The 72,089-nt window shown below is 40.1% G+C and overlaps 2 long non-coding RNA genes across 2 annotated transcripts in view; both read left to right on the plus strand.

The window, feature by feature from the left end:
* The first annotated feature begins 24,039 nt into the window (after positions 1–24,039).
* On the plus strand, positions 24,040–54,465 carry LOC147575958 (uncharacterized). The gene is made up of 4 exons (XR_015241987.1): positions 24,040–24,133; positions 24,893–25,055; positions 33,111–33,445; positions 53,097–54,465. It is a non-coding gene; the product is annotated as an uncharacterized LOC147575958 (long non-coding RNA).
* Positions 54,466–71,423: 16,958 nt separating this feature from the next.
* The window catches only part of LOC147575959 (uncharacterized), a 1,936-nt gene continuing 1,270 nt past the window's right edge, over positions 71,424–72,089 (plus strand). Inside the window, exon 1 of the long non-coding RNA XR_015241988.1 lies at positions 71,424–71,915. This is a non-coding gene — a long non-coding RNA (uncharacterized LOC147575959). The remainder of the gene's footprint in view (positions 71,916–72,089) is intronic.

The raw sequence follows: 72,089 nt of genomic DNA on the forward strand, positions 1-72,089 counted from the left end.
TGAGGTCATGGTAGTATGATCACTTTTTTGTTCCTTTCAAGTCAAGTGTTAGCACATATTCTAATGGCTCTAGGGTTCAGGACAAAGATATTGAATCTGTGTGAGCTATAATGTCGCCTCAACAAATCTCAGAGCGAGAAAGAAGCTGTGATATTTTGTCAGTTATTACCAAATGCCAAAATGGAAAGTGATGATCATTTCTAATAAAAGAATTGAGTGTGCAATTTATATCAAGGCAGATCCAATTAATATCTAATCCTTAAATGTATGTAATTGGATTTACATATTCACATCTTTGCAATTAGAAGTTGGTATTTAAAGGGCATGCTTCCCATTTCCCATTTTCTTTATCACAAAAACCTAGTGAGGCTTTTTGTTGTTTCAGAATTACAGAATCAAGGTAAATACCTTTGCCCGATAACCTCTAATCATGAGGAAAGAAAGGTTTTAATACAGACCCTGTAGAGATATGGAAATATTCATGGTTGATTTAAATGATATTCAGCCCTGACATTCACAATTTGTGTTTCACAATGCTCATTTATAATTGCTACCGGCTTCCTTTTAATTTATACATCGGAAATACTTATGCATAAAGGTTAAGTTCTTCCTTCTAAATCTCAGGAATGAGGAAGATTCTTCCTCCACAGTGCTTTATGATGAAGAGTGCTTCAATCCTTTTGACACACTAGGATACCACCGCGTAAACTGCGGGTACCTGTGTATCATTTAGTTTAGTGAAGTGGCTCTTTACCCAAGAGGCTGGGGAGAGCATGACTCCACCAGTCTGTTCAAACTGCAGGTGACGTGCTTTGTCAGAAATAGGTTGGGCAACTCGGCCCGGTTAACGTAACTCTGTCAGATTAATAAGCCCATGATGAAGGATGGAGACTGTACTCTCTCACTTTTGGAAAAAATATGATTATGATTACACTGTAAGCTACTAGGTCTGAGAGAGTTCTTAGATGAATATCATGCTATGGAGCCACCCTAATCTTTAAGACAGAAATTAAAACATATATGTTATAAGAACCAACATTTAAAAAAGAGTAATAATATTCGGTCCTGGAGAGCACAAAGGAATGTCAATCATTTCTTATACTGTGTATAGCATATAAATAGGTATTGGGATATTGTATCAAAAGCCTTAAACATGTGCTTTTTCTTTAACATAGAAAATTCCACTAGAGGAAATTATCAGAAAGAAACAATTATATATGTGTAAAGACAATTGTATTACAATACTCACAGCAAGTGAACTGTCCCAAATCCCTAGTAATGGTGCTTTATTAAATATACTATGTTAAATTTAAATGATAGAATTCCATGTAGTAATGAAAGATGGTGATGTATTGATATGGGAACAGATTCATAATATGATTTATTCATATTTTCATAATATCAGTACAGTTTAAGTAGCTTGTAGAACAGTGTGTCTGAGGATGACAATAAGCCAGAATGATAAGCCAAAGATCAACAGTGGTTATCTTTGGGAGACGGGCATTTCCCCATTTCTACTTTTTCTTTAAAAACAAGCATTAGTGAAAATGTGCTACGAAATGGACATGCTATTATATTACTGCAAACCTTAAGTTATGTAAGAAAGATATGTCAGTTCCTGCAAAAATTTCTGAAAAACTGAGCTACAAGTTACCAGTGAACTGTCTCCTGATCTCTTTTTGCCAGAGAGAATTTCTCCTTATGCAGTAAACAATGTGTTTTAATGAACAGAAAGTTTTCTCTGCAGTTCTTTACTCCTTGCTCTGAATGAAAGTTTAATTTTGACAGGGATGTATTATTTTGCCACTCTGTTAACAATTATTGATGGATGGGATTAGCAGGTTGGCCATTTTAGGTTTCAAAATCCTTTCAGATATTTCCTTTAGGTTTTATGAAACGGCATTTATGTCCATGACTACAGTGAAATTGATAATTCAGAGATTCAAATGGTCATTTCATATAAATAAGTCTGTTGGTTTCTTGTTTTCCTGGTAACATGTTTTCATATGAATTGCTTTCTTATCCACCAACAAAAATGCTAATGATGTTGGTATCCATACCTTACGGCCTCACTTTTACTACTTAGATGATGTAAAATCTATTTAATTATACCCTTTAGAATAAATCAGTACTTTTCCTGGATATTTGAACACAAAACTTTTGAATTCTAACTCATTCTTATGCAGTCTTCTGTAAGTCCTTGATTTCTCCCTTACTTTTGTATAGAAAAGAGAGCTGGAGTCTTATTGAAAAGGACCAAGTTGTTTTGTAGTTGGGATACATGACATCATTTCACTGGTTTGACTTGCAAAAAATTTTTGTTCTTTAGAGAACTAAGGTGGTAACTCTCCCAACCTAAAAACATGCCACTTCACACTACGATTCAGCTGAATAATAGTGACCTTCCTCTTGGTTATGCTGGTTTTCTTTTTTGCTAAAGTGAGAAATAATGCTAATTGGATCTAACCTGAAAATTAGCACTTAATACTTTACTAATGCCTCAGTGTATGGTGCCCACCTGGCTTGAGCATTCTTACTCCCCATTCTATTAAGTTCTGTACAAACCACAAAGGAGTGAGTAGTCTCTCCATCCTTGAACAAGTTACCAAAATAAAAGGCGAAGAAAGACAAGAAGGAGGGGTGCCTCAACAGCTCAGTTGGTTAAGCATCTGACTTTGGCTCAGGTCATGATCTCACAGCTTGTGAGTTTGAGCCCCGTGTCGGGCTCTGTGCTGACAGCTCGGAGCCTGGAGCCTGCTTCAGATTCTGTGTCTCCCTCTCTCTCTGCCCCTCCCTCACTCATGCTCTCTCTCTCTCTCTCTCTCAAAAAAAATAAATAAATAAAATAAAAAAAAAGACAAGAAGGAAGAAAAAGCATATTGTATTTTTTTTTAAAATACATACCTTATCAATGTGCAAGAATGGACTTGAGGAAGCTTGTGATAAAAATATAGACACAGGGTTTACATAAGGTAGTAAAAAGTGACCAAGAGCAAAATCAGAAGCCATAAAGGAAGAAAGGGGAGAGCAATGTCTGAGATGATCTCCCAAATCAAATATTGTATTTGTCCAGATCTTTCATTCAAGTGCAGAGAAGGAAGCATGGTAGGCCACAGTTTACTAGCTATTAAAGGGAAGGATTACAAGTTTTCAAGAAGAGAAGAATTTTCTTGCAGCTAAAATCTAGGAAAATTTTAAAGCATAGATCTATATTTAAAGGATTTTGATACAGGGTCTAATTCAAATGCCACCTTTTCCATGAAGTCTTCTCTGATTTCTCTGCCCTTCCTTTCCAGTTACACTTGTTTTGTGTTTCCTCCTCTGTTCTTCTATAGCATTTTATCTGTGTTACTCTTAAAGCATTTAAAACATTTTGCTTTTATTATAGTTATTTATGATTATGTTTTGTTAGCCCTATTAAATTCTGATTTATCCTCTTATACCCTGCAGTGTCCTTGTTCATAAAAGTAATTAACATTTGTTGAGTGCTTTAACCGTGCGGCAGAAGCAGGCAAGGGTTTTACGTACTTTGCCTCATCTTATCCCCACAATACCCATCTTTTATTCTATGCATTTTAGAGTGTTTGTTACCCCCCCAGTTTTATTGAGATATAACTGACATAAAATATTATAGACGCTTAAGTTGTACATTGTAATGATTTGATATATGTACATATTGGGAAATGATTACTACAATAACTTTAGTTAACATCCATCACCTCATTAGGTTGCAGTTGTTTTTCTTATGAGAACTTTTATGATCTATTCCCTTAGCAATTTTCAAATACAGAATACAGTATTGTTAACTATAGTCACTATGCTGTACATTACATTCCTAGAATTTGTTTTACAAATAAAATTTGTGCCTTTTGACCACCTTCACTAATTTCCCCCACTCCCCACCCCTGCAAATGGTACCACTTATCTGTTCTTTCTGTGGGGTCAGTTTTTTTTTTTTTTAGGCACCACATGTAAATGAGATCAGATAGTATTTGTTTTTATCTGACTTAGTTTACTTAGCACAATACTCTCAAGGTCCATTCATATTGTTGCAAATGGCAGGATATCCATATTTTTAATAGTTGAATAATATTCCATTATATATAAATATATAATATGTATATATATATGTAATACACATATGTATTATATATCTACACATATAATATCTTCTTTATCCATTTATCCACTGATAGCCACTTAGATTGTTTCCACGTGTTGGTTATTGTATATAATGCTACAATAAACATGGGGTCACAGATATTTCTTTGAGGTAGTTTCCTTTGCATATATACCCAGAGATAGAATTGCTGAATCATATGGTAGTGCTATTTTTGTTTTTTTAATTCTTTTTTTTAATGTTTATTTATTTTTGAGAGACAGAGACAGACAGAGACAGAGCACGTGCAGGGGAGGGGCAGAGAGAGGGGGACACAGAATCTGAAGCAGCTCCAGGCTCTGAGCTGTCAGCACAGAGCCTGACGTGGGGCCTGAACTCACCAACCATGAGATTATGACCTGAGCCAAAGTCGGATGCTTAACCAACTGAGCCATCCAGGCACCCCTCTATTTTTAATTTTTTAAGGAGACTCCATACTGTTTTCCATAGTGGCTGCACCAATATACATTCCTATCAACAGTGTGTAAGAGTTCCCTTTTCTCTCCTGCTTCACCAACTCTTGTTATCTCTTGCTTTTGGTAATAGACAACTTAGCAAGTTGAGGTGATATCTCATTGTGGTTTTGATTTGAATTTTCCTGATAATTAGTGATATTGCTACAATACCTCTCTGAATCCACACTCCCCACAACACCATTATTGTTCTTGTTTTACCAATAAGTAAACCATGGTTTGAAGAAGTAGGAAATAATATGTCCCAAGGTAACTAATGAATTAGAACCCATGTCTGATTGACTACAAAGGGTTGCTCTTAAGAACTATGTCCAATTCTAGGCAGTGTTTTCATTGTTGTTGTTGCTTTTTTAAACAGAACCAATGGAGGCATTCTATATGTAGATTAAAAAATTATGTTTTTTACTCTCAACTAAATTTGTAGGACTTGGAGAAAGGGGTTTGGTTGAAATAGTTTAGATCAAGTGGTTTGGAGAAGAAGTTATGATAAAGAAGCCACCCATCCTGTATTTGGGACTGTCCCTTAGGAAGCCTTGGAATGCAGACATCAGGATCACTTTCTTTTATCAGTCAGCCTACACTGTCTTACACTGTGGTAACAAATGACCCTGAAATCTTAACGGTCACAACAACAAAGGTTTACTTTGTGCTCATGCTGAATGCTCATCATAGGTGGCTATGATTCCGCTTGATGTTGTCATTGCTCAGGCTGACAGAGCAGCTTCTGTTTGTGTCATCGACAGCCTGCTGCAAAAGGAAACGAGACATGCTGGACATGAACTGGCTCTGAAAGTTCTTATTTGGAAGTGAGAATACATTGACATGCATTACTTCTGCCCATATTACACTGGCCAGAGAAATTCACGTGGACACTCTTGAGTTCAACAGGGTGAAGATGTACAAACCCCACAGCAAGAAGAGGTAACATAAGTCACATGACCAAACCTAAAGCCAATAGAGCAAGGTGTATAATCTTCCCGCAGGGAGGTAGTCCCCAGGGGCAGAAGCAAATCTTTTTTTTTTTTTTTTTTTTACAGTAATACAGTCTTAAAATAATACAATCTACATACGTTTCCCTTGCCTGGCCATGGTGGCCCTAGATATTCTATCCTAAAGCTTTGTTATAAATAGTGGCAAAACATGGCCATCCTTATTGGAGGAGGGTGGGGACTGAAATAAGTTCATAATGTCAGTTTCATTAATGAGGATGAAAGAATCAAGTGAGGTTTTTCTTTTACTATTTCTTTCCATGTCTCTCCACAAACCTATCCAACCCTCTGTGGAGTCTCTGAGACCTGGGCTCAAATCCTGTGAGAATTTGGGCAAGTCTCTGAGACTATTTTCTCAGAGAGTTGTAACTGTGCTCAATAACTATCATTGATTAACGTAATATTTTTTCTATGTCTAATTGCCACATCTCTTATTATAATTTAGCTTATTTCGTTGTGCTCAATACTCAATGTGTATCACTTTGGTAGCTTTTCATATATTTAGAAAGTGTTATTTTGTCACACTGACCCCCCCACCCCCCTCCAGCTTCCTAGATGCTTCAAATCATGGAACATTAGGCTGTTTTCCCTAATAGATCCTGAACTCTAATTGTTACACTCGCATCTAGATTCTTTATTCTTTCAACATGTAGCCCAAGGGAAACTATAACATATCCAGGAAGATACGAGGAATATTAAATACAGTGGGGAAATTGTTTCCTTGGTCTGAGACTGGTAAGTATTTACATCAGATTTTGTTAACCATACTCTGTTGCTGAATTGTTTGTTATTCTTTTGATGTTCCAGTTAACTGAAAGTGGGAGGGAGGGAGGAGATGAGAGAGGGAGGGAGGGAGGGAGGACAAGTGAACAGAGCAGTCAAGAGCCAGAATTTACCTCTTGATTGACAATCTCCTTTTTCTTAGGGCTGAAAGTCCCTGGGTGGAGGCCTACCATATGTTCAGTGGGGAAATCAATCTGTCTTTTTGTTCCCTCTTCAAGAGGAAGTATCAAAGGCTGCAAACACTGGCTATTGCCCTAACAACCTGGGGATTTGCCTGTCTTGCTTGGGTGGAGATTCCTCTTTGTATGTCACTTGTGTGTTTCATAGAAAGATAGAGTTACATACCAACTTTCCAGTGGGATAGATGTTATATACAAACAATTGTGCTTAGATTAAAACAACCTAATTCTAAAGAACCTAACATCTAAAGATGTTATATCTTAGTGCTCAGGGGTTTAGAGATAGGTTGCAATAAACATTTGCTTTTCTTGCTGTACATAACTGCACTTATTGGGTAGATGGAAAAGTAATGCACCCTGAGGCAGATCATTCCTTCTGTTGGCTGGATAAGTGAATGATATTGTGATCCTTGGTTTGCTTTGACATTCTGGGTCACTAGGCCTCCAATTTAAAGTGGAGCAAAGAGCTATGAGGTGGAGTGGGGGGTAAATCTCAAAGATTTTGCAGACCATTGAGCTGGGGGAAATTGGGCAAAACATTAAATCTAAGTGCATAAGAACAAAGAGGAATCTTCATGAATCTGACTGAGCGTAAATATAGGCAGGATGATGTTTTACTGTTCGTCACTGATATGGGTCATATGTCTGGGGAGTGGGAGGGAGAGATTCCTGCCAGGGAGGCAGAAGTGGTTGATGACTTTGGATTATGAATTGTCTTTGGGCTGGTTCTGGGAAGATGTGGAGCTTGGCAAGTGTTACCATCTGCATGGCAGGCATTAAAATTACCTTCTCAAAAAGGCCCCATGAATGAGACATTCCCTATCTTGTTGGAAGGATTTCAACTCTTTGAGGTCTCTCAATAGTTATACAAGGTAGTCACTGGGTTGCTGGGCAGACCTTTGACAACAGGATGCCTACTAGACTGGAAAGTACAGATGGAAACAGACCTGTTGATCGGTTTGATTGATTTTACCAGTATTTCCAAACTCAGCTGAATTGGAAACTTTTTAAAAATGCCGTTACCAAGACTTCACCTGGAGCCCATGGAATCAGAAATTCTCAGGCTGGTGACCTGGAATCTGTAAGTAAAAATCTTCCTGAGGGATTTTGACATAGTCTCTCCATGGAAAGTTTGGGAACCACTGGATTAGAGCATGTGGCTAATATAATTTGCTCTCCTTACAGATCACATGATTGTTGAATAGGGAATCAACAAGCAAACCAACATACTGAAACCCAGTAAAATGGTTCCCAACGTGTGAACTAATACCAATTGCTACTACAAGGGAAAACATTAAAAGAGTAAATAGGTAAACTTTGATCTGTGATTAATATTGCCAATTAATGCAAATGTGACTGTCTCTGAGTAGGATATGTTGGTTTAGTTTGAAGTATTTATTGTCTGTAATTTGCCATGCATTGTGTTAGTTTCTATGGAATATACACATAATCTTTGATTTTTCTTTCTGTGAACTTTACAATTCAGTTCCAATTTCAAAAAGGTCTGATTACTCTTTTGGAATAATATGGAGGTCCTGAGGTTATGGGGTCAAATATATTCTCTCTAAAGTCTTTTTTAAAAAATTATTTATTTTTGAGAAAGAGAGAGGGAGAGGGCATAAGTGAGGAGAGCAGAGAAAGAGGGAGAGAAGGAATCCCAAGAATCTCTGAGCTGTCAGTGCAGAGCCTGATGCAGGGCTTGATCTCACTGACATGGAGATCATGACCTGAGCCAAAATCAAGAGTCCAAGGCTTAACTGACTAAACCACTAGGCACCCAAGACCTCTTCTTATTTAGATCTAATAGGGCAAGTTTCCTTATTTGGTTGAGTGGAAGGAAGAGGGATCAAAACCACATTTGATAACATACTTATGGTAGACAATGCTGCTACACAAAGCCATGACCCTTTGGTCTGTCTTCTGCTCTAGAGCCTGGAGAATCAGGTACCGATATGCCCTACTGCTGAATGTGGCCATGTGACCCAGTTCTGGCCAGTGAGAGGTAAAGAGAGGTTTTCTGAAGGTGTCTGGGAAAGAGATTTCTCTTCTAGATCAGAAAGAAGTATACTAATTGTTCTAAGATGCCTTTTGCTTCTTGCCTTTGAAGGCACATTACTTAGAGTTTGTGTGACCAACTTGCTGCCATCAGGAAATACTACCTGAGCCTCAGAGTTGTCAACCCAGAGACTCGACACTATTAAACTTGGAATAAGGACTAAAAATCATTCATTTTCTCTGTGAGAAAAATGAATCTTATATTATTTAAGCCAGTGTTTGTTGGTTATTTATTTACTTGCAGTCAAAGAATTCTTAATAGATACAGTACATTGCAGGGCATGTTGCAAATGTTGGCTATATTTTAACCTTCAAGGTTTTGAGTAAAAAGGCCTTAACTACCTTTTCTGGTTCAGGATATGAAAGGAGATAGCATGTAGTGAACTTTATTGCTTAATTTTCGTTTTTCCTTTTTCTTAGTGACTATCCTGATTTCTTCTGGAGAGCTGTCTCTCTCTCATCCTCAGATCTTAGGGTTTAGTGGTACTGACTCTATCCCTGACAATAGGATTGGATGTGAGGCTTGAGCTTGGCAAATCAGGCTTTTGCATTTCTCTGATATTGTGACTGGTTCAGGGATGGAACTAAGAAATAGAGGGAGAATAAGTTCAGATCCTGATGGTAGTAGTCAAGTTCCTTTATTGGGAAAATGCCTGAAGCCTGGCCTAAATACATAAATTAGTGTATGAGAAGATATATTCTTTTTGGTATGGGTAGTTTGAGTTAAATTTCTGACACCAGTATTCAAAAGAAAGCTGACTTCTTTTTTTTTTTATGTTTATTTCTTTATATTTGAGAGAGAGAGAGAGCACAATTAGGGGAGGGAAGAGAGAGAAAGAGAGAGAGAGAGAGAGAGACAGACAGACACAGAATCCGAAGCAGCTTCCAGGCTCTGAGCAGTCAGTGTAGAGCCTGATGAAGGGTTTGAACCCATGAAACATGAGATCATGACCTAAGCTTAAGTCAGACACTTAGCCAACTGAGCCACCCAGGTGCCCTAAATGAGGGCTGACTTCTAAAATCATGTTACCAGAGCCACAGCATTTTCACCATTAGTGGCATCTGTGTTGGAATGTTCTGACAGAAGCTATATGGCCACAAAATCAGGGATGTTAGAAAAGGAATTCCAGAACTGAGTAGGAAGTTAAAGTAAATTGCTGTTAAGATCTCTTTCAATTCTCAAATTGTATGGTACTATAAACATCCTGTGTCTGTAGGGACACTATAGCAATGGGAGGATCATGGTGCCTTAAGGGTTGGTGAACAATTTGCTTTTGCATAGTATCTGCTTGATGAATGCTGTATGAGTCAAAGGGATTGTGGGAATTTGGGAGTAATACAAGACTGTTAGCTAGAGAACCAGATTATGATTCCATATCAGAACTGGGTCCCATTTCAAAACCTGATAGGTAGATTGATCTGAGCAAGTCCTTAAACCTTCAGTGACTCAGTAAACTTGTGTGTAAAATGAGAATATGATTTCATGATTGAAAGGAAACCTTGGGAGAAGACAGATGTAGTAGCAGAGAAATTGTGTTTATTGAGGATGTACTCTGGATCAAGCATCATGCTAGATGCTTGATCTTTATTTTGTTTAATTGTTACAACAAAGTGGAGTACATGTCATTGTCCCCATCTTTTTCAGATGAAGTAATGGAGACTTAGGTAGGCTAATTAAATTTACTAGGAGTTACACAGACTATGAGTGGATGAGGTAGGCTTTAAAATGTTTCTGAGGTCAAAGGTTGAGTTCATATTTATCATACCAGACTAGTTCAAGCTCCTTATCTTATAGACATGCTTAAGCTTGAACAGTGAATGGTTGACAAATCTGGTAATGGCCCTCAATTTTCCAGACTTCCATACGCTCTGCCAATGATATCTGCCCTGCCTGTCTTATTGGAATTATTGTTTGAAATCAGACAATAGCTAGGAAAGTGATTTGAAGGGTGTAATGTGCTCTACAATATCATTTGGATCCCTGAGGTTGAAAGCTCTCAGGTCTCTTTCACTCTGTTTTTCTCTTCATTATTACTCTTTGCTTCTCTCTGTGGGATTTTTTCTTTCTTTCAGACTGGATATCTCAATGAGATTGGCACTATAGCAGCAAGTAAATCCTGAGCTCATTTATTCTCAACTTTCCACACAGAAGAATTGGCTTAAACGAATTTAGAGGCTTACTTGTCTCACATGACAAGGACTAAAGATGTAGGCAAATGCTAGAGTTGACGCAGAGCTCTGAGATGTTAACAAAAGAATTTCAGTGATTCATACCTGAATTTGTTTAAAGCTGGTGATTATTTTTTGTTATTTGGAACTGAAATAATGTCACTCCTGACTTAATAAGAAGATCAACTGAAGGACTACAGCAATTGGTCCAGGCGTGGGCACTATAGACAAGACAGGTTAGACAGAGTTCTCCAGGGACTTTTGAAGATGGGCTGGTAAAGAAAAATATCCCTCCGTCTCACATGGCTACGTTGAGATGCAAGGGAGGTTGGGAAATGAGTGTGTAGCTTTTCAGGCTCTAGATTAGAAGATGTCATTGACATTACCAGCATCTACTATTATCCAATTCTCCTCTACTTCCAGGAACACTTTCTCATCCCATGAGGTGAAATGTGGGCCTGGGAGTAGTTTTCCCAACTTGGCATCTACAGCATGTGTCACTTTCGGGCCAAACCATTCAAGGGCCTTTGTGTGAGTCTCCATGCTCCCTTCCACACCAGAGCAAGCATGTTACTGTGGGGTTGACACAAGACCACAGCAACTTGGGTCACTGAGCCCTCGTGTTGGGAACAGCTGTTCTGGGCAGTTGCCTGGCCCCGTAGAGGACCTGCATAGGTGGGAAATAAAGCTTTTTTATGTAAATCACTGATATTTGGGGTTATTTGTGATCACAGCATAACTTACTATCCTGACTAATACAGAAATCAAGAGAAAGGAAAAAAAGTTTGGAAATAGGTAATATGTTAGCCCACTTAGAGTGTTTGTGAAGGGTGGGCCACGGAGTTAATTAAAACCACGTGTTAAAGTGAGGAGGGCATGAAGATATACATAGCCCGAGACAGGACAACCATGACATTGCTGTGAGCCTAGCTGGCTACCATATACTTGAATATACTACGGTTGACCCTTGAACCACACGGGGGTTAAGCGCACAAACCCCAGCCCTTGCCCTGTGCAGTCGAAAAACCGCAGATAATTTTGACTGCCCCCAAACTTAACTACTAAGAGTCTTCCGACTTCAAGTAAGACCGGAAGACTTACTGATAACATAAATAGTCAAGTAACACATATTTTGTATGCTATGTATTATGTACTATATTCTTATAACACAGTAAGCTGGAGAAAAGAAAATGTAACCAAGAAAATCATATAGAAGAAAAAACACATTTATAGTACTGTACAATATTTAGTGAAAAAATCTACATATGAGTGGACCATGCAGTTCAAACTTGTGCTATTCAAGGGTCAACTGTACAACTTGCCAAATGAATTTTACTTTATATTCATCCAGAAAACGTTAAACACCATTCCAATAACTTTCTGGGTACTGAGGACATCATTGTCAAGAAGGTAGATAATAGTCCTTGCTCTCATAGATTGTCTCTCAGGGAACTCAGCTATTAAATAATTAATTGCAAGTATATTAAGGGTCTCAAAAGCAAAAGTGCTGTTGGAACCTATAACAGATGGACTGATCATATTTAAACTGCACTCCAATGAGTGAGAATTATTAGGGGCGCCTGGGTGGCGCAGTCGGTTAAGCGTCCGGCTTCAGCCAGGTCACGATCTCGCGGTCCGTGAGTTCGAGCCCCGCGTCAGGCTCTGGGCTGATGGCTCGGAGCCTGGAGCCTGTTTCCGATTCTGTGCCTCCCTCTCTCTCTGCCCCTCCCCCGTTCATGCTCTGTCTCTCTCTGTCCCAAAAATAAAAATAAAAAAACGTTGAAAAAAAAAATTAAAAAAAAAAAAAAAAGAGAATTATTAGCTAGTCCCCAACGTTAGAATGGGAGAATTCTGTGGGCAGAGAAAGGATTAAAGGCTCAGCCACAAGCAGAGAAACTTAATGTTATATTCAGGAACCAAGGAAAGACCAGTACAAATAGAATATAGAAAACACAGGGGGAAAAAAAAAGGAAATTTACTAGCCATTTACTGCGTTTGATTCATTGGGGTATTTTTCACCTTCTTGCTCATTTCTTGGGCTTGTTACTCCTGCAGACTGTATTCATTCCCCCCTTTCTCTCACAAGTCTGTGAGAATCTGTGTGCATACACTTTTTCTGATTTTGCTTCCTAGAATGTATTCAGCCCTGGACTGCTTGCCTGTTTCCTCCCTGTAACCCTCCCTTGTTTCTCTCTTTCTCCCCTTACTTCCCTCTGTAGTTAGCATGATATTCTGCTCAGGTCTTTGAATTATACCCCCTTTGGTGAATCCATCTAAAGATTCATGTTCCTTTTAGAGAAATTCCAATCCACTGAGGTTTTACTCAGGGGGCCCTCTGAACCTGCTGGGAATAGCACTTACTACTTGTGCTGGAGAATAGCTGCGGGCCGTCCCTCTGTGTCTTGTTGGCTAGATCCCTTAATCCTTCCAACTACGCTCTGTTGAAATCCAATAGTCCTGGGTGGCTGTGTTCTTTGAACCCTTTTCTCACAATGCCAAATTCAATAACATCACCTGGCAGAGCCAAACCGCCTGTGAGCTTGTTTGGGTTCCTTTCATTTCATAGCACATATTGCTTCTGTTTGTTTGATTTCTTGTGGAGAATTTAATACTGGCTGTAATCTGAATTTTGCAAAGAAAATTGACTGAATTCAAATTACGTGTATGTAACAAATACCATCACCCTGCTAAATTGCTATTTACACCAATAAATACAAACTCAGATGCCTTTGGTTTGGCTGCGTGCAATAATTTTCGACCCCTCACATAATGCATAAACTAGAAAACTTAAATTGAAACCATGGGGTGGATGAGACAAACTTTAATAAGCCACTGCTCAGACTCCCTCCACTTTCTAAGTAAGAAAATGGTCAATAATGTATTACTCACACCTTCTACACAACATTTGTCAATTGACTTGGCCAGTTGATGGACACCTAATGGGCTTGCTTGAAGAGAAGCTGTGGCACCCAACCCAACTAATCATAGTCTTTATTTCACCAGGGGGTGGAGAGAATCTGATATCGGTTCAGAAAGAAAAATCCAGACCCCAACTGCTATGCTTTCAGAATAAAGGTACAACTTGGAAACTAGCATATAAAGGAGTTCTGGTCAACCTCTGTGTCTTGCCATAAGTGATCTTAAGCTATAAGACCTATTTTCAGCCAGGCAGTACCTCAATCACTTGATAGTATTAATATTATCAGAGAAGGTAAAGGAGAATTATCCCTCTAGTCACAACACTTCTGACACCTAATATAGGGGTTTTACATACCAAGAAATTTTCCAGCTCTCTGCAGCCACCACCTGGGTGTCCTACAATTTATTTATTTTCATTTATCTTTTAATGATTAATACAATTTATTTCAATAAGGATTTCATAAGTTTGAGAGAGGGAAAGGAAAGGAAATGGAAGCAGAGGAAGAGTGAAAATACATTTATTGAGTATTGCTATGGGTCAGAAACTGTGCTGGTTCTTTATATATGTCCTTTTCCATATGTCTTTTCACATCATCTTCATCATAGGTGAAGGGATTATCATTATTGCTGATTGAAAACTGAGACTTTGAGAATTGTCTGAGTCCATGCACCTAATAAATGGGGACATTTACAAAAAGCTGACTTTAAAGCTGTTGTTTGAACTGCACTGCACTGACATGCTAAAGATAAGGCTGATGGGAAATTGCCATTAGGAACTTTCTTTTCTGTTTTTATGCTATAAATGCTTGTATTAAGAAAAAAATTCAGGGGCACCTGTGTGGCTCAGTTGGTTGAGCGTTTGACTCTTGATACCTGCTGAGGTGGTGGTCTTGTGGTCATGGGGGTCGAGCTCCTTTCTGAGTATGGAGTCTGCTTACAATTCTCTCTCTCCCTCTCTCTGCCCCTTCCTTACTTGTGCACGTACTCTCTCTCAAAATAAATAAGTACACATGAAAAAAGATTTTCTCTCTCTCTCTCTCTCTACCCCTCTGCCCAGCTCATACTCTCTCTAAAATAAAAAAAAAATAGAAAAAAAGTTCAAATAAACAGCATAATCTTACACCACAAAGAACCAGAAAAAGAAGAAACTTAGCTGAAATTTAGTAGAGGAAGGAAATAACAAAGAAAAATCAGAAATAAAAAAAGAGGAGACCAGAATCAACAATAACATAACATTGAAAGTAATGACTAGTTTTTCCAAAACAGAAAAACAAAATCAAAATTGATAGTGCCTTAACTACATTAACTAGGAAAAAAAGAGAGAAGACTCAAAACCAAAATGAGAAATGGAAGAGAAAATGATACGAGATAACCACAGAAATATATAATGTGGTAACAGATGATTATAAAAAATTACATACTAATGACTCCTATAACTTAGGAAAAAAACCCAGATAATTCCTAACAATGCACAAGATACCATTATTGAATCATAAATCTTGAGCCCAAGAAACAAGAAATCCTCTTAGACCAATAACAAGACTGAAAGTTAAAATAGGAATCAAAAATCTCCCAGCACAGAAAAGTTTAAGAACACATGGTTTCATTGGTGAATTCTACCAAACATTTAAGGAAATAATGACATTCTTTATCAAAATCTTACAAATAATGGAATAGAAGAAACATATTCAAAATCAATTCATGAGGCCAAGTAGTACCCTGATGCCAAAGCAGGATAAAGACAATACAATAACAAAAAAGTCTAGTTTGTCTCATATAAGTATTGCTACTCCAACTTTTTTTGGACATCTATTTGCATGATAAATGTTTCTCTACTCCCTCACTTTCAGTCTGCAGGTGTCTTTAGGTCTAAAATGAGTCTCTTATAGGCAGCATATAGATGGGTCTTATTTTTTTTATCCATTCTGATACCTTGTCTTTTGATTGGAGTGTTTAGTCCATTTACATTCAAAGTAATAATTGATAGGTATGTGTTTATTCCACTTTATTATTTGTTTTGTCATTGTTTCTGGAGATTTTCTTTGATCCTTTCTTGTCTTTGTCACTCTTGTTCTCTCCTTTGCACGTAGAGTTCCCTTTGAATATTTCTTGCAGGGCTGGTTTAGTGGTTATGAACTCCTTTAGTTTTTGTTTGGGAAATTCTTTCTCTCTTCTTCTATTCTGAATGATAGCCTTGTTGGATAGAGTATTCTTGGGTGCAGATTTTTCCCATTCAGCACTGTGAATATATCATGCCACTCCTTTCTGGCTTGTCACGTTTCTGTTGAGAAATCTCCAGGTAGCCTTATGGGTTTTCCCTTGGAAGTTAAGAACTTCTTTCCTCTTGCTGCTTTTAAGATTTTTTCTTTGTTACTACATTTTGCAACTTTAATTACAATATGTCTTGGTGTTGGCCTGCTTTTGTTGATTTTATTTTTTATTTTTATTTTTATTTTTATTTTTTTGCCATAAAAATTTTTATTTTATTTTATTTTTTTATATATGAAATTTATTGTCAAATTGGTTTCCATGCAACACCCAGTGCTCATCCCAAAAGGTGCCCTCCTCAGTACCCATCACCCACCCTCTCCTCCCTCCCACCCCCCACCAACCCCCAGCTTGTTCTCAGTTCTCAACAGTCTCCTATGCTTTGGCTCTCTCCCACTCTAACCTCTTTTTTTTTTTTTTTGTTCCCCTCCCCCATGGGTTTCTCTTAAGTTTCTCAGGATCCACATAAGAGTGAAACCATATGGTATCTGTCTTTCTCTGTATGGCTTATTTCACTTAGCATCACACTCTCCAGTTCCATCCACGTTGCTACAAAAGGCCATATTTCATTTTTTCTCATTGCCACGTAGTACTCCATTGTGTATATAAACCACAATTTCTTTATCCATTCATCAGTTGATGGACATTTAGGCTCTTTCCATAATTTGGCTATTGTTGAGAGTGCTGCTATGAACATTGGGGTACAAGTGCCCCTATGCATCAGTACTCCTGTGTCCCTTGGATAAATTCCTAGCAGTGCTATTGCTGGGTCATAGGGTAGGTCTATTTTTAATTTTCTGAGGAACCTCCACACTGCTTTCCAGAGCGGCTGCACCAATTTGCATTCCCACCAACAGTGCAAGAGGGTTCCCGTTTCTCCACATCCTCTCCAGCATCTATAGTCTCCTGATTTGTTCATTTTGGCCACTCTGACTGGCGTGAGGTGATACCTGAGTATGGTTTTGATTTGTATTTCCCTGATAAGGAGCGACGCTGAACATCTTTTCATGTGCCTGTTGGCCATCCGGATGTCTTCTTTAGAGAAGTGTCTATTCATGTTTTCTGCCCATTTCTTCACTGGGTTATTTGCTTTTCGGGTGTGGAGTTTGGTGAGCTCTTTATAGATTTTGGATACTAGCCCTTTGTCCGATATGTCATTTGCAAATATCTTTTCCCATTCCGTTGGTTGCCTTTTAGTTTTGTTGGTTGTTTCCTTTGCTGTGCAGAAGCTTTTTATCTTCATAAGGTCCCAGTAATTCACTTTTGCTTTTAATTCCCTTGCCTTTGGGGATGTGTCGAGTAAGAGATTGCTACGGCTGAGGTCAGAGAGGTCTTTACCTGCTTTCTCCTCTAAGGTTTTGATGGTTTCCTGTCTCACATTCAGGTCCTTTATCCATTTGGAGTTTATTTTTGTGAATGGTGTGAGAAAGTGGTCTAGTTTCAACCTTCTGCATGTTGCTGTCCAGTTCTCCCAGCACCATTTGTTAAAGAGACTGTCTTTTTTCCATTGGATGTTCTTTCCTGCTTTGTCAAAGATGAGTTGGCCATACGTTTGTGGGTCTAGTTCTGGGGTTTCTATTCTATTCCATTGGTCTATGTGTCTGTTTTTGTGCCAATACCATGCTGTCTTGATGATGACAGCTTTGTAGTAGAGGCTAAAGTCTGGGATTGTGATGCCTCCTGCTTTGGTCTTCTTCTTCAAAATTACTTTGGCTATTCGGGGCCTTTTGTGGTTCCATATGAATTTTAGGATTGCTTGTTCTAGTTTCGAGAAGAATGCTGGTGCAATTTTGATTGGGATTGCATTGAATGTGTAGATAGCTTTGGGTAGTATTGACATTTTGATAATATTTATTCTTCCAATCCATGAGCAGGGAATGTCTTTCCATTTCTTTAAATCTTCTTCAATTACCTTCATAAGCTTTCTATAGTTTTCAGCATACAGATCCTTTACATCTTTGGTTAGATTGATTCCTAGGTATTTTATGCTTCTTGGTGCAATTGTGAATGGGATCAGTTTCTTTATTTGTCTTTCTGTTGCTTCATTGTTAGTGTATAAGAATGCAACTGATTTCTGTACATTGATTTTGTATCCTGCAACTTTGCTGAATTCATGTATCAGTTCTAGCAGACTTTTGGTGGAGTCTATCGGATTTTCCATGTATAATATCATGTCATCTGCAAAGAGCGAAAGCTTGACTTCATCTTTGCCAATTTGGATGCCTTTGATTTCCTTTTGTTGTCTGATTGCTGATGCTAGAACTTCCAGCACTATGTTAAACAACAGCGGTGAGAGTGGGCATCCCTGTCGTGTTCCTGATCTCAGGGAAAAAGCTCTCAGTTTTTCCCCGTTGAGGATGATGTTAGCTGTGGGCTTTTCATAAATGGCTTTTATGATCTTTAAGTATGTTCCTTCTATCCCGACTTTCTCAAGGGTTTTTATTAAGAAAGGGTGCTGGATTTTGTCAAAGGCCTTTCTGCATCGATTGACAGGATCATATGGTTCTTCTCTTTTTTTTTGTTAATGTGATGTATCACGTGGATTGATTTGCGAATGTTGAACCAGCCCTGCATCCCAGGAATGAATCCCACTTGATCATGGTGAATAATTCTTTTTATATGCCGTTGAATTCGATTTGCTAGTATCTTATTGAGAATTTTTGCATCCATATTCATCAGGGATATTGGCCTGTAGTTCTCTTTGTTTACTGGGTCTCTGTCTGGTTTAGGAATCAAAGTAATACTGGCTTCATAGAATGAGTCTGGAAGTTTTCCTTCCCTTTCTATTTCTTGGAATAGCTTGAGAAGGATAGGTATTATCTCTGCTGTAAACGTCTGGTAGAACTCCCCTGGGAAGCCATCTGGTCCTGGACTCTTATTTGTTGGGAGATTTTTGATAACCGATTCAATTTCTTCGCTGGTTATGGGTCTGTTCAAGCTTTCTATTTCCTCCTGATTGAGTTTTGGAAGAGTGTGGGTGTTCAGGAATTTGTCCATTTCTTCCAGGTTGTCCAATTTGTTGGCATATAATTTTTCATAGTATTCCCTGATAATTGTTTGTATCTCTGAGGGATTGGTTGTAATTATTCCATTTTCATTCATGATTTTATCTATTTGGGTCATCTCCCTTTTCTTTTTGAGAAGCCTGGCTAGAGGTTTGTCAATTTTGTTTATTTTTTCAAAAAACCAACTCTTGGTTTCGTTGATCTGCTCTACAGTTTTTTTAGATTCTATATTGTTTATTTCTGCTCTGATCTTTATTATTTCTCTTCTGCTGCTGGGTTTAGGCTGTTCTGCTTCTATTTCCTTTAGGTGTGCTGTTAGATTTTGTATTTGGGATTTTTCTCGTTTCTTGAGATAGGCCTGGATTGCAATGTATTTTCCTCTCAGGACTGCCTTTGCTGCGTCCCAAAGCTTTTGGATTGTTGTATTTTCATTTTCGTTTGTTTCCATATATTTTTTAATTTCTTCTCTAATTGCCTGGTTGACCCACTCATTCGTTAGTAGGGTGTTCTTTAACCTCCATGCTTTTGGAGGTTTTCCAGAGTTTTTTCTGTGGTTGATTTCAAGTTTCATAGCATTGTGGTCTGAAAGTATGCATGGTATGATTTCAATTCTTGTAAACTTATGAAGGGCTGTTTTGTGACCCAGTATGTGATCTATCTTGGAGAATGTTCCATGTGCACTCGAGAAGAAAGTATATTCTGTTGCTTTGGGATGCAGAGTTCTAAATATATCTGTCAAGTCCATCTGATCCAATGTCTCATTCAGGGCCCTTGTTTCTTTATTGACCGTGTGTCTAGTTGATCTATCCATTTCTGTAAGTGGGGTGTTAAAGTCCCCTGCAATTACCACATTCTTATCAATAAGGTTGCTTATGTTTATGAGTAATTGTTTTATATATTTGGGCGCTCCAGTATTCGGCGCATAGACATTTATAATTGTTAGCTCTTCCTGATGGATAGACCCTGTCACTATTATATAATGTCCTTCTTCATCTCTTGTTACAGCCTTTAATTTAAAGTCTAGTTTGTCTGATATAAGGATGGCTACTCCAGCTTTCTTTTGGCTTCCAGTAGCATGATAAATAGATCTCCATCCCCTCACTCTCAATCTAAAGGTGTCCTCAGGTCTAAAATGAGTCTCTTGTAGACAGCAAATAGATGGGTCTTGTTTTTTTATCCATTCTGATACCCTATGTCTTTTGGTTGGCGCATTTAATCCATTTACATTCAGTGTTATTATAGAAAGATATGGGTTTAGAGTCATTGTGATGTCTGTATGTTTTATGCTTGTAGTGATGTCTCTGGTACTTTGTCTCACAGGGTCCCCCTTAGGATCTCTTGTAGGGCTGGTTTAGTGGTGACAAATTCCTTCAGTTTTTGTTTGTTTGGGAAGACCTTTATCTCTCCTTCTATTCTAAATGACAGACTTGCTGGATAAAGGATTCTCGGCTGCATATTTTTTCTGTCTAGCACCCTGAAAATCTCGTGCCAATTCTTTCTGGCCTGCCAAGTTTCAAAAGAGAGATCAGTCACGAGTCTTATAGGTCTCCCTTTATATGTGAGGGCACGTTTACCCCTTGCTGCTTTCAGAATTTTCTCTTTATCCTTGTATTTTGCCAGTTTCACTATGATATGTCGTGCAGAAGATCGATTCAAGTTACGTCTGAAGGGAGTTCTCTGTGCCTCTTGGATTTCAATGCCTTTTTCCTTCCCCACTTCAGGGAAGTTCTCAGCTATTATTTCTTCAAGTACCCCTTCAGCACCTTTCCCTCTCTCTTCCTCCTCTGGGATACCAATTATGCGTATATTATTTCTTTTTAGTGTATCACTTAGTTCTCTAATTTTCCCCTCATACTCCTGGATTTTTTTATCTCTCTTTTTCTCAGCTTCCTCTTTTTCCATAACTTTATCTTCTAGTTCACCTATTCTCTCCTCTGCCTCTTCAATCCGAGCCGTGGTGGTTTCCATTTTGTTATGCATTTCGTTTAAAGCGTTTTTCAGCTCCTCGTGACTGTTCCTTAGTCCCTTGATCTCTGTAGCAAGAGATTCTCTGCTGTCAGCTATACTGTTTTCAAGCCCAGCGATTAATTTTATGACTATTATTCTCAATTCACTTTCTGTTATATTATTTAAATCCTTTTTGATCAGCTCATTAGCTGTTGTTATTTCCTGGAGATTCTTCTGAGGGGAATTCTTCCGCTTGGTCATTTTGGATAGTCCCTGGCGTGGTGAGGACCTGCAGGGCACTTCCCCTGTGCTGTGGTGTATAACTGGAGTTGGTGGGCGGAGCCGCAGTCAGACCTGATGTCTGCCTCGAGCCCACCGCTGGGGCCACAGTCAGACTGGTGCGTGCCTTCTCTTCCCCTCTCCTAGGGGCGGGATTCACTGTGGGGTGGGGTGGCCTGTCTGGGCTACTTGCACATTGCCAGGCTTGTGATGCTGGGGATCTGGCGTCTTAGCTGGGGTGGGTAGGCAAGGTGCACAGGGGCAGGAGGGGCAGGCTTAGCTTGCTTCTCCTTAGGTGATCCACTTCAGGAGGGGCCCTGTGGCAGCAGGAGGGAGTCAGATCCATTGCCAGAGGTTTGGCTCCGCAGAAGCGCAGAGTTGGGTGTTTGCGAGGAGCGAGCAAGTTCCCTGGCAGGAACTGGTTCTCTTTGGGATTTTGGCTGGGGGATGGGCGGGGAAGATGGCGCTGGCGAGCGCCTTTGTTCCCCACCAAACTGAGCTCTGTCGTCCGGGGGCTCAGCAGCTCTCCTTCCCTTTGTCCTCCAGCCTTCCCGCTTTCTGAGCAGAGCTGTTAGTTTATGACCTCCCAGACGCTAAGTCGTGCTTGCTGTCGGAACACAGTCCGTCAGGCCCCTCCGCTTTTTGCAAGCCAGACTCGGGGGCTCTGCTTGGCTGGCGAGCCGCCCCTCCGCCCCGGCTCCCTCCCGCCCGTCCGTGTAGCGCGCACCGCCTCGCCGCCCTTCCTACCCTCTTCCGTGGGCCTCTCGTCTGTGCTTGGCTCTGGAGACTCCGTTCTGCTAATCCTCTGGTGGTTTTCTGGGTTATTTAGGCAGGTGTAGGTGGAATCTAAATGATCAGCAGGACGCGCGGTGAGCCCAGCGTCCTCCTACGCCGCCATCTTCCCTACCTCGGCCGCTTTTGTTGATTTTAATGGGAGTTCTCTGTTGCCTCCAGGATCTGGATGTCTGTTTCCTTACCCAGATTAGGGAAGTTTTCTGCTATTATTTCTTGAAATAAATTTTCTTCCCTCTTTTTTCTCTTTTCTTCTTCTTCAGGAACTCCCATAATACAAATGTTATTATGTTTGATGGAATCACTGAGTTCCCTAAGTCTATTCTTGTGTTGCATATTCTTCTTTCTTACGTTCGTCTTCATTATTTTCCATTATTTTGTTTTCTCGATCACTAATTCATACTTCCACTTTTTCCAGCTTGCTGTTCATTGTATCAAGCCTATATCCAGTCTTGTTTATTGCACTCTTCATCTCTGGTTGGTTCTGTTAACTCTTTTATCTCTGTTGTAAGGGTTTCACTGATGTCATCTATTCTTTTCTCAAACCCAGTGAGTATCCTTATGTTCCTTTAAATCCTCCATCAGGCATATTACTTATCTCTGCTTCACTTAGATCTCTGGCTGTGGCCTTATCTTGTTCTTTCACTTGGGATAAATTCTTCCATCTTGGCATTTTGTCTAAGTCTCTGCCTTCCTCTCTGTATTAGAAAAGCCAGTTATGTCTTCCATTCCTGAAAGTAATGGCCTTATGGAGAAGAGGTCAGATAGTGCCCAGGGCCTGGTGCTGCAACCACCAACCAGGTGTCCTGCAATATAATTCAGTTATGGCACTAATTCCTTGGAGCCAACGTAAGATAGGGCTTAGTAGTATAAGACTGGTCACTACTTCACATACAGATTGTGAGTAGTGGGTCTCCAAGTTACCTATACTGTTTTCTGACTTGGCTACAAATTGAGGGTTCCCATGTCTCCCTCATCAGTTTCAATAATCTGCTGCAATGGCTCATAGAACTCAAAGAAATACTTGTGTTTATTAGTTTATTATAGAAGATATTATAAAGAATACTAATGAACAGCCAGATGAAAGGGTTCATAGAATGAGGTTCAGAAGTGTCGTGAGCACTGGGGCTTTTGTCCCTGTGGAGTTGGAATGGACCACCCTCCTGTTATATGGATGTGCTCACCAATCCGGAAGCATTCTGAACCTCATAGTTTAAGGTTTTTGGAATCCTTTCATCACATATAGGCATGATTGATTATTAACTCAATCTCCAGCTCCTCTTCTCTTCTTGGAGGCTGGGATAGGGTGGGGCTGACATTTGCAAGCTTCTAATTATGGCTTAGTGTTTCTGGGTACCAGCCCCCATCTTGAAGCTACCCAGAAACCCACCAAGAGTTACCATTAAGACAAAAGATGCTCCTCTCACCCAAGAAATTCAAAGGGATTTAGGAGGTCTGTGTCAGGAACCAGGGGTGGAGACCAATAAATATTTATTATTATGTCACAGAAACACATTTTCAATTCTTCCTTATTTGGTTTAACGACCTAAGAATGTCTTCACTTCATTTAATCAAAGATAGCTACTTATTCTGACACTGTGGTTTTCAAATTCATTCTTATTTAACTCCCGATGTCCTTCCCATCTTCTGTTTTTTAAATGAAGCCCCCTGTATTCCAGAGACATATGCTCTGGCTGGAGTGGGGTTGAAGATCCAGATCCGGGAGCCCCCTTATCTAGTATCCTTACCTTTCTGTTCTTGCAGTAGTTCCTGAAGGACTCTATGGAAAACTTAATGTCCAGCAAAACACACTGGTTTTGAAGAAAAGTATCCATGATTCAACTATCTGTTGGTGAGGGGAATCTTCCTTTCCTATAGTTTAGATAGACTCTTGTTCTTTTTTACTTATTTATTTATTTGCAACTGGTTAGAGTCTAAAAATAAGTTTGGAACCCCCTGGACAACATGTTCTGCTGATGTTAGAACTTACGTTGGATCCCAATTTTTATATCTTGCTCTTCAAGGGCTGGTCAAATTCTCCTGAGATGTGTTCACCAGAAAGAGCCAACAGCTGAGTAGCTAAAACCTGACATATTGAAAACCAAAGGAAACTCAGGTAGGAAATGTCAAGGTATTGATTGAGTCTTGAAATACGTGTATGTGTTTTATGTCTAAATTTTGAAAATAAAATGAAGGAAATGAAAACAAAAATCTCCAAAAAAACTCAAAACTTTCCTCTGTATCATTTAGGGTCATTTTTGTCTAAATGTTAAAGAATTAAAAATGCTAGCAAATTTCTCAACATTCAAGATATGAACTGGGTTCCTGTTTTGTATAATAACCTAACTCCTCCCCTACTTAAAAAATTATTAGTGAAAATTCTTCATTGTATATCATTGTTACAAATCCTATCTCATATTGGGAGGGGGATACTGTATCAAAAGTGTGGAGAAATAATGCAAGACTATAGGTTCTATATCTCTCTTGCTTTTTTTCCCTCTCAAAACATAAGCAGAACTGTTCGGAGCATAATAGCAGGTGAGTAGGCTTTTCTTTTGAGACCTAAGATACCCCTGGTATTTATTATCTTACTGTACTAGAACCTTGACATCCCGGTAACAAAGGTCTTTTGATTTTATAACTTCATTAACTTAATAGCTAATGAAGTGGATTAATGTGTTTGGCAACTGTCGTGTTTTGTTAAGCACTAAACACAGAAGCATCGAAATCTTGTTTAGCTGTATAAGTAATGGTATGGCCATTCTTTTTCCCAGGCTGCAAACCTATGATTATCTTCTAAACATTCCATCTCAGAACATATTTTAGTGTGATAACTCTTAATTTTTTTTAAGTTTTCTTTTCTTGTGCAAGACAGATTTTCAGCAGTCTCAGAAGGCTAATCAACTTTCTCTGCATGAATGAACTTAATCTTACATTTGAAGCTTATTCCATTTTGGGAGACACTATGGCTCCTATCTACCTCACATTTGCACCTGTATGATAGATGGAACCTTGTCGCCATGAAGTGTTTTCTCAAGGTGAGTGTATTTAGTGAATTTAGTACATTCATCAGAGGCCAGAAGAAATTTGTATTTTGGTTCATTCATGTTTAAAATTTATTCAACAGTATTTATTGAACACCTATTTTGTTTTAGTTCTTCTTTAAAAAAATTTTTAAGTAAGCTTTATGACCAAAAAGGAGCTTGAACTCGTGACCCTGATATTGAGAGTTGTATGCTCTACTGACTGAGACAACCAGGAACTCCTTCAACACCTATTTATTGAAGGCCTCATCATATGCTAAGCATAATACAGCATTAAAACAAAAGTATTTTATACCAACACAATTTACCCCAAATTTTCCCTTCCAACTATGCACATTTGTGATGTGATTAGTGTAGGAGAGTGTTTAAATGGAAGACTTGACTACATGGCCCAAGTATTATAATAAATCTCAAGTTATTACAAGACATTGCCTTATTGTTTAGAATGGTTTCCCATTGTTTAAGTAACAATCAGTTTATGTACCTGCCTCCTAATGGCAAGGGATGAAATAACCTGGATACAGAGCAGATATTTGGCTGGTTTGCACTTGTATAGTTATGTGGATAGTTCACAGTTGTGTCAAATTTGTAGAATTCTCCTGCCATATAGAATGTTGTATATTTTGGATATAATCCCTACTATGTATCATTTTTTTCTTTTATTGGGAGAGGTATAAGAATATTTGAAAGGCTTTGGGGCCACTGTTACTAGAAGGCAGTCCTGTTTTATTTCAGGAAATTTCTTTTATGGGCAATTTGAAAAATTTAGGGCGGCTGTAATTTTTGAATATCCAGAAGAAATATAAAATATCACATTGGGAAAAAATAAGTTGGAAAACTTCCTCTACTACTATTTCCTTAGTCAGATCAGGTTGTCTTATTTTGCTCTGTCAGTAAAACCTCTCTTTATTCTCTCAGTCTCCCTTCCTCTCCTATTCATCAGTTCTCCACACTCCTTTCTTGTGGGAAGGACCCTGAGCTTGAAAACAAGAAAATTTGCTTCTCTGGGCCTTAGTTTCTTCATCCATTAAATGGATGTGAATGTTATAGATAAGGATTTTATAGACTGCAGTTCAGATTGCATCGAATATAATTTCCTTTTCCTATTAAAAAAAGGTTACTTTCGACTTCAAGACCTAATACCACGTGGTTGAGAAAATTTAATTCTGCCCTTGGGAGTTCTTCAGTCTTTTTTTTCTGTCATTTTATGTTTATAAATAATGAATTTGGGGTTTTAGCCCTCTGCCTCCTCTCCTCAGAGTTGGCGGTGGGGCAGGTGTGCTTATGTGCACTCAGGCATTAGGAAGAGTTCAGGGAGAGTGTACCTACCAGCTCTAGGGAGGTGTTTGCTCATCCTGCCTGTCCCTGATCACTGGTGTCCAGACAACTCTTGGTCAGACTTCCATGGCCTTGGCCTGCCTCCTCTCTGACTGCCAGTCTACTCTGGCATCTGTGCCCACTTCCTCCTCATCTTGACCAGGAGCTCTCTTTGGTTCCACTCACTGTCTTGGCCCCTTCTGAGGACACAGAAAGGTCTTGTCAAGCTCCCAGTCATGGTTAGAATTTAAGCTTCAGCCTTTTTCCTCCAATGTTTCAGTGTGTAAAATTTCTAACAAACAAATAAAATTAAAAGGGTTTCACATTGAACACTCATGTACCTACCACTTGGATTCTTTAATTAACATTTCACTATACTTGGTTTGTCAACTGTTTATCCATTTCTCTGTTCCTCTGTGGTTGGCAGAATATTGGCCTGCCTGAAGATGTTCATGTCCTAAACCCTGGGATCTGTGAAGATGTTACTTATTTTTTTTAATAAATCCTAAAGTTAAAATTTTTTAATGTTTATTCACTTGAGAGAGAGAGAGAGAGAGAGAGAGAGAGAGAGAGAGAATCTCAAGTAGGCTGCTTGATGTCAGTAGAGAGCCCAATGCAGGGCTTGAACCCACAAACTGTGAGATCATGACCTAAGCCAAAATCAAGAATCAGATGCTTAACCAACTGAGCCATCCAGGAGCCCCTAAAGATGTTACTTTATGCTGCAAAAGGCACCTTACAGACGTGACTTTGTTAAGGACTGTGAGATGGGGGTATTATTCTGTATTATCTATTTGAGTTCAGTGGGATCATAAGGATCCTTAAAGAAGTCAGAGAAGGCAATGTGACAGTTGATGCAGGGTCAGATGCTCCTGTGTTGGAGGATGGCAGAAAAACCCATGAGCCAAGGAATGTGGGCAACATGTAGAAGCTGGAAAAGTCAAGGAAATGGATTCTCCTCTAGAGCCTCAGAAGGAGCACAGCCCTGCCCACACCTTGATTTTACCCCAGTGAAACTCATTTCAGACTTCTGATCCCCAGTAAGATAATAAATTCTATAGTATTAAGTCGCTAAATTTCTTACAGCAGCAATAAGAAACCAATACACCGACCAGCTATCCAGCAATCCACCTTTTAAAATGCTTTAAAGGGGTGCCTGGGTGGCTCAGTCAGTTAACCATCCAACTTCGGCTCAGGTCATGATCTCACGGCTCCTGGGTTCGAGCCCCGTGTTGGGCTCTGTGCTGACAGCTTGGAGCCTGGAGGCTGCTTCGGATTCTGTGTCTCCCTTTCTCTAACCCTCCCCCGTTCATGCTCTGTCTTTTTATGTCTCAAAAATAAATAGATATTAAAAATTTTTTTTTAAATAAAATAAATAAAATGTTTTATATATTTGGAAGTTAGTTTGAGAAACCATTACCCCCTCCTATTAATATTTTAATGTGCCTCTCATCAATAAGAGTTCAATATCTGTTGCTAGTTCCTCTTTCTATTGAGGTAAAATTAACATACAGTGAAATGAACAAATGTTAAGTGTACTTTATCACCAGTTCCAAGAAATGCTTACATCTGTGCAACAACCCAAACCCCCATGGAGATAGGGATGTAACCATCGTTCCAGGAAGTTCCCTCTGTGTCTCCCCAGTAAACGCTCCCTTTCTACCCCGGATAACCCTTGTTCTTACTTTTTGCTTCTTCTAGAACTTTATACTAATGGAACTATGCAGTATGTATTCCCTTTACGTAAGGCTACTTTCTCCCAGAATAATGTTTTGAGGTTTATTCCTGTTCTTGTATCAGTAGTTTGTTCCTTTTTATTCCTCAGTACTATTTCATTACATGAATATCCACATTCCCCAAAGATGGATGCCTATGCTGTTTCCAGGTTTTGGTTAATATGAATACAGATGATATGAGCATTGTCGTGTAAGTCTTTTATGGACACATGTTCTCATTTTCTTTGGTAGATATCTAGGAGGAAAATGCTGGGCAAGTTTAGTTTAGTTTTGTGAGAAACTTCTAGAACTTTTCCCAAGGTGGTTGTACAGTTTTATACTCAATCCCTCTACATCTTCTTCAAGTTGACGTTGGCAGTCTTTTTAATTATAGCTGTTGTGTAGGGTATGTAATAGCATCTCATAGAAATTTTAATTTGTGTTTTTTGGGTGACAAATGATGTATGCCAGGCTTTACCTACTTAAGCTAAAGACTCCAGTTTCTTGTGAACCAAAAACTTCGTTTATTTTGAAACTTAAGTGGCCTTATATACCCTCATATGAGAAAACATTTATCTGGTACTATACGAAGTCATGATAGGGTGAGGTCCTATAAGTCCTAGGTGAATTGTTCAGAGTTCTCTCCCGCAGCAAATATCTGTTCTCCCGAGCTTACAAGCTCATTCTGAGGAGCACATGAGATAATAATGATTGATATATGAGCTCTTGTTATTATTTCAATCTTACTGAAACAAAGACTGAGGTTTCTTTTTTGTTGTTGTTTTTGGAAAATATGTCTTGAATATACGTTATTATTTCTCAATATTGATTTAGGGACTATTTTGGTTGTTCTAAATGTAGAAAGAAAGGAAAATAGTGTAAGACAGCACTAGATAGTTAAAACTGTCAGTAGTTTTTAAGGTGCATTTGGAGCAGTCTGTCAGTGCAGCTTAGCTGAAGGGCAGAATATTTGTGTGTTCTACAGAATGAATGTATTGTTTGGATATGGGGTGCATGTATATTTATCAGAATTCTCTAACAGTTTGGAAGGGATACACCAGTTTTAGATTTCGTTTAACTGAGACCCCCTTCAAATGGGAGAACAATTTTGTTATATCATCTGTGCTGAACACATGGTTTCTTCTTCCTTTTTTATTCTCTTTGTACCTAGATTTGTCATGACCCTTCTTTACTACAGAAACTCCGCTCCAGGCAAAGTTTTACAGCACAAAGTGTTCACAAACCAATTCTATCTCCTGCCAAAGTGAAGAAAAATCTGATTTTTAGAAGAAAAAAAAAATCTATATCTATCTCCCTGGAGGGAGAATAATGCATTAGAAAGAATAGAAAGATGTTATTTTCCCTCTCCTTTTCTGACCCCCTCTTGTTTTTTTTTTTTTTTTGTCTCAGCTTCTCTTTGAACTCAATGGGATCTTTTCCTTAAACAACAAATACTCCCTTATCCATACCGCCAACCTCCCGTTTCTCTGTTGAAGGAAATAGATTTCACATGTTGAGGCAATAGGGAAGCCCGTATTATAGTCTCTTCCAAAATGCTTAAAGGAAAATGAACTGTGGATACCAGGAGAATTTCCGCCATTATTTTAAAATCATTAGATCCCCCAGCTTGGCCTTGAGGCCTATGGTGTCACTGCTCGGGTGGCAGTTCAAAACTTTTCGGTTAACTTCAGGGGTGTACGCTGAGAAGTCATGTAATGTGGGCCCATGCTACAGTTTTGCTTGTGAGAAAATTTCCCATGTTTACAGTCTTCTGTCATATTCTGAAGGTCTCTTCTCAGCTACAAAATTCTGACTTTTGATCAATAGTGTGGCTCTTAACCTTTAAGTCTTGACTCATTCCTGCATTGCACATACTTAATTGGTGTGGGTTTGTGTGTGGGGAGGGTGAAGGCAGGTAGCAACTGAGAAGATATATACTTCTCTCTCTCAATTATTTTCAGGCTAGTCAAGATGACTGAGTGAGCCAGTTAAAAATTTCAAAGAGGGGAGACCTATTAAAAAATAAGTGACCTTATGCTTAAGCCAAATAATTAAAATTTCAAAATTAGGCATTGAACATCAATGCTAAATATTCTCCCTGCACTTGGAGAGCCTTCTGCCAGACTACTGCATGGCACAGGAGTCTGGTTTCTCTGGAATGGAATGCTTAATTGAAACCAAATTAGAAATATCTCAATGTAAAGCTTATGGGAATTAAATATTTTGGTTGTTAATTTAGAATCATAAGCAAAACTTGTACAGATGGTCTACAGATACATGTACGTAAACTGATATAGAAAATAACATGAGAAAATTTCTGAACTTAAACGTGTGCATTCAAGTAGTAGTTGTTCTATGTTTTGTATTTGTATAGAATATGAGTAATAATGTATTATCTTCAAAACACAGACAACATATCCTGTGTTTTCTGACATTGTTTCAATTTCAATTATTCTGTTTAGTTGTCCCGATAGATAAACTAGTATTTATTGGATTATGACACAGGCAACATATCATGGTCAACTGGAAATTAAGGGGGAAAAAAAAAGAAAATGGGAAAGAAATTTGCCTTCTGAGCTTTCAACCATAAATGAAAATCTAATAAATCAGAGCAGAGAGATGTGGTCTCCTTATGGAGGTATAGTGGCTTATGGCTGGAGGGACCCTAGATTATTATTTGATAGAGGTTATTAATGTGACATGAGAAACTGTTTGTAAACTCATGTTTGCAACTAATACAAGGCATTGTTTTCCTATAATTCTAATTGACTTATGATTTGAGCTCCCATTTCTCCCAACTGGTAGAACTTGAATCTCAATCAGTTCAGGTGTCTACCTCTCTTTCTTTCCTAGGGACCCAGGGACAGGCCAGAATCCCCTTGAGGACAGACAGGCATCTGGTATCTCCTGGATTTATTCTTTGATTCTTTCCTTGTCCCCAGATTGGGAGACTTATGTAACGTTTGGGACAGGAAGTCTTGCTCTTAGAGCATCATATTCCTCCCAATCTGTTGTCTTGGTGGGATTCTTCCCTCTCTCAAAGGAGCCTAAACCATTGAAACTCAGAAACCAAGAAGATTCCTTTTCTCTGGACTTCTCCTCTGCCATCCCATCCTCAGAGGCAGTGACAACAAAATATCTAAGTTCCTGAATGGAGGAAGGTTTAAGGGATGCCAGAGAATGTTGGGGAAAAATTCCCTTACTAACATTTCAAAATACTATCTTGTCACTGGTGTAAACATGTCAGTGGGTTGGTATGGTGTGGAGGTGGTGGGAAAGGCAGGTGTCTGGGGTTGGCTGTGGAAGGACTGCATAGAAGGAAGACAAAGATCTAAAGGACTCACTTCATGAGACCAATCTTCTGGTCCCTGAGCAGTTATATCTTTATTATAGTGACAGGTGCAACATTCTCTCTGAACCTGCTGCTATTAACCATTTAAACTGCAAAGCAATCTCACCCTTTTCTGGTTTTACCATGACAAGTAAACCACAGACAATTTCACTTTCCATATGCCTTGTTTTCAGGGAGAGGGTGAGCTAGTCAGAACTTTGTAAGTATATGCCCCACCTGCCGGATACGGTTCTTATTTAAAATGAATATGATGATCGGGGCGCCTGGGTGGCTCAGTCAGTTGGGCGTCCGACTTCGGCTCAGGTCACGATCTCGCGGTCCGTGAGTTCGAGCCCCGCATCTGGCTCTGGGCTGATGGCTCAGAGCCTGGAGCCTTCTTCCAATTCTGTGTCTCCCTCTCTCTCTGCCCCTCCCCCATTCATGCTCTGTCTCTCTCTCTATCTCAAAAATAAATAAAACGTTAAAAAATTTTTTTAAAATGAATATGATGGCAGGTGCCTGGGTGGCTCAGTCGGTTAAACATCTGACTTCAGTTCAGGCCATTATCTCATGGTTTGTGAGTTTGAATTCCACATTGGGTGAGCTTGAGCCCTGCTTCGAGTAAATACAAGCCCCACTTCTCTCTCTCTCTGCCCATCACTCACTGTGGATTGTCTCTCAAAAAAAATGAAAATGTTGGCTTTCTACTTTATTTATATTATACATTCCCTCGACACTCACGTATTCACATTCCCGATTTTCTCTGTCAATCCTTGATCTTGCGGGCTAAAATGTAATTCAGGAGAAAGCCAGGAGCCTACACATGGATTTCTATGGAGTGCCAGGTGGACCAAACTAGAGTGGCTATTGAAGCGATTTCTTATACAAGTAAAGGTCAGATCAGGGATTTTTAAAAAGCCTGTATTTTGTGTGTGTTTCACGTGAATCTCCTTATACCAACCTTTGCTGGCTTTTGCTCCCACCTGCTCACTCACGACTTTAGTCTCCCTTCTATCTGTTTCCCAAGGTTTCTGGAAATTTCTACCTATCTCAAATGATTTTATAAATCATCCAGTCAGTTACAACAGGGCATCTACCAAGCTGCTTCTCTTGCTAGGTACATCACTAAATATATTGTTTGGCTTTTAATTTATACAAAATATACTACTTTTATTTTTTTAAAGTCTATTTATTTTGAGAGAGAGAGGGTACACGCAAGCACATGCATAATTGTGGAAGAGGCAGAGAGAGACAAAGCGAGAGAGAGAGAGAGAGAGAGAGAGAGAGAGGGAGAGAGAATCCTAAGCAGGGGCTCAATCTCACAAACCTGTGAGATCATGACCTGAGCCAAGATCAAGAGTCGGTCACTTAACCGACTGAGCCACCCAGGTGCCCCAACACACTACTATTATTAATGCTAGTTAATGGTTGGGTAGTGATTATTATATGCCAGGCAATGCAGTAAGCACCTACACACATGAGTTTGTTTACTTCTCTCAAAAACACTAGGTTGAGTTGTGTCCTCCTGAATAAATATGTTGGAGTCCTAGCCCTGGTACCTCCGAATGTGACTTTATTTGGAAATAGTCTCTTTGCCCTATTAAACAAGTTCAAATGTAGTTACTGAAATGGGTGCTAATCCAATATGGCTGGTGTCTTTGTAAATATTGGGAAATTTGGACACAGGGACAGACACACACGGAGGGAAGATGATGTGAAGGCCACGTGAAGATGAAGACAGAGATTGGAGTGATGCATCTGCAAGCCAGAGAGTGCCAGCAGCCACCAGAACCAGGAGAGAGGCCTGGAAGGAACCAACGTTGGCAATACCTCAGTTTTGGCACTCTAGTCTCCAGAACTGTGAGGTGATAAATTCCCGGAATTAGGCCATCCAGTTTCTGGTACTTTGTTATGGAAGCCCTAGGAAATGAATACATTCAATGAAGGAGGCACTATTAATTGTTCCCATTTTGGAGATGAGGAAACTGAGGCACAGCGGAATGAAGGGATTTGCACAGCTGGTAAGTGATTTAAACTCACACACTCTGGCTCCAGTATCTGTGTTTTCACCCATTACACTAAAGTGCCTCTTGTCTCTTTTTTAGTTTACGACCTTTCCTTTCTTAGCTCTTTTCAGTCTTCTCACTGCCTTCGCACTGTACACGTCGCTTCCCCCACAGTCTCCCACCGGGTGCCATGGCCTCCACTTACCCAGAGCTGCACTGTGCTTGTGGCACAGCAGGAAAAAGCCTTCCTCGGTGCTCTACCTCACTCTGTTGGAGGCTTTCTCAAACAGCACTCATGGCCTGAGCCCCAGGTTTGGCAGAGTTTTTAGGGAAGCCCCTCTTTTGGATTTTCATTCCAGGTCTCGCTCCCAAGAATCTGGACAGAAATCACTGGGTGTTGAACAAGGGCAAATATGACTCCTGGCTCACAGTAAACTCTTGATTTCTTTTCACCCTGTTGACTGGGCTAGAACTGGGTCATGTGTGTGTATGTTACACATACCCATGTGTGTGTGGAGAAAAATACACAGTAGGTTATTGGATGAGAGATGTGTGAGAGAGACAAAAAGTGCTAGCTACCCAGATAAAGACACTTTGTGGGGCACGTGGGAGGCTCAGTTGGTTAAGCGCCCGACTTTGGCTCAGGTCATGATCTTGTGGTTTGTGAGCTCGAGCCCCGTGTCGAGATCTATGCTGGCAGCTCGGAGCCTGGAGCTTGCTTCAGATTCTGTGTCTCCCTCTCTCTGCTCTCCCCCAGTCACACTCTGTCTCTCTCTCTCAAAAATAAACATTAAAAAAAAAAAAGACACTTTGTTGCGTATCAGCATGTGTACTTAAAATTATGGGTGTGTACCTATGGAGGTATATAAAAAGATAGCCATTAAAATGTTAATAGTGATTGTTGCAGGGTCATAGAATTACTGAACTTTTTCTTCTTTCTCCATTTCTGTGGGATAAAGGATAGTTATTATTTTTCTCATAATAATGGTGGCTCCCATTAAGAGCACAGAAATGATAAAGATAGTATTATTTCCTTTATATTGGATCCATAAATTGGCTTTACTGTAAGATTTCTGAATCTCCGTGCACTTTCTTCCTGTACGATGTTTCTTTTTCTTTAAAATCATCTTGAAGATCAAAAGTGTGATGTATAGGATAAAAGCTTAGAAGAGACTTGGAGAGGTGATATTCAATGAATCAGCAGATGAAGAGAATGGAAATGCTCTTAAAAAAATCACATGGTTGGGCTCTTTCCTGTCTCTTTCACTGGGACAGTCTGAGTGACTGTGACACAGAGTGAGAACCCCTCCTTCCCCACCCATTCATTTGTGCTTGGCCATATGGATCATAATGACGAAGGCAGTCTGTTCAGGAACCTCTGCCCACGTTACTGGGCAACACACAACCGTCTTGCAGCAAATGAGTACTGGCAGGTTGTCATCAAAATAATAAACCCATGGTCCAAAGGGAATAAAGTTGGTGGTCTTAATAAACAGTTATGGTACTGTTTTGTACACTGAAACCACCAATGTTTAAAAACCATCATGTTGTACATATTCTTCCATTTGGTATGTAGAGTTAGAGCATCCCTCATACCTATCTGTTTTTCAAGGTCAGTGAATTTTGTAAAATTCTTTGCCAAGTAGCTGCTGGGATATGAATACATTTATGTGGAAATGAACTCAGCCAGCTAGTTATTGAACGAGATTTTTTTTAATGGAATGTACTGACAGGAGAGAAGAAAAGGCAAACATAAAGAGTGAATAATAACCTAATGAAAGGAGCTTTTTTTCCCTCCTCCCTTCAGTTCAGGAGAAATAGTAATCTATTTTTTAAAGACAAACTTTCAAAAGTCAGAAGATAGAACTTCAACTCCATTGAGATAGTGGAAATAAGTAAAGTATTTCCAAGGAAAAGGAATGAATGGCATGGATGTAACAAAACAGGAATAAATACTTGAATTGTTTAAGTCTTGTTTTCAAATATAAGGGGGTATGAACGATGATGCAAAACAAAAAATCTATAGGCTTAACCTAGACTTTCTTAAGTTATATTAAGGGCCTCCTCCAAAACACCCAGTTGCAAAAAAAAATAAGTTTCCTAAAAATGCCAAGTTTTTTAAAAAGGGAGAATTGTGCTTCAGGTGGGTTGAAACCAGAACAATAACAGTCAGCTGGTTCTATAAAAGTTCCCTGCTCTGTCTGATTTCCTCCAAAAACAAAAGAGAAGCCTAATGCTTTGGGTTGATAAAAGCTCAGTATGTCAAACTAGAAATTGCACTTAGTCTGTTTAATTAAATGGAATTTGTTTTTTGGCAGAGTTTCCCAAGAATCTCTCTGATCCTTGTTTCAAAGTTCAAAGCACACTCTTAAGAACCGCCAACCACCTATATCCTTGTCTCGTCTACCTCAGGGCTTTTCTATTCCTGTTATCTGCATCTGTCTGCCGTGTGTATTCCCACATGTGAAATGTAGCCCCTCGTTGGCCACACACACATGCTCCCACTCATGGATGCTGCACGTGGTGCTCCTGAAGGTGGTGTTTATGAGGTAGAGAAAAGTTAACTTCAAAGCAGACCCTAAAATCTACTCAGATTTTAGAATGCTTTTTTTTTTTTTAATTTTTTTTTCAACGTTTTTTATTTATTTTTGGGACAGAGAGAGACAGAGCATGAATGGAGGAGGGGCAGAGAGAGAGGGAGACACAGAATCGGAAACAGGCTCCAGGCCCTGAGCCATCAGCCCAGAGCCTGATGCGGGGCTCGAACTCACAGACCGCGAGATCGTGACCTGGCTGAAGTCGGACGCTTAACTGACTGCGCCACCCAGGCGCCCCTTAGAATGCTTTTGACCATCCCCAACAAGGACATTTCTCCTGGTTCCTCGCTTTGCTTACTTGAGGTCTTGTTGTCCACATTCTTCTCATCACCCCAGCCCCATGACCTCCCTTCCACAGAGCACTCCCTTTTCACTCTTTTGGGTAAAGGCAAGCATACTCCTCAGCTTCTATTCCTGACCCCTGCTGCTGGGCAATTTCACCTAAACTCAGTCCAAAGAGCTACAGAAGAAAAGGACCTTAAAGTTTTGCAAAGATAAAATGTCTTCCCCACACTTTGTTTTATTTTTCCATGTATCAGGACAATAGCATGGGGAAATCCATTCCCTATTCCCATGGTTTTTAAAGAATGGAAACAGAAATCTGGATCCTCCCAGTTTGACAGCATTAAGGGGTTATAAACATCTTCTCCTTTTTTCCATTTCCTTGGTAATACTGCTCGCAGTGGATATTGGGTTCCACTGGGTTCTTGGGAAAGGTTAGAGTTTTCTTTCTTTCTTTCTTTTGACTTTATTTATTTATTTTTTAAATTTAAAGTTTGTTTGTTTGTTTGTTTGTTTATTTATTTATTTATTTACTTAGAGTATCTGCACAGAGCCCTATGTGGGGCTTGAACTCACTAACCATGAGATCATGACCTGAGCTGAAGTTAGACCTTAACTGACTGAGCCACCCAGGTGCCCCTTTATTTTTTAAATTTAAATCCAAGTTAGTTAATATACAGTGTAATAATGATTTCAGGAATAGAATTTAGTGATTCATCACTTACATATAACACCCAGTGCTCATCCCGACAAGTGCCCTCCTTAATGCCCATCACCCAGTTAGCCCATCCCCCTACCCACCTCCCCACCAGCAACCCTAAGTTTGTTCTCTGTATTTAAGAGTCTCTTATGATTTGTCTCCGTCTCTGTTTTTATATTATTTTTGCTTCCCTTCCCTTATGTTCTTCTGTTTTGTTTCTTAAATATCCTCTATTATTTTCTAATCCAAAACAATGCTTATTAAACATTTCAATTGCTGATATTTATCATTACCTTTATAATTGAAAAGTAATTATTAGGGAAAATTATATTAAAATTTACTTTTACTAATGTAATAGACTTGTTCTTTGGAGCTATCTAAACCTATCACCAGGGATATCATGACTCCACAACAATAACAAAAGTGGAGAATTTAAAGAAAAGAAGATAAAACTAAACATACTCTCACTATATGCTCTAGAAATCGCACTCCTTGGTATTTACCCAGAGGAGTTGAAAACTTATATCTATACAAAAATCTGCACATGGGTATTTATAATAGCTTTATTCATAAGTGCAAAAAACTTAAACTCAACCAAGATGCCCTTCATTAGGTGAATGGATAAACTGTGGCACATCTAGAACATGGAATATTATTCACTGATTATCTTCAATATTCATTGAAGATAATATTATTCATTATCTTCATGAATATTATTCATGAAGAAATGAGCTATCAAGCCATGAAAAGACATGGAGGAAATGGAAATGCATATTATCAAGTGAAAGAAGCCAATATGGGAAGGCTACATATTGTATGATTCCAACTATATGACAGTCTGGAAAGGCAGACTTACAGAGATGAGAAAAAAGGTCAGGGGTTACCAAATAGTGTAGAATGGGGGGCGGGTGGAGATGAATAGGCAGATCACAGATGATTTTTAGGGCAGGAAATAATTTGTATATCATAATAACGAAAACATGTCATTGTACTCTTCATACATCACCAAGAGTGAAACCCAAGGTACATTATGGACTTCGGGTGATTGTTATGTATCATTGTACATTCATCCTTGGTAAAAAATATACTGCTCTTGTGAGTGGAATTGATAATGGAGGAGGCCATGTATGTGTGGGGAGGGGAGTACATGGAAATCTCTGTATTTTCCTTTTAATTTTATTGTAAACCTAAAACTGCTGTATGGGGTGCCTGGGTAGCCCAGTCAGTTAAGCATCCAACTCTTGGTTTCGGTTCAGGTCGTGATCTCACTGTTCGTGAGTTCGAGCCCCACATCAGGCTCTGCGCTGACAGTCACAGCCTGCTTGGGATTCTCTCTCTCCCTGATTCTCTCTCTCCCTCTCTTTCTACCCCTCCCCCACTTACTCTCTCCGTCTCTCTCTTAAAATAAATAAATAAACTTAAAAAAATTTAAAACTGCTTTAAACGTAGTCTTTTAAAAAATTACTATAATACCATTGTCATACCTAAAAACAAAACAAAACAAAAAAAAAAGAGAAAAAAGAAAGAAGGCAAGAGAGACATTTTAGAGTGCTCTTTTTAGGCAACAATGGACCAAGTGAGAAGAGAATTATTAAAATATTTGGCTAGAGAGGTTATTACAAAGCACTATATAACACATTCCTATGACCATTCTCTGTTAAGTGCATCGAGAGGCCAAGCCCCATGGAGATTTAACAGATATTTGTCTATTTTTTCCGCATTCCAAATCAGAAACAATTTCCTCAGCCTAGATTGTTTGGATTGATAGGTCTACTGGGAAAATTCTTTCCTGATACTAAACTTCCAAAATTAGCTTTTGGCAAGGGATTCTGTATTACTGTTTTTGTTTTGTTTTGTTTTGTTTGTTTTGAGTATTTCCTACATGCTTCAGTTTCTAAAAGTTTTTTGAATATGATAACTGTTCAATTTTTGGGCTACACTGTTGGACCTCAGAAATAAATTCCATCTCCAAAGCCTTCTCATATGAATGTCAATCTCTAGGCAAGTATTCAGTTTTCTAAAGTGCCCCGGCTTTGCTCTTCCAAGGGAAGCTAGGGCAGAAATTCATTCAGGTTGTGTTACTAAATGACCATCTTTGGGTTAATTGCCCCAAAATAAATAAAGTCATCTCATGAAATTTTCTTCCTCAAGTCTGTCAATTGGCATTATCATTGTGGTGATACAACTTGTTTCAAGATTTCCTGGGCTTTTCCGTCAGGAGTCACTAGATACATTTTGTAAGGGGGTTCCCTTTTGGGTTATTGGGGATTGGCTCCTCACTATTATGGTAGAGACTTTTCTCGAGTATCTGGAGATGCTTGGCTTTCTGTTCATATTTAAGAGCCGGGCACTGAGAAACCATCTGGGAGTCCTGTGCATATAAGGGTGGCTTGTCAACTGGTAAACCTAAAAATATCATCAGGATTGGGCAGAGATTTGTCATTTTTTTTTTTTTTTTTAATTTTTTTTTTTCAACATTTATTTTATTTTTGGGACAGAAAGAGACAGAGCATGAACGGGGGAGGGGCAGAGAGAGAGGGAGATACAGAATCGGAAACAGGCTCCAGGCTCTGAGCCATCAGCCCAGAGCCCGACGCGGGGCTCGAACTCACGGACCGCGAGATCGTGACCTGGCTGAAGTCGGACGCTCAACCGACTGCGCCACCCAGGCGCCCCCAGAGATTTGTCATTTTATGGGGGTACTTCCAGGTACCAATCTCTGTAGCTCTTTCCCCTGGGCCATACCATCCTGGAAGAGGAATCCTCCAATTTCTTGCCCGAGGATAATATGTTTGTTGGCCATGGTTCTTAAGGATCTGAGCTGGGAGAAACTAGCTGGAGCTGGGTGAAGGTGGACTCCTGGCTTGGTTTGTAGATACCCAGGTAATCCCTCTTATTTCCACTGGAGCTCTTCACTCCCATCTTTCTTTGTGGCCAGTGTCTCTTGGTCCTGAGCTCCCGAGCATCTCTGATTCAATTTATCCTTATTCGAAAACTTCTCTCTTCTGCTGGATTGTATGAGGTATGTAAGTGCTTCTTTTCCTGAAATATAAGAAAGGTCTTCCTTTTTTTTTTTTTTTTTTTTTTTTTTTTTGGAATTTTAATTCATTCCTAGTTTGTCTCTTTGGAATTTTAATTCATTCTTAGTTTGTCTCTTTGTAGCTTCAACCCCTAATTTAGATATATTGGGATTTGTGAATAGATAGGTATAACTTTTTTTATATAATCCTTTTATAACCCTTGATTTTCTTTATATAACCCTTTGTCACCTGGAGTCATTTCTCGTCGTTCCCACTGAGTTTTAGAGTCCACAATCAATGGTTTGTGTCTTAGTTTCCACATCTTTAAAATTGGACTTGACTGCTAAGGTCCTTTTCCAATCAGAAGTTCTGTCATGGCAGGAAATAGGCTGAAAGGGCTGGAGGCACAGCAGTTAGACGCCCAGATGCATATCACTGCTCCACCACTGTGTAATCAGGGTGCTCTGGTTGTAAGCAACAGAGGACAATCGGGCTTCCTTAAACATAAAGGAAATTACAAGAAGGATAATGAATAATAGAGTCTATAGTAAAGCTGGAAAGCCAGTCTCAAAGAATGGGCAGAAAACCAAAGAGGCCCGGCGGTGTGGAGGTCAGCCTGATGGGGAAGGAACAACCCGATGGGGAAGCTGCCACTGGTGCCGTTGCCATGGGATATCGACCACCAGTACATACTTGATGTCACTATCATCGTCAATAATTGCTCAACTCCCCCTCCGTCTTTGTGACTGGTTGTGTTGTGCTCTTAAGTCTCAAGAGAGGAGGAGAGGAGATTTATGTCCCCATTTGTATTCGAGTTCCCCAGAGAAGTAGAAGCAACATTTTATTTTATTTTAAGATACTTTATTTTAAGCTCAAGTGATTACAGGAGTTGGAAAGTCTGAAATCTATTAGGCAGGCTGGCAGTCTGGAAATTCAGGTAGGAGGAGATGTTGCAGTCTTGAGTGTGAATTCTACAGGGCAGGCCAGGTAGGCTGGGAGCTCAGGCAGCATTTCTATGTTGCAGTTGTGACTCAATTCCTTCTTTGGGAAATCTTGCCTTTGCTCTGAAGGCCTCCAGCTGACTCATGAAGGTTACCTACAATAGGGGAAATCTGCTTTACTCAAAGCCTACTGATTAAAATGTCAATTATAAAAAAAAAATTACCTTCACAGGGACATCTACACTAGTATTTGACTGAACAGCTGGGCACCGTAGCCTTACCAAGCGACATGCAAATTTAATCATCCCACCATTCAGTGTTCACAGCAGGATCCCCCTTCAAACATTTCCTAAATGTGCTCTACCTAAAGTGCTCGGTAGGGAGATGGAAAAAAAAAATTATAGTTGCCCACTATAGCCACTTTACCGTGTGACCTTTGGCAAGGCATTTTTCTCTGTGTTTCTGATTCTAGTTCTGTAAAATGGGGATAATAATAGCAACAACATAGATGATTGTTGTGAAGGGTAAAGATACAGTATATGTAAAGCCCTTACAGAAGTGCTTGGAACCAGCACTCAATAAATTAAGGTGCTATAATTTCTTTTCATTTCTTTTTTTTTTAACGTTTATTTATTTATTGAGACAGTGAAAGAGAGAGAGACAGAGACAGAGAGAGAGAGAGAAGAAACCAGTGGGAGAAGGGCAGAGAGAGAAGGGGACAAAAGATCTGAAGCGGGATCTGTGCTGACAGCAGAGAGCCCCCTGTGGGGCTTGAATTCATGAACCGCAAGATCGTGACCTGAGCCGAAGTTGGACACTTTGACTGAGCCTCTCGGGGGCCCTGAGGTGCTATAATTTCTTATCTAAACATTGCAATAGAATACTTCTCACAGCTCATATACCCAGCTGCCCAGCGGGTAAGGTACTGGAGGGTGAACCGCCTGCATTGTGGTTTGCATCCATAACCAAAGGCCTTTACTTTGCACATGCAAACAATGACACTACCAGCTCTGAGTCACTGAGCCCTTACTACCTGGCTGGTACTCTTTTGGATACCTTACATGTATTTACTTGTATGGTTTGAGTCACACAGTAATCCACCGAGGTTTGTGATTCCTCATTCTATGAAGCCGGAATTGGGATTCAGAAAAATACGTATCACGCCCAGAAGCACCCAACTAGCCCATCGCAGGGCCTGAATAAGAACTCCAGGTTTTCTTATTCTAAATCCCGCTCTCTCAACTACTCCTCTGTGCTGCCTCGACTTTTGTCCAGGCAGAGAGGTCATCTCCTTTCCCAGCTCAGTCCCTCCAATGTTACCTTGGCTTCATTGGTCTGGAAAATGAGAAACCTGAGTTCTCCCCTAAACATCAGATTCAGGATGCTAGACCCCTCTGGGGAAGATCTTTGTCCTTTGTATTCAGTGTTAGACATTTTTTTTGGTGGTAGCTCCAGTTCAGCTTCCTTCTTAAAAAATGGTTAAAGCAAATTTGAATTTTTCGAGTCAATTCACGGATGTAGAAGAGAAAGAAAAGAGAATTCAAAAAAAAAAAAAATCTCCTTTGAAAAAAAAATCTCCTTTCATACAATTAGAACAATTAAAAACATTTTTTCTTGTAAACTAAAATTATTTGAAACCATTTAGATAAATTTGAGGTGCCATGGAAAGTATTATTCCATATTTAGAAAAGAAATAGTTAATTTTTGAATATTAATTAAAAACTTTTTTTTTTTTCAACGTTTATTTATTTTTGGGACAGAGAGAGACAGAGCATGAACGGGCGAGGGGCAGAGAGAGAGGGAGACACAGAATCGGAAACAGGCTCCAGGCTCTGAGTCATCAGCCCAGAGCCTGACGCGGGGCTCGAACTCCCGGACCGCGAGATCGTGACCTGGCTGAAGTCCGACGCTCAACCGACTGTGCCACCCAGGCGCCCCTAAAAACGTTTTTTAAGTTTGTGTTGAGAGAGCGAGAGAGAGCAAGAGAGTGGGTGTGAGTGGGGGAGGGGCAGAGAGAGGGAGAGAGAGAATCCCAAGCAGACTCCCCGCCACCAGGGCAGAGCCCTATGTGGCTCCAAACTTATGAACCCCGAGACCATGACCTGAGCCGAAATCAAGAGTCAGATGCTTAACTGACTGAGCCCCCCAGGCGCACCTCAAGTAACAGTTTTGAATGTTGGGTTGCTAGAACACTTCATAATATCCATCACAGAAACACAAAGACAAAAATCACACATAAACCCTACACCTGTGCACAAAAACATCTGAAGGCTAAGTGTATCTGAACAACATTCGAAGTACAAACTAAGCCCATTTTCTGGAAGGACTTTGAATGTTAACCATTTTATTCTAGAAGTCAAGTCTACAACCAGTTGATATAGAAAGTAAAACAATTCCTTGGATGGTATGAAGTCAGACCTGTGCCTCTCAAAATTTCATGTCCGTAGAAACCATCTAGGGATGTTTTCAGTAGGTTTGAGATGAGATCCCCATTCAGTAGGTTTGAGATGAGATCTGAGATTCTGTATTTCAAACAAGCTCACAGAGGGTAGCCACACTGCTGTTAAGGGACCACGTTTTTTAATTTTTTTTTTAACTTTAATTAATTAATTTATTTAGAGACAGAGACAACGTGAATGAGGGAGGCCCAGAGAAAGTGGGAGACAGAGAACCCCAAGCACTGACAGTGCGGAGCCTGATGTGGGGCTCGAACTCCTGAAACTGTGAGTTCATGACCGGAGCCAAAATCAAGTCAGACGCTTCACTGACGGAGCCACCCAGGCACAGCCAACCGACCACACTTTTAGTAGCAAGGGCGGACTACTGATTTTGGTGAGCCAAACACCACTCATGTATTTTCCTTTGTCATTTATAGTCTTTATGGTATCATTCCTTTTTGGAAGCCCAGGATAGGGATGGCTTCTAATATAATCAAAGACTATTCCATGTAGATGTCTGGAGGTGAGGGAGAGGAAGGAATTGATATCTACTGTTCGCCTGGAGACACTATTCCTGCCGCCTGACAGGAAGTGTCTCGTTTCATTGCTGTAACAATTCCGTGAGAAGCTTACGAAGGGCCCCCTTTTACAGATGAGGAAGCGAAGTTTCGGGGAAAGTAACTTGTCAGGGCTAGTAAGCCGTGGAGTCAGACATTGCACCTTGCTGTGTCTGACTTGACAGCCCATGTTTTTTCCAATGTACCTTGTGCCGGTCACATCTGGACGGTTTTACTGCTCTTGCTTTTTCTTTTGACATCGTTGGCTGTTCTTTATGTTTAAAGTTTCCTTAAAGCAAACCAAATCCAGTTTTAAAAATCGACACAAAGTTGTTCATTAAGCTTCCCTCTTACATCCTATTTTCCCATTTCATTCTGTGTCAAAATTGTTCTCTGCCCAGCAAAGACCTTGATGCTTTGTGCTCAGCTGACTGACAAAGCATTATGATTTAAAAACTGATTTAAAACCCATCCTGTTCCTCTCTCCACGAAGCCCCAACCTTTGATCTTCTCTCAGGAGCAATTTCCAATCAGCCCTTTCTTCAAAGCCTGTAAATGTTTGGTGTGCGGTCTTACCCAAGCTGTCTCCCTCCCCGCAAAGGAGAGGTTGAGACCTGCAATTCCCCACCGTCATTACCGGTCTATTGGAAGTCTTAGTGAGGATTTGGTTTTCTATAGTGAAGGTGAAATCAAATATAGCAAACCTCATGCTCTGACTGTGTTTACACACTTTAAAACTAAGTGGGGGTTTTCGCAATTACCTAGGTCACCTGGTCTGTGCAAGTGAAATCAGATTATCTCAGCACTATTTTCGTTTGGCCCTCTTTACCCAGAAGCATCGTTAGCATGATGCAAAGTAATCGGATGATTGCTGAGTCACTAGTTTACCTTGTTATACGAACGTGTAAAGATTCTGGCATTCCGTAACAAAGAAGAGAAGGAATAAATTAGTGACCTGGGATTTGTACAATTCTTTTCTTACTGCTTATCTGTCCTTAAAGGCAAGCCAAAATGTAAAATTGACACTTTTTACATTAGGGTGGCATCCCTGGATTGAATGTGGGATGGAAACCCGGGGCCTCGTCTCATCCTTCTTACTGTGGGCATATAGCCTTGAGATAGAAGGATACACTGGAAAAAACACAGACCATCAAGTCACACAGACCCAGGTTCAAACCCTGACTCCCAAAAAATGATCACAGCTCTGGTTGGTGGCTGCTGGCTTAGGCTAGAGGATCACATACACTTTTACCTCAAGACTACTCATTTTTACTAAAATATGTAGCTTTTGAAAATAGAATTAGAATTGATGACTAACTTCTAGAAGAGTTTCAATATTTCTGTGAATATTTGAATTTCCTTAGCTGGCATTTTATTCAGAGACCCAGACTGAGCCAATTCTACTTTCCAAAATCAAGTTATAGGGTCTTGAGTTAATAGAAGTTTTAGTAGTAAAGGACACGATACATGGGTTTTGAACTTACTTGTTTTTCCTTGGCAAGGTCTCTCGTCAGGCTAGGACTAGCTGTGGCATACACAATCTAGGAAATGCATCAGATGGCTATGTGACTTTCAAGATAGTCTGTATATCAGTCACCTGTAGACCAGAATTATTGGGGTAAAAGGTATGGCCTGCATGTCTGTCATTTTAGAAAAATCAAGAGTTGATGCCAATGCACAGTTGGGATGAGAATAGCTGAATAAAGCTATTGAAAATCGGTCTTTTTATTCTGGTCATATTTATGGGTTCAGGCCCTGAACAAATAATAAACCCGGATTATTTTCACATAGATAGAATGCACACTAGACCATGTGTTCTAGTTTTCCTATTCTGAATACATGTGGCATAGGATTTACCCCATTTTCTTTAAATTCAATAACATTAAAAATAGCTATAGGAGCACCTGGGTGGCTCAGTTGGTTGAGCGTCCGACTTCGGCTCAGGTCAAGATCTCGCAGTTTGTGAGTTCGAGTCTCGCGTCAGGCTCTGTGCTGACAGCTCGGAGCCTGGAGCCTTTTTGAGATTCTGTGTCTCCCTCTCTCTGCCCCTTCCCTGCTCATGCTCTGTCTCTCAAAAATGAATAAACATTAAATTTTTTTAATAGCTATAATTTACTGAGCAACTACTATGTGTAGGTATCGTCATTGTGTCATCACCATATCATCATCAATGCTAACACTTAATAAGTGCTTGCTAAGATATTCCATACATAATTTTATCCTTTTCACAAAACTCTATGCTCTAAGCATATAATTTTCCTTTTATCAAAAAAAAAATTTTAATGAGTATTTATTTTCTGAGAGAGAGATAGAGAGCAAGCAGGGGAGGGGCAGAGAGAGAGAAGGGTACAGAATCTGAAGCAGGCTCCAGGCTCTGAGCTGTCAGTACAGAGCCTGAAGCGGGCCTGACTCACGAACTGTGAGATCATGACCTGAGCTGAAGTTGGATGCTTAACTGACTGAGCCACCCAGGTGCCCACCTCTTCCTTTTTATTTATAGATGACAAAACCGTCATGGAAAATCAAGGCTAATCATCCAGGGTTGCATAGTTAATGAGTATACAGTTCTGGCTCCATATCTTTATTATTATTATTTTTTGGCTCTATATCTTTAAATTTTTTTAAATGTTTATTTATTTTTGAGAGAGAGAGACAGAATGTGAGCGGGAGAGGGGCAGGGAGAGAGGGAGACATAGAATCCAAAACAGGCTCCAGGCTCTGAACTGTCAGCACAGATCCCGACTTGGGGTTTGAACTCACGAGCTGTGAGATCGTGACCTGAGCTGAAGTCGGACGCTCAACTGACTGAGCTGTCCAGGCGCCCCTTGGCTCCATATCTTTAGATACCTCATCTCCAACTTTTATAACAACCCTACAAGGTAAGTATTTAATATGTAGTCTTATTTACAAATAAGAATAGGTAGCAGAGGATGTAAATTGTTAAGTAATTGATATTAGATGCTGGAAAGCAACCTAAAGTCAAACCCAAATATTTATTGTGCATAAAAGAATATCTTTCTCTTACCTCCTGTGAGGGCTTGAAGAGCCACACCCAGGTAGGATTCTCCCCAAACCAATGTTACTTTGAAAAGAAAAACCTAGTAAACACTGTGAGCTTAAAAGTTATATATACCAAAATAATTGAAATGCCTGGATATGGGCTTTGGGGATTATAGAGAACACAAGCTTGGGAATCAGCCTATATCCCCTGCTTTAAATTTCACAGCCAACTTTATTTTGAATGTAAAAGTATGTTAAGCCATATAATTCCCTGGGTTATTTACATTCTAGTCAGGGTGACTATTGAAGGATAGTGTAATTACAGAGTACAATTTCCAAGCTGAATGAAATTGCTTGTATAATAGGTCTGCTGGGGACTGACCTCTGAAAATGCCAAAAACAAATACTTGTAAGTCATGATTAGAAGTGATGATATACAACACCCTGAGTTAATATATGAAGTGAGAGGTGGTCTTTAATTTGGATGGAATATTTTCTTCTGCCTTATGTCAAACCCAGAAAAAGGATCAGAAGCAGAAGTACATTTTCCTTTCTTCATTTCTCAGCATAGTGTCAGAAATTTGCTACTTTTCCATCACCTTCACCAACTGCTTGAGGAGCAACCACCTGGGCAACAGGTTGAAACATAGGTGTTTGCTGACGTTCAGTGTCTGTGAGACTTTGTTGTCTGTCTGAGCAGAGAGCAGTATCAGACAGTTCTGCCTCAATCAAAAATCTTTCATGTTTATTTATTTATTTTAAGAGTGCGAGTGAGCGCATGAATGGGGGAGGGGCAGAGAGAGAGAGAGGAAGGGAGAGAGAGAATCCCAAGCAGGTTTCACACCGTCAGCATAAAGCCTGATGCCGGGCTCAATCTTACGAACTGTGAGATCATGACCTGAGCTGAGATCAAGAATTGAATGCTGAACCGACTGAGCCACCCAGGCGCCCCTCAGCCAATTCTAACGTACTGTCCTCCTCCTCTGTGCTCCATTCCGACATCCACCTACCATTTCTTAGTTCAGCTTTGTGAGTAGATTCAGTGAACAGTGGGCGGGTGTGTTCCGTATTACAGGCAAAATATCAGCATGGGGTATGTAATTAGAAGATAAAGCTAGCAATAGCAAAGATGCTCCCATGTCCTCACTGATATTATTTTTCATCCCTGTATGAAATGAATTATTGTGTATGATTAGTGCTTATCTGGCCCTTTCCCATGTGATCTTCACTTTCAATCACATAAGCATATAATTTTATGCTAAAATGAGATCTTCACTTTTCTAAGTTCATTTTCATCTTGACATCAATCTGCAATTACATTTCTCTGTGTCCTTTTATCCTTTCATTTCAGTCTTTAGGAAGGAGGGAAGAAGTTTCAAAGACTAAATTCTTAAAGCGTTTTTTTCTGGTTGTCTATTGCTTTATAAGAAACTATACCAATAATACTTTATTTCATTGCTTTGTGGGCCCATAATTTTGGCAGGGCTCAGCTGGACGAATTTTTTGTGCTCTGTGTGATGTCGACTGGAAAGGCCGGTTTGATCTGGAGGGTCTAGGATAGGTCCACCCACGTACCTCGGCAGGATGTCTGGAAGGCAGTGCCCAGCTGGCTGCTCTTCCCCTCCATGCAACCTTAGGGTCTCTCTCTGTGGTCTTTCTAGTGGGGTAGCTGGATTGCTTACATGGCAGCTCAGAGCTCCAAGAGATCAAGGTGGAAATGCCTGTTCTCTTGCAGCCTAACCTAGAATCTTCCATGGCATAACTTCTGCCATATTCCATTGGTCAAAGCCATCAGAGATCAGCCCAGATGCAAGTGGAGAGGAAACAGACTCCACCTCTCCATGGGAGGACTGTGAAAGAGTTTGCTGCCCGCATCATCCATTAATGAAGAAACACATACCACGTGTCCTCTAAAAACTCAGGAACATACTTGGCCAGGGAGGGAGTTGGATAATATGGACCTCTTGCTCTAGGCTTAAAGAAAATTGTATTTTGTTAATTTTTAAAATTTTTTTTATTTTTGAGAGAGAGAGAGCGAGAGAGAGCAAGCATGAGTGGGGGAGGGGTAGAGAGAGGGTGACACAGAATCTGAAGCAGGCTCCAGGCTCAGAGCTGTCAGTACAGAGCCCAACTTGGGGCTTGAACCCATGAACCGTGATATCATGACCTGAGCTGAAGTTGGATGCTTAACTGACTGAGCCAACCAGGCGCCCCCAGCACTCTTTTCATCTTATGAAACTGAAACTCTATACTCATTAAGCAGCAATTCCCCATTTCCCCTCCCCCTGTCCCTGGCAAAGACTCTTTTACTTTCTGTCTCTATGAATTTGACTACTCTACGTATCTCATATAACTGGAATCATACAGTATTTACTGTGTTGTGACTGTCTCATTTCACTTAGCGTAATGCCCCCAAGGTTCCTAAATATTATAGCATGTGTCTGAGTTTCTTTCCTTTTTAAGGCTGAACAATATTCCATTGTATGCATATACTACATTTTGTTTATCCGTTCATCTTTCTAAATTTTTTTTTTCAACGTTTTTATTTATTTTTGGGACAGAGAGAGACAGAGCATGAACGGGGGAGGGGCAGAGAGACAGGGAGACACAGAATCAGAAACAGGCTCCAGGCTCCGAGCCATCAGCCCAGAGCCTGACGCGGGGCTCGAACTCACGGACCGCGAGATCGTGACCTGGCTGAAGTCGGACGCTTAACCGACTGCGCCACCCAGGCGCCCCAATCCGTTCATCTTTCAATGGACACCTTAAGTTACTTTCTTTACAGCTTCTGGTTATCGTGAATAATGAGTGTACAAATATCTCTTTGAGATCCTGCTTTCAATTCCTTTGAATATATGCCTAGAAGTAAGATGGTTGGATCATATGGCAGTTGTATTTTTAATTTTTTTAGGACTGTCATACTGTGTTCCATAGTGGAACCATAGTGTACTACCTCACATTCCCACCAAAGGCTCCAATTACTCCACATCTTGTCCATTACTTGTTATTCTCTCTCTCTCTCTCTCTCTCTCTCTCTTTCTTTCTGTCTCTGGAGTAGCCATATTAGTGGGTGTAAGGTAGTGTCTATCTGGTGGTTTTAATTTGCATTTCTCTAATGATTAGTGATGTTGAGCATCTCTTCATGGCTTGTTGACCATTTGTATATCTTCTTTGGAGAAATGTCTACTCGAGTTCTTTGCCCATTTTTTAATTGGACTGTTTGTTGTGGTTGAGTTGTAGTTCTTTATACATCCTGGATATTAACCTTTTATCAGTAATATGATTTGCAAATATTTCTTCTATTCTTTAGGTTAACTTTTTTCACTGTTGATTCTGTTCTCTGATGCACAGAAGTTTTAAAATTTGATATATTCCGATTTATCTATTTTTATTTGTTTTGCTTGTACTTTTGGTGTCATATCCAAGAAGTTATTTTCAAATCCAATTTCATGAAGCTTTCCTCCTATGTTTTTGTTAGAAGGTGGAGGAGGGCAGTAAGATATCCTCCAGACTGAGAGAACACTTTGAGATGGAAAAATGCAGCAAGACACTCCATATCATTTACAGAGAGTTTTATTTCAGGGTAACTTACTGACTGGAGTAGATCGAGCAGATGGGTGGCCCGGATGCTACCCAGCTATTCTCCACCAAGTCTGGACCTTAATCCACAGCTTTTATAGAGCAAAGAGCATTGTGGTGAGGTCTAAAGTGGTGACACCTGTGCACCAGTTATATGTCCTTGTCATCTAAAGTGGTGCCTTCTCTGAGCCCCTTAGGGAAGATCAGAAAAAAACCTTCCTACATTCCAGTCAGGATAAACATTAACTACCAAGGGGCCTGGAACACGCAACCTTGAGAGAGGTCATTGTGCGGTCATAAACAAGATAGAGGGCCAAAGGTGGATGGAGTCAGTGTTGTCAGCACTTCTACAGTTTTCTTCTAAGAGTTTTGTAGTTTTAACTTTTTATTTAGGTCTTTCATACCATTTTGAGTTACTTTTTGTATACTGTGTAAGTGTTCATCTTTATTCTTTTGCATGTGGATATTTAGTTTTCCCAGAATTATTTGTTGAAGAGATTGTCCTTTCCCCATTGAATGGTCTTGGCACCCTTGTTGAAGATCATTTGACCATATTTGTACAGGTTTATTTCTGGGCGTTCTATTCTATTCCATTGGCTTACAGATCTTTGTAGTGATATCATACTATTTTGATTACTGTAACTTTCTTTGTGCTAAGGTTTGAAATCAGTAAGTGTGAGGCTTCCAGTTTTCTTCTTAAGACTGTTTTGGAGAGCCTGGCTGGCACAGTTCATAGAGCATGTGACTCTTGATCTTGGGGTTGTGGGTTTGAGCCCCACCTTGGGTATAGACATTACTGAATAAAATCTTAAAAAAATATTGTTTTGGTTATTTGGGGTCCCTTTAGATTCCATGGGAATTTTAGGATGGATTTTTTTTTTCTATTTCTGCCAAAACTGTTGAGATTTTGATAGGGATTACACTAAATCCATAGATTGCTTTGGATATTATTGAATCTTAGTTATATTAAGTCTTTCAATCCATGAACACAAGATGTCCTCCCACTTACTTGCACTGAATTTTTAACACACACGATAAACAAAGAAAAAAATGGAGGCTACTGTATATGGGAACGAAATTCAATGTGTTTTACTTTCTGCTTTAGTGAAAAAGCAGTATTTGTAGTACTAAAATTAAAAGCCTGGTGACTTTATTTAATGGTTAAAATAAAAACATTGTATCTTAAACTTTATTTTAAAAATATTTCCCGTTAGAGAACAACTTTTGAAATGCATAAACACCTATTCCTAGCAAGTAAGTATTATCTGTTCCAGACCTATCCATAAATTTATATTCTAGGACTTACCCTCATAAATGGTGCTCACTAGAAGACTCCAAACTCTTTGAGAACGAGAGCAATATCCCCTTTTTTAAAAAGTTTATTTATTTTGAGAGAGAGAGAGAGAGAGAGAAAGAGAGGCAGAGAGAGAGGGAGAGAGAATCCTAAGCAGGCTCCACACTGTCAGTGCAGAGCCCAACACAGGGCTCCATCATGAACCTGTGAGATCATGACCTAAGCCAAGGTCAAGAGTCGGTCGCTTAACTGACTGAGCCACCCAGGTGCCCCAATATCCCTTTTACCTTAGCACTTTCTCTCATACTCATCAAATATTTCTTGGTTACTGGAACCAAGGGGGCTAATGAAATTGAGTGCCCACTACTTACTCATACCAGCAATTTAACTCTCAGCAAACAATCTTTAACTAGGAGATTTTTAAAAAAATTTTTTTTCAACGTTTTTTATTTATTTTTGGGACAGACAGAGACAGAGCATGAACAGGGGAGGGGCAGAGAGAGAGGGAGACACAGAATCGGAAACAGGCTCCAGGCTCTGAGCCGTCAGCCCAGAGCCCGAAGCGGGGCCCGAACCCACGGACCGCGAGATCGTGACCTGGCTGAAGTCTGACGCTTAACCGACTGCGCCACCCAGGCGCCCCATAACTAGGAGATTTTTTAAAGCGGATTTTTTTAAAGTGCCAAAATAGTTTACTTTTAAATGATTTAAGCACTATTATAGGACAGAAAATGATTTAATTTTTTTTTTCAACGTTTATTTATTTTTGGGACAGAGAGAGACAGAGCATGAACGGGGGAGGGGCAGAGAGAGAGGGAGACACAGAATTGGAAACAGGCTCCAGACTCTGAGCCATCAGTCCAGAGCCTGATGCGGGGCTCGAACTCCCGAACCGAGAGATCGTGACCTGGCTGAAGTCCGACGCTTAACCGACTGCGCCACCCAGGCGCCCCAAGGACAGAAAATGATTTAAAGAAGCTTTTCATGCAGTCTTTCTAGGGAGATGCATGACTTCTTCTGAATTATTATGGTTACAAATGATACATTGCATTAAAAGACCTGACAAACACGAGGTTTCAGGTGAAGAAAGGTGAAGCTCTCTAGCAAATGCCCTTGTAGTTCATCGTAAATTTGTAATGTAGAAAAAACAATAAAACAAATTTAACTTCCATATTGGTTATGTCCTAGAAATGCTTTGGAGATGATTTTTTCTTTCTGTTTTTGCCAAAATTCAATTTCTTCTCGTTGTGCCATGCAGTGCAATCAGGGGAGGACACACAGAATTTTTGAACCCCTTGCAACGATTCAACCTTCTCTTCTTATACGGACTTGAGGAAGCACAACTGCCCTCTTGAGATTTTCAAGAAGGCATTCTGACAGCTTTACCAGATAATCAAAATAATACATAAATGGCACCAGTGAAGTGCTATTCTCCTTTCCATTGCCTAGAGACGCCCTAAGTATGAAACTCAATTTTTCAGACACCTACTGTTCAACTAGGAGAGATTTTGCCATCTTCAAAGTGTGAAAGGAAATGTCTATTGGAAAATATGTTGAAAACAATGTTACAGGATGTTTGCACTTGCCTTTGTCAAGAAGTCCAAGTCCCTAAATCATATTATGATATTATCAACTTCGAGAAGAACACCAAGTGGCTCCAGCTAAGCTTTTATGCTATGAAAATGTGAAATACTTTTCATTTCTTTTATTTTGTTCTGACTGTACACATCTATGCTGTTAACGAATGGAAGACCTTGGAATTGTAGGTTCTTCAGTAAAAAAATGATGAGAAGGAATTTTAGGTTCTTCAGTAAAAAATTGATGTGAGATGAAGAACAGCCAAAAGGAAGGACACAGAAGTGGCTAGTGAAATAAGGGGCTTGTCCTGGATGGGACAGAACCAAAGAACAGAGGCATGTTTGGTACCTGCAGAGAAACAACCATTCTGCGCTCCGTCGGAAGGTCTGTTTACCACCACCGTGACTACTCTAAGCTTTTCTTGTACTTTCTCACTTGCAGTACAGGAAGGGAGTCAAGTTCATGAAGGGTCTAATACAGAGAGACACATTTGTTTTATCACAAGTTTTAGCCCCAGTGACTTCATAGCAACAGTTGTAAAGTTTGCGTTAAGAATTCGTAAGTAGTGTCCAGACTCACGATAAATGAGTACTGTGTGGCCAACAATATCCGTATGAATGGAGGACGGTGGAGAGATGTTATGCATGAAGGTATTTATTATGCTTGGTTCAGGGTATCGTGTTTGGAGTTGAGTGCCATGGGAAGAAATAGCAAAGTCCTTTGACAGCATATACTTGATATTGTTCTTTCCTATAGCATTTAAATATATCTTTCCTCAGTATGTTTCAACGCTTGTTAAGAATTTAGGGAGGTTGAGTTTTGCTTATTTAATTTTTAACCCCCAAGGTAAAAACATTTAAAAATGCATTTATGTATCCCTAAAGCCTACTTGGTTTCATTTTCTTTTGTAGAGATAGTAAGACATAGACTGTGGGGAAAAACATTTAGTATGGCCACCCTGTTTTATACATATCCACATATGTCCATTCAGAACAAAGTACATACTAAGAATGATTGTGCTCAGTTTCTTTCTTTTTTTTTTAAAGGACGAATCCTTATTTCCACGTAATGAAATCTAATGACTTTTCATTGCAATCCTTCTAAATATCAAAGAATTACCTGCACCTTGAAGGTTCTTGAACTTTTTTGAAATTGCCCTTTTAAAAAGGATCACGGGGTGGCTGCTGGAAGGTTTTCTTCTCGATTTACAACTCAGGCATAGATTTAAGGAGAGTGTAATTACCAGATACAATCCCTAAACAGAATTGAATTGCTTCCTGGATGCCAAGCTTTTTGCAGGCTGACCTTCAACGGGAACAAACAAAACACCGCAGCTCTGTGTCCTTGTTAGGTTTCAGCAGGATCCAATATTTTTCTTCTTCTTCCGGGCACGAGTGAGAATAGGACATCTACTTCGTCAAAGGACCAGAAGTCCCAGTTGTCATTGCTCTTCCTTAAAAACAAAACAAAACTTATTAAAAGAACAAGTCTGGAAGAGCCACAATAAATCACTTGTTCTGAAAATTGAACCAGCCCAACAGCCTCTAAATCAACCACCTACTTGTTCTTCTCAGAAGAAAACAAAGATCAGTTATTGTCTATGAGGTCACAGTGGAGACTGACCATGGAAAACCCTAAATCAGGGAATAGGGTCGCCACTCACGGGTTAGTTCGTATTCTAGAAATAGTCAAATCGGATTCCTCTGCCTCAGTCTGCAAACTAAGACTTCTTCACTGACATATTTTGTTATGTTTTGTTTTTCCCCTCACCAATCATTACATATAATAAGTGTTAGGTTGTCGTACCCGTTCTTTTTTTCTGGAAGTGGTGCGTTTTGTTAAATTTAACATCCTAATTAGCTTTTGGATAATTAACTGTCTGGGTGGGCAGAAGAATTCTACAAAAATCTGTCGGCTGGTGGAATTTTCAGGTCAGTGCTTTTAACTGTCTACACACACACACACACACACACACACATCAGTAAGCATGCATGCTTGCACACAATCCTCTTGACTCCTTCATATCACACAGAAGAGCCAAAATAATACACAATACTTACTAATATCCGGGCTTCTAATTGATTTTCTGAGCCAATTGAAAATGAGGGCAGGTAAAGCATTTGTAGCAATCAGATTATAGAATGTGAATTTTCCTGTCCTTTCTTTTTATTATATTTCTTATTTTTTTAAGTTTATTTATATTGAGAGAGAGAGAATAAAGCAGTGTTGGGGGACAGAGAGAGAGAATCCCAAGCAGGCTCTGCACTGTCTGCTCAGAGTCCAATGTGGGGTTTGAACTCATGAACCAGGAGATCATGACCTGAGCCGAAATCAAGAGTCAGATGCTTAACCGACTGAGCCACCCACGTGCCCTCCTGTCCTTTCTTAATTGTGATTGTCCCTGCATACTCCTTCACCTGCCCACCCACTTCACCACCAGTGCACCCCCCCCCCCCGGATCATTCCACACATGCACAAAAGTATTGTGTATGTGCAAGCCCTGCACAAAGTAATTGACTTTGTGAATAGTTGTTTTCACCCTGGTTTATAAAGACACAGGAGTACATGCTCTTAAGAGCTTCTTTTTCCTTTTAACTCGCAGCGCACATGACAAAATGTGAGGCATCTGACAGGCAGCCAGCCACCTGCGAGGATCAGTTTTAAACAGATGGTGCAGTAGAAAATGAGTCCAAATGTAGACATCACAAAGTGATCCTGGCAAACACTCACAGATGTGGATTATGACAATTCTGATGACCCTGACCCATGGGTCAGTTGGTTCGGGTCAGAGTGAAATGGTTTGCCTTGTGACAGCGACAAAAACATTAGCAACTTCGTCTTTTGGGAATGAAAGGTGGCTCTGAAGACTAGAAAGGAGACTTTGCCGCAAGCTCCACGTGCCTCCTCCTTTCTGGCACTTGCATTGTCTCTTCTTGGCAACAACCTACTCCTCACTGGCCTTTGGAACAGATGAATGAGGCACTTCTGGTCCTGACATCTGTCCACCTTTGCCGGTCCTACCTCTCCCCACCTGGTCCAAAACAGGCCATGCTCCACTAGATTGAAGCTCTCTCTAAATGAGCTGCACCGTTCTTGCCTTCTCGGGGCCTTGACAGGTGCAGTCTGTACTCTAGGATGTCTTTTGTGCCATGCTCAGCCGGCAAATTCCCAGGTACTCATTTAAATGCACCTGTGTGTTACCTCTTTTGTGAAGACTGCCCAGATACCCGTATGTATCCCCCTACACCAGCGAGGCAGAATGAAGAACTTCCGTCTCCCCACAGTCCCTGTCCTGCGGTATTGAAAGTGTTCTTAGGAACACCTCCTTTCTGACCCCATGGGCTGGGTCTGGGGAGCAGCTGTTTTTATCATCAATCATCCCTGGCATCCACAACAGTGCAATATAGCAGATCGTCCATAATCCTTGGTGGAACAAAAGTTAAAGATGATTTTGTATCTGTGCAGATTTTAGTTTTCTGGTGGGTCAAGACTGGGTTTTGTTCCATTCCCTTTTATATGAACCAGCAGAGTGGCGTTTGCATAGACGCCTCATTAATACAGTCGCATTCAGTTGTGAGTGGCAGGAACAAAGAACCAGGAGTCAAGAGAATAGGGCTGTATTCCCTTCTTAGGCAACAATTCAATAGGCAAGATGAGATGGGCAACATCCCTAACATCAATGTCCTTTTATGAAAAATGGGGAATGACCACGTATTTCCTGCTTACTTTAACAGGCCTGTGTGAAGATCAAACACATTTTCTACGTTGGGAAGTGCTTAGTGAAGCAAGAGTTAGTAGAGTATAATGAAAATTAGATCGTACTCTGGAGTCAAATTGACTCCATTACTTTTTGGCTGTGTGACCTTGGGCACATTGGTGAATGTCTCTGAGCCTCAGGCCCCCACCTGTAAAATGATAGTCTCTACTGCATGAGGTATCTACTCCATGTGGAGTTTAATTTGTGAAAAGCATCTAATACGGTAACTACGAATAGTAACTCCTAACAAATGCTAGGTTTTTAAAAAAAATTATAGCTTAACGATTTATATAAACACAAGATGTTGTTAACACTCAATGATGAATTATTGTTCTTCCCTTTAAGAACAGTAGGGGCAGCCTCCCAGATCTGGAAATGAGAATACCCTACTCTCCCTTCCACTTTCATGGCCTCTCCTCCAACCAGCTTTAGACTCTGTCGTTATAAGCAAGACAGTCTATAGCAGATGAGAGTCAATTTCCTTTCTAGAGTTGGGCAAGCCATTTGGACAGGATAGTCTCCAGCTCTGCCCAGTTTCCTTCCCTCAGAAATATCCCACTTAGGAGATGAGAGCCCTGTGACACATAGGAAACATGTCTAGACGATTCCCAGGATTGGTCTGTTCTATTTCAGCTTGCTGTTGCTTGTCGTCCCTGGCCCCAGACAACTGCCCTAGGCAGCTCTGATTGGTAGGTTTTGTAGGATTTTTATTTCCATTTTCCTCAAGCTAGGAAACAGCTTTTTTTTTTTCTTGTTAAATTAATCCAGAGCAAAATTAATATGTCTTAATCATAAGACTTGAGGGTAACATCAGGCAATTGCAAAAAGAAAACATGAAATTCACTAGTTGGAAGGTTTATTTGATATGACCCTTCACAAGAATCCTCCAGAAGCCATCTCTCTCCTAAACCTTGGCTTAGGAGAAAGGTCTCACTTCCCTCTCTCAGATAGGAGATGCTTTGATCATGTCTCCACTGCTCCTCGGAGTTTAGACTTCTGTTTCCCAGGACGAGTTAGAACACAAACCTGCATATCATCTGGAAGCATACTCATCTTCACAGGTAAGGTAGGGCGTCCCGTGTTTGGCAGTGCATTCTCCAAAACCTGCATCATTCAGTCTTAAAGATGGCAATGTGTGGCCATCTAAATTTATTTTTTAAATGTTTATTTATTGATTTTGAGAGAGAGAGAGAGAGTGCGAGTGTGTGAGCAGGGGAGGAACAGAGAGAGAGGGAGAGAGAGAATCCCAAGCAGGCCCACGCTCAGCAGGAGCCCAACATAGGGCTCAGTTCCATGACTGGGAGATCAGGACCTGAGGCAAAAATGAAGAGTTGGTCCCTCAACCAACTGAGCCACCCGGGCGCCCTAGTCTAAATTCATATTTGGGGTGGGGGGAAGGCTCAGAAAATCATAGATCTTCCAAATATACCCCTACTTTTGATCTCTGGTTGAAATACACATCTACATGTCTAAAATGCCTCACTCAAAGTTGTTTATTTCAGAAGAGAGGAACTTAACCTACGTACACATTCTAGCTTACTTATAAGTAGATGCTATATGTGAACATATTACCGGATTTGAAATAAAGATTCAAAATCCATCTCCACAAATGAAAAATGTTCTGGGAGCTTTAAACAAACAACTGGTCCCTCCTTTATTCCTCTATGGGGAACGAAATCTTACTATTGACAACCAGGGACAGTATCAAGCAATTAAACCTGTCATCTCATTATGAGTGAAAGACAAGCTCAGTATTAATGATTTGTTTTTACTTGGCAATGATTTTAGATGGTTCTTAGATGAAAGAAAAAAAAAAGGAGTGGTCTAAGGAATGTACTCAAACACTCTTGCTGTTTTATTTTATTTATTTATTTATTTTTTAAAGCTGTTAGCTTTTTTTAAAAAATATTTTTATTTATTTTTGAGACAGAGAGAGACAGAGCATGAGCAGGGGAGGTGCAGAGAGAGAGGGAGACACAGAATCTGAAGCAGGCTCCAGGCTCTGAGCTGTCAGCACAGAGCCCGACGTGGGGCTCGAACTCACGGACTGTGAGATCATGACCTGAGCTGAAGTCAGATGCTTAACCGACTGAGCCACCCAGGCGCCTCATCTTGCCATTTTAATCTACCCAATGACAGGAAGGGCTTTTTCTCTGATACTTTGGGGAAATTTTTAAATAAGACACAGTGGGAAAGCTGAAAAGAGTGAGATCTGTTGCTTCCCAAAGATGGTCTTTACATACCTGATGCTAGATTTATTATCAGGGAAAGATGAAAAAATATTAGTGTGAGATATTAATTGCCAGTGGATGAAAATGAACTCTGGGTCAGAAGAGGGGGTAGTGGGAGGGACTTGGATGCAAATCCCTGCTTTGCCACTTACTAGCTGTATGCACTGGAGGAAGTTATTTAGCCTCCCCTTGCCTCAATTACCTCCTCTATAAAATGAGGATAATGGAAGTAACTGCATTACAGGGTTGTGATGAGATTTAAGACAGAAGGTATACATAAAGATGATATATATGCTGGCACAATGCCCAGCATGAACCTCAATGCTCAAAACACTTAGCTATTGTTGACATCATGATTGCTGTTGCTGTTGTTATTAGGATAACAGCAACAACAACAAAAATCTGGACCAGAGGAAAAGGAACTCATTGCTATGACCAGTAAGACATTCTTCCTTTCCACGGTCCTTCCAAATCCAATTCTACTCAATTATCTCATGGATGGAGTGTCCTAAATGGGATAAAAACAATTTCTGCTCTGGGGGAATACGCCTTCTCCTAGAATGCTGGAAAACAAAACCAAATAAGGCAAAAACAAAAACAGCAAGCCTCTTCCAAATCTTTTCAAATTGGTTCATACCACCTTGTGCGTATCTTCTTTAAAATTCCACTTTCTACTTTTTATGCACTTTGAAGTTCATATAAAATCAATATGTAGAAATCAGCTTTATGAGTATTGAATTTCTACAAAACATTTCTGTTTGGAATTCAAGTCTCAGGAGGCACTGATCCATGCTTTTTATTACTATTAGAATAAATGAATGTGGTGCTTTATTATACTTGTTGAATAGTGGCTAAAAGACCATGAAAAATCCAAATAATCCAGGAATGGCTGTCTTCAAGTCCCCTGGGAAGAAGAGGAATGGCTTGCTAAGAGTCTTTAAAGACCAACAGGTGCTAAGAAATTTGTTTTGACCCATTAAATTTACATTGGCTTCACAGTTTTCAAGACTCTCCTGCTGTCTGCCATTGCTGCTGTCTAAAAGCCTCAGGCTGGAAATGATTAAGTTTTCATGCATATATTAAGTGGGCAGATGATTAAAATGAGAACAAACAAGATACTAGATGGTTCCACCCTGGCTCTTGCAATGCTGCTTGTTCAATACTGTTTATGACCACCATTTTTTTGTTGAGAAGAGCAAACACCAGAGAAATATGAGTGGAGTTTACTGCCCTTGTGCATGTCTTGGGGATTTGGGAAAGGCCCCTACTCCCACATAACCCAACTAGCTCTAAGTGAACGAGAGATCACGAAGGTATCTCCATCCTTAGCTCCAGCCTACCCCTTCAGCACAGCAGTGGCATCTGGATGAGAACGTCTGCGGAAAGAATGAGGCTGGGGATGTAAAGCAGTAAATTAGGCTGGGCTCCCTGGGGTGGGCGCTGAGTCATAGCAGGGCTGCCCTAGGGAGGAGCTGGCATGAACCAGATAGCCAGGAAGCCTAATATGGGTATAAATGTTTGAATTTTTTAATGGACTGTATAACTGGACCACAGGCTCCCGTTATGAGAGCCAGTTGTGTGTGGTATAAACCTTTGTCTTTGCTGCTGTGCAACATTGCAAGATGCAGCTGTTGGGGCCCTAGTGGCAGAGGGCAGATGGTGGTCAAATGCTTTCCAAAAAGCAACAGCAGTTCTGGAAAAAATTGAAAAAGGGGTTTCATCAGCTGTTGAGATCCTTTGCATTCACTGTTCCCTCCAAACACAAACTCTTACAGAAACACAATTAAAAGGAACTACAGAACCTAGATAAGTGCATTTCTTTTTAATAACTGGGACTCATTTATGTCCCTTAGGTGGGCACACAGGCACAAAATCAGAGATATGATGTTAAATCCTGAAAAACAAAAATGCAAATAATTCTTATTTTCAATAAAAAATTTTTTTTGGTGCCTAAACTAACTGAAGATCCTTGGTGAATTTCTTGATTTAGAAAATGCATTAATACCATCTGTCTTATTCCTTTTGGACTGCTATAACAAAATACTGCAGACTGTAACTCATAAGCAACAGAAATTTTTTTCTCACAGTCTAGAGTTTGGGAAGTCCAAGATCGAGGTGCCAGAATGATTGTGTTCTGGTCAGGGACCCCTTGTTCTCCCTGTGATTTCATATGGTGGAAGAGGCTAGGGATCTCTCTGGAGCCTCTTTTGTAAAATCACTAATCCCATTCATAAGGGCCCTGCCCTCATGGCCAAGTCACTTCCCAAAAGCCCTTCTTTCTAACACTATCACCTTTGGCGTTCAGGAACTCAACATATGAATTTGGAGGATCAGTAGGGCAGTTGGGTTGGGGAACACATTCAGACCGTAGCACCACCTTTTCATCTTACAATTCTGTTTTTCATAAAACTTATCCAAGATCAAATAAACCTGAGAATTAGGAAAGATGAGAATTAACCAAATAACGTGTTAATTTCAGAGAAGAAATACATTCAAATGACAGAATGAAGAGTAGAAATGAATATGAATACACTTTTAAATGTACCATAGACAATATTGCTTAAATCTAATATTGAGCTTGGAAATCATAGTTTGGTCACATATTGGCCAATGCTACCTCATTCTTAGCCTTTCAGTTTGGGTAGAGTTGCCTATACAGCCAATTCCAGAGGTGGGGGCTGGCTGATGTCAGCCCCATCTCCTTAGCCACAGCAATGGGTGAAGAGATTCAATTCAGGTCAGACAGTTGCAGGAAAAAGTTTGATGGTAATTCCAGGAAAGAAACTTACCTTCCTCACCTATGTCCTGTGAGAGATACTTGCTCTTTCTCTGTAGGCTGTGGTGATCATGTCAGGCCTGGAACAGCTTCCTGGATGGCAGCCAGCCATTAAGTATAAAGCTGATGCACAGAGGGACTGAGAGCTGAGAGCAGGACATAGACTTTTTTTTTTTTTTTCCTCCCTTTTTTCTTTTTAGCTTAACCACATACCCTGGTAATGGGGCTGCGATGGGACTAAACTTGCTCACTGTTATTTTGGGTGCTATTACTGTCACTATTCCAATTTAGCTTTTCAATTAAATTTGCGATTCATTTTTAAGGAAGCAGTGCAGTTTCAAAAGCTTAATAAGTGTTGCTTTACTTTATACAGCACTTGATTCTATAAGGCGTTGCTGGGTTCTCTCATCAGTCCTTCGCACGTCATTCATCAAAGCACCAAGCTTACCCTTTCCTTATGAAGAAACTGGGCACTTGTCTTTGCCCCAAACAGACAGGGGGAATCCATGAGGGGAGGAAATAGTTTTTCCCTTAAGTACTGTATCTATATGTATTTCAGGATCAATCAAATTATTTGGAAAGATCAAGTCATTGTAAAAACAAAGTGCATCTGTTTAAATGGGTCCCATGCTAAACGGAATGGTATCTTTGGTTATTTACTATTCTTGGGCTCTCTATTCTTAGAGAAAAACTAAATAGTGAAATTATTCAGTCTTGTGTGATCCAACCTTATGCCTTTATAAATAAAGTCTAGCTCCTTTAATAATTGTAGTATATACATACTATTACTGATGCAATGGCCAGAGGACACCTTGGAAATAAGTAGCTTGCTAATAATTAGTCAAACCAATGTTGAAACATCTCTATTCTGTTCATTTAAACTTTCATGCCCTTGTAGGTATGCATAAATTGAAATAAAAAGCTCCTTTTCTACAATATATTTACCAGCTTTGAAATATGAAGTCTAAATTTATATGCAAATTTTACATTTCAGCTATGTTTTTATTAGATTTTCTAGAACTTGTTATTTGGAAAATAATTATGGATTTCTTTGTTACTTTCCTAAATTACTTTGAAATTGTAGTCATATACAAAATTCAATAAGTTTACTTACATTGTTAAATATCTCTTTTAACTTCAAGGCAAGTTATAAATCCACAATTTTCAGCATGCTACTTTCCTAATACTCAAAAAAACTTTCAGTTGACATGATATCAAATACGTCTACTTATATATCTATTTTATATTTGATTGAAACATGACAAGCAAATGTTCATGAACTGTTTTCAGATTAGTTTAGAAAATCTGGAAATCTTTGTTAAAAAATTTCAAACTCTAACTCATTACTAGAATAATTTTCAACAGAAAGTATACCAAGGGCATAGTTATATTGATGGATGGGACAAGTAGAAAGCCAGTGAAAGAGTTTAAAAATTTTAGGACAATCTGATTTTTCTGAAGGGCAGCAGAAATGTTTCTGAACTTTTCATCAGGATTTATATCAATATCAACAATGTTGTAGAAAATTGTCTAACCTTCTGAATCAAGGCAGGATATTAATTAATATGTGTGTAATAAAATGGAGAAAGTACTACTGTGGTTGGGAGGGTATTTGGATGAACTACTTAGAGTGTGGGATGAGACTCCCAAAAGGCATACAACTTCTAAAGAGTTCCAGTCATTTCCGGGACTACATTCTAATAGGAGGTTGTGTGAACTGAGACTTTCTTTAGCCAGGGGAGAAACATCGGCCTGGAGTACACTTGACTGGGTGCAGTGGAGGTCCTGTGTTTAGCAGATGCGTAGGGTCGACGACACTTGGTCGAGAATACCTGACTCTGTCTACAGAGAGAATAGATGCCTTTAATGGGAAAACCTGTGCGTTTGCTGTGTCGTGTGCTATGTGACTTCCACAAGCAAGCACTGAAGACTCTTAACGAAAAATAAAATACGAGAACATTTACTCAGGAAAGTGTATTGATAACTTCAGTGCTGGTAAGGGTGTGGGGAGAAGACGCATTATTGGTTGGAGTGTGAATTGCTGTAATCTCATAAAAAACTTAAAACTGTCCTTTGGCCCAGGAATTCAACTTGTAAGGATTTATTTTACAGCTGTAGTAGCAGGTAAGGACAAGCAGGTTTGTGGCAGGAAATATCTGATATCTGAACTTCCAGCTTAAGAATGGTTGGATAAATTATGGTGTAGCAATACTAGGAATTACTATATTGATATGAAAATGCATGAAATCTATGCATAAATCTATGCATTTGTGATTACATCAAGTGAAAAATCAAGCTGTAAGTTAATATGCATACCAAGTCTTTTTATTGATAAATGTGAAAAAATCCTATATGACCGTATATCCTTTTATGTTTATTTATGAGCATTGAAAAGCTGTGGAAGGATTCTGTTTGTTACTTCACGGGTCTGGGCTGAACATGGGAGAAAGAGATTAGTAATAACTCTTTTATACTCTTCTATATTGTTTGATCTATTGCAATGAATATGTGTTACTTTTGAAATAAAAAGTGAAAACAACAGGTGGACAGCAGAAGCTGCATGAAGGGTTAGTTATAATTTTGCTTCATACATGTATTAGGCTTCTGAGAACTCCTACGACTTTGAGTCCTTTTTTTTTTTTTTTTTTTTTTTTTTTTATATATGAAATTTATTGTCAAATTGGTTTCCATACAACACCCAGTGCTCATCCCAAAAGGTGCCCTCCTCAATACCCATCACCCACCCTCTCCTCCCTCCCACCCCCCATCAACCCTTAGTTTGTTCTCAGTTCTCAACAGTCTCTTATGCTTTGGCTCTCTCCCACTCTAACCTCTTTTTTTTTTTTTTTTTTTTTGTTCCCCTCCCCCATGGGTTTCTCTTAAGTTTCTCAGGATCCACATAAGAGTGAAACCATATGGTATCTGTCTTTCTCTGTATGGCTTATTTCACTTAGCATCACACTCTCCAGTTCCATCCACGTTGCTACAAAAGGCCATATTTCATTTTTTCTCATTGCCACGTAGTACTCCATTGTGTATATAAACCATAATTTCTTTATCCATTCATCAGTTGATGGACATTTAGGCTCTTTCCATAATTTGGCTATTGTTGAGAGTGCTGCTATGAACATTGGGGTACAAGTGCCCCTATGCATCAGTACTCCTGTGTCCCTTGGATAAATTCCCAGCAGTGCTATTGCTGGGTCATAGGGTAGGTCTATTTTTAATTTTCTGAGGAACCTCCACACTGCTTTCCAGAGCGGCTGCACCAATTTGCATTCCCACCAACAGTGCAAGAGGGTTCCCGTTTCTCCACATCCTCTCCAGCATCTATAGTCTCCTGATTTGTTCATTTTGGCCACTCTGACTGGCGTGAGGTGATATCTGAGTGTGGTTTTGATTTGTATTTCCCTGATAAGGAGCGACGCTGAACATCTTTTCATGTGCCTGTTGGCCATCCGGATGTCTTCTTTAGAGAAGTGTCTATTCATGTTTTCTGCCCATTTCTTCACTGGGTTATTTGCTTTTCGGGTGTGGAGTTTGGTGAGCTCTTTATAGATTTTGGATACTAGCCCTTTGTCCGATATGTCATTTGCAAATATCTTTTCCCATTCCGTTGGTTGCCTTTTAGTTTTGTTGGTTGTTTCCTTTGCTGTGCAGAAGCTTTTTATCTTCATAAGGTCCCAGCAATTCACTTTTGCTTTTAATTCCCTTGCCTTTGGGGATGTGTCGAGTAAGAGATTGCTACGGCTGAGGTCAGAGAGGTCTTTTCCTGCTTTCTCCTCTAAGGTTTTGATGGTTTCCTGTCTCACATTCAGGTCCTTTATCCATTTTGAGTTTATTTTTGTGAATGGTGTGACAAAGTGGTCTAGTTTCAACCTTCTGCATGTTGCTGTCCAGTTCTCCCAGCACCATTTGTTAAAGAGACTGTCTTTTTTCCATTGGATGTTCTTTCCTGCTTTGTCAAAGATGAGTTGGCCATACGTTTGTGGGTCTAGTTCTGGGGTTTCTATTCTATTCCATTGGTCTATGTGTCTGTTTTTCTGCCAATACCATGCTGTCTTGATGATGACAGCTTTGTAGTAGAGGCTAAAGTCTGGGATTGTGATGCCTCCTGCTTTGGTCTTCTTCTTCAAAATTACTTTGGCTATTCGGGGCCTTTTGTGGTTCCATATGAATTTTAGGATTGCTTGTTCTAGTTTCGAGAAGAATGCTGGTGCAATTTTGATTGGGATTTCATTGAATGTGTAGATAGCTTTGGGTAGTATTGACATTTTGATAATATTTATTCTTCCAATCCATGAGCAGGGAATGTCTTTCCATTTCTTTAAATCTTCTTCAATTACCTTCATAAGCTTTCTATAGTTTTCAGCATACAGATCCTTTACATCTTTGGTTAGATTTATTCCTAGGTATTTTATGCTTCTTGGTGCAATTGTGAATGGGATCAGTTTCTTTATTTGTCTTTCTGTTGCTTCATTGTTAGTGTATAAGAATGCAACTGATTTCTGTACATTGATTTTGTATCCTGCAACTTTGCTGAATTCATGTATCAGTTCTAGCAGACTTTTGGTGGAGTCTATCGGATTTTCCATGTATAATATCATGTCATCTGCAAAGAGCGAAAGCTTGACTTCATCTTTGCCAATTTTGACGCCTTTGATTTCCTTTTGTTGTCTGATTGCTGATGCTAGAACTTCCAGCACTATGTTAAACAACAGCGGTGAGAGTGGGCATCCCTGTCGTGTTCCTGATCTCAGGGAAAAAGCTCTCAGTTTTTCCCCGTTGAGGATGATGTTAGCTGTGGGCTTTTCATAAATGGCTTTTATGATCTTTAAGGATGTTCCTTCTATCCCGACTTTCTCAAGAGTTTTTATTAAGAAAGGGTGCTGGGTTTTGTCAAAGGCCTTTTCTGCATCGATTGACAGGATCATATGGTTTTTCTCCTTTTTTTTGTTAATGTGATGTATCACGTTGATTGATTTGCGAATGTTGAACCAGCCCTGCATCCCAGGAATGAATCCCACTTGATCATGGTGAATAATTCTTTTTATATGCCGTTGAATTCGATTTGCTAGTATCTTATTGAGAATTTTTGCATCCATATTCATCAGGGATATTGGCCTGTAGTTCTCTTTGTTTACTGGGTCTCTGTCTGGTTTAGGAATCAAAGTAATACTGGCTTCATAGAATGAGTCTGGAAGTTTTCCTTCCCTTTCTATTTCTTGGAATAGCTTGAGAAGGATAGGTATTATCTCTGCTGTAAACGTCTGGTAGAACTCCCCTGGGAAGCCATCTGGTCCTGGACTCTTATTTGTTGGGAGATTTTTGATAACCGATTCAATTTCTTCGCTGGTGATGGGTCTGTTCAAGCTTTCTATTTCCTCCTGATTGAGTTTTGGAAGAGTGTGGGTGTTCAGGAATTTGTCCATTTCTTCCAGGTTGTCCAATTGGTTGGCATATAATTTTTCATAGTATTCCCTGATAATTGTTTGTATCTCTGAGGGATTGGTTGTAATAATTCCATTTTCATTCATGATTTTATCTATTTGGGTCATCTCCCTTTTCTTTTTGAGAAGCCTGGCTAGAGGTTTGTCAATTTTGTTTATTTTTTCAAAAAACCAACTCTTGGTTTCGTTGATCTGCTCTACAGTTTTTTTAGATTCTATATTGTTTATTTCTGCTCTGATCTTTATGATTTCTCTTCTTCTGCTGGGTTTAGGCTGCCTTTGCTGTTCTGCTTCTATTTCCTTTAGGTGTGCTGTTAGATTTTGTATTTGGGATTTTTCTTGTTTCTTGAGATAGGCCTGGATTGCAATGTATTTTCCTCTCAGGACTGCCTTCGCTGCATCCCAAAGCGTTTGGATTGTTGTATTTTCATTTTCGTTTGTTTCCATATATTTTTTAATTTCTTCTCGAATTGCATGGTTGACCCACTCATTCGTTAGTAGGGTGTTCTTTAACCTCCATGCTTTTGGAGGTTTTCCAGACTTTTTTCTGTGGTTGATTTCAAGCTTCATAGCATTGTGGTCTGAAAGTATGCATGGTATGATTTCAATTCTTGTAAACTTATGAAGGGCTGTTTTGTGACCCAGTATATGATCTATCTTGGAGAATGTTCCATGTGCACTCGAGAAGAAAGTATATTCTGTTGCTTTGGGATGCAGAGTTCTAAATAGATCTGTCAAGTCCATCTGATCCAATGTCTCATTCAGGGCCCTTGTTTCTTTATTGACCGTGTGTCTAGTTGATCTATCCATTTCTGTAAGTGGGGTGTTAAAGTCCCCTGCAATTACCACATTCTTATCAATAAGGTTGCTTATGTTTATGAGTAATTGTTTTATATATTTGGGCGCTCCGGTATTCGGTGCATAGACATTTATAATTGTTAGCTCTTCCTGATGGATAGACCCTGTCACTATTATATAATGTCCTTCTTCATCTCTTGTTACAGCCTTTAATTTAAAGTCTAGTTTGTCTGATATAAGGATGGCTACTCCAGCTTTCTTCTGGCTTCCAGTAGCATGATAAATAGATCTCCATCCCCTCACTCTCAATCTAAAGGTGTCCTCAGGTCTAAAATGAGTCTCTTGTAGACAGCAAATAGATGGGTCTTGTTTTTTTATCCATTCTGATACCCTAAGTCTTTTGGTTGGCGCATTTAATCCATTTACATTCAGTGTTATTATAGAAAGGTATGGGTTTAGAGTCATTGTGATGTCTGTATGTTTTATGCTTGTAGTGATGTCTCTGGTACTTTGTCTCACAGGGTCCCCCTTAGGATCCCTTGTAGGGCTGGTTTAGTGGTGACAAATTCCTTCAGTTTTTGTTTGTTTGGGAAGACCTTTATCTCTCCTTCTATTCTAAATGACAGACTTGCTGGATAAAGGATTCTCGGCTGCATATTTTTTCTGTCTAGCACCCTGAAAATCTCGTGCCAATTCTTTCTGGCCTGCCAAGTTTCAAAAGAGAGATCAGTCACGAGTCTTATAGGTCTCCCTTTATATGTGAGGGCACGTTTACCCCTTGCTGCTTTCAGAATTTTCTCTTTATCCTTGTATTTTGCCAGTTTCACTATGATATGTCGTGCAGAAGATCGATTCAAGTTACGTCTGAAGGGAGTTCTCTGTGCCTCTTGGATTTCAATGCCTTTTTCCTTCCCCAGTTCAGGGAAGTTCTCAGCTATTATTTCTTCAAGTACCCCTTCAGCACCTTTCCCTCTCTCTTCCTCCTCTGGGATACCAATAATGCGTATATTATTTCTTTTTAGTGTATCACTTAGTTCTCTAATTTTCCCCTCGTACTCCTGGATTTTTTTATCTCTCTTTTTCTCAGCTTCCTCTTTTTCCATAACTTTATCTTCTAGTTCACCTATTCTCTCCTCTGTCTCTTCAATCCGAGCCGTGGTGGTTTCCATTTTGTTATGCATTTCGTTTAAAGCATTTTTCAGCTCCTCGTGACTGTTCCTTAGTCCCTTGATCTCTGTAGCAAGAGATTCTCTGCTGTCCGCTATACTGTTTTCAAGCCCAGCGATTAATTTTATGACTATTATTCTAAATTCACTTTCTGTTATATTATTTAAATCCTTTTTGATCAGCTCATTAGCTGTTGTTATTTCCTGGAGATTCTTCTGAGGGGAATTCTTCCGCTTGGTCATTTTGGATAGTCCCTGGCATGGTGAGGACCTGCAGGGCACTTCCCCTGTGCTGTGGTGTATAACTGGAGTTGGTGGGCGGAGCCGCAGTCAGACCTGATGTCTGCCCCCAGCCCACCGCTGTGTCCACAGTCAGACTGGTGCGTGCCTTCTCTTCCCCTCTCCTATGGGCGGGATTCACTGTGGGGTGGGGTGGCCTGTCTGGGCTACTTGCAGACTGCCAGGCTTGTGATGCTGGGGATCTGGCGTCTTAGCTGGGGTGGGTAGGCAAGGTGCACAGGGGCAGGAGGGGCAGGCTTAGCTTGCTTCTCCTTAGGTGATCCTCTTCAGGAGGGGCCCTGTGGCAGCAGGAGGGAGTCAGATCCGCTGCCGGAGGTTTGGCTCCGCAGAAGCGCAGAGTTGGGTGTTTGCGCGCGGAGCGAGCAAGTTCCCTGGCAGGAACTGGTTCTCTTTGGGATTTTGGCTGGGGGATGGGCGGGGGAGATGGCGCTGGCGAGCGCCTTTGTTCCCCACCAAACTGAGCTCTGTCGTCCGGGGGCTCAGCAGCTCTCCTTCCCTTTGTCCTCCAGCCTTCCCGCTTTCTGAGCAGAGCTGTTAACTTATGACCTCCCAGAAGCTAAGTCGCGCTTGCTGTCGGAACACAGTCCGTCAGGCCCCTCCGCTTTTTGCAAGCCAGACTCGGGGGCTCTGCTTGGCCGGCGAGCCGCCCCTCCGCCCCGGCTCCCTCCCGCCAGTCCGTGGAGCGCGCACCGCCTCGCCGCCCTTCCTACCCTCTTCCGTGGGCCTCTCGTCTGCGCTTGGCTCCGGCGACTCCGTTCTGCTAATCCTCTGGTGGTTTTCTGGGTTATTTAGGCAGGTGTAGGTGGAATCTAAGTGATCAGCAGGACGCGCGGTGAGCCCAGCGTCCTCCTACGCCGCCATCTTCCCTCTCCGAAAAATCCTTTGAGTCCTTATAAGTATTACAAAGTGAAACAGATTAGGACTACACGGTGACCAAAAGATGGAATTAATGGAAGTAATAGAATTAAACGCTAGATGTTTCCAGATGTCGGGTGCTGAACTCCACATAGCTGAGATACTTACGTAGTGGCTGAATACCACATGATGTCCACCATCCTGGGACACTATGTAGAATAAAAAAAAAAAAAAAAAAGAAAAAGGTGATCCACTAGCTAGTAGTTTGAAGTTTCAACTGGGCAGTATTGATGTGACCATTCTAACGAGGGTTATTAACTGTATTGTGATGATGATCTGTTCTAGGTTGACCTGTGTCCCCTCCAAAAAAAGACATGTCGAAGTCCTAATTTGCAGCACCTGCACATGTTACCTTATTTGGAAATAGGGTGTTTGCATGTGAATCAAGTTGAGATAAGGTCATTAGGTACCTGATGTAGCCGTGTGGTACACGCTGGGTAGCTAGTTTGTGCAAGCACATCCTGAATGTGCTTGTTAAATCACTGCCTTGAGAATGTAGCAATCCTGTCCCCCCTCCCATCAAGCAGAATGTGCAGAAGAACATGCTGGTCAGTGTTCAAGGTTAGGAGCTCAGGGGGTGGCTGACCCTGGAGCATCTCCCTTGTAATGAAGAGTGTTCAGGTGGCAGGCCTTGGTCTTCTTGGAAATTGTGGCCGTTCAAGGGGGGAAGGCCACTGATAGTCACTAGGCTGAGTGGCTATGATGTAGAAACCTGCTGCATGTTAGTCTCACGACTCGATGCTTTGTCCAGTCGGCCGCTCCTGGACTCTCTGTATGTAAGTTCCCCCAATAAACCTGTGCCTTGATTGCTATCTCTACATCTTTTCTTTGGCCTCACTGAACCATCACCCAGCCTAGGCTTCGAGTCTGCTGGGGTGTGGCTGCACAATGGGTCCTCATGAGAAGAGGGAAATCTGGACACAGAGAGAGACACACAGGGAGAACTCTATAAGGAGATGGCAGAAATTGGAGTTGCGCAGCTATAAGCCGAGGATGACAGGTGACATCAGAACCTGGGGCAGACACGGAACAGGTTCTCCACTAGAGCCTTTCAGTGAGAATGGCCCAGACAACACCTTAATTTTGGACTTCCAGTGCCCAGAATGGTAAGATAAAAAATTTTTATATAAAACCACTTTTTTTTCTATTTATATACCACTTTGTGGTACTTTATTATGGCAGTCCTAGGAAACTAGAACAAAACCCAAATATATTGCCAGAGAGAAAAGGAAGAAAGATTAGCATGACCAAGCAGAGCTCCTATATTGCCAGAATTGCAC

Source organism: Puma concolor, chromosome D2 (genome assembly GCF_028749965.1).
Source record: "Puma concolor isolate L17-30 chromosome D2, mPumCon1.1.hap2, whole genome shotgun sequence".
In the NCBI taxonomy this organism is placed as follows: Eukaryota; Metazoa; Chordata; class Mammalia; order Carnivora; family Felidae; genus Puma; species Puma concolor.